Source organism: Ricinus communis, chromosome 8 (assembly GCF_019578655.1).
Source record: "Ricinus communis isolate WT05 ecotype wild-type chromosome 8, ASM1957865v1, whole genome shotgun sequence".
NCBI lineage: Eukaryota > Viridiplantae > Streptophyta > Magnoliopsida > Malpighiales > Euphorbiaceae > Ricinus > Ricinus communis.
In genome coordinates, this window is record NC_063263.1 from 17,967,884 (window position 1) to 18,021,730 (window position 53,847).

The 53,847-nt window shown below is 27.8% G+C and overlaps 5 protein-coding genes across 10 annotated transcripts; 3 read left to right on the forward strand and 2 right to left on the reverse strand.

Moving 5' to 3' along the window:
• The first annotated feature begins 3,999 nt into the window (after nt 1-3,999).
• LOC8267739 (CLAVATA3/ESR (CLE)-related protein 46) lies at nt 4,000-5,005 on the forward strand. Of its 3 annotated transcripts, none has more exons than XM_048378192.1 (3): nt 4,000-4,304; nt 4,493-4,560; nt 4,660-5,005. In XM_048378192.1, exons 1-3 carry the CDS (start codon nt 4,135-4,137, stop codon nt 4,662-4,664), a joined length of 243 nt encoding a protein of 80 aa, XP_048234149.1. In that variant the 5' UTR covers nt 4,000-4,134; the 3' UTR covers nt 4,665-5,005. The 3 variants fall into 3 exon arrangements, with proteins under 3 accessions (XP_048234149.1, XP_025015246.1, XP_025015245.1); XM_025159478.2 differs by having other exon boundaries at nt 4,000-4,258; XM_025159477.2 differs by having other exon boundaries at nt 4,000-4,258; nt 4,493-5,005.
• Nucleotides 5,006-5,421: 416 nt separating this feature from the next.
• On the reverse strand, nt 5,422-10,127 carry LOC8269404 (inner membrane protein PPF-1, chloroplastic). The gene is made up of 11 exons (XM_002531316.4): nt 9,659-10,127; nt 9,452-9,562; nt 9,266-9,340; nt 9,084-9,144; nt 8,756-8,829; nt 8,531-8,635; nt 7,618-7,725; nt 7,412-7,515; nt 6,601-6,750; nt 6,400-6,526; nt 5,422-5,670 (listed from the first exon to the last, which is right to left on the reverse strand). The coding sequence occupies exons 1-11, from the start codon at nt 9,983-9,985 to the stop codon at nt 5,563-5,565; spliced, it is 1,350 nt and encodes a 449-aa protein (XP_002531362.1). The 5' UTR covers nt 9,986-10,127; the 3' UTR covers nt 5,422-5,562.
• Nucleotides 10,128-18,270: 8,143 nt separating this feature from the next.
• LOC8269403 (WUSCHEL-related homeobox 2) lies at nt 18,271-21,406 on the reverse strand. The gene is made up of 2 exons (XM_002531315.3): nt 19,626-21,406; nt 18,271-19,141 (listed from the first exon to the last, which is right to left on the reverse strand). Exons 1-2 carry the CDS (start codon nt 19,954-19,956, stop codon nt 18,666-18,668), a joined length of 807 nt encoding a protein of 268 aa, XP_002531361.1. The 5' UTR covers nt 19,957-21,406; the 3' UTR covers nt 18,271-18,665.
• Nucleotides 21,407-35,301: 13,895 nt separating this feature from the next.
• LOC125371012 lies at nt 35,302-36,877 on the forward strand. Its single transcript, XM_048378750.1, has one exon. It carries the CDS (start codon nt 35,866-35,868, stop codon nt 36,826-36,828), a length of 963 nt encoding a protein of 320 aa, XP_048234707.1. The 5' UTR covers nt 35,302-35,865; the 3' UTR covers nt 36,829-36,877.
• Nucleotides 36,878-45,476: 8,599 nt separating this feature from the next.
• LOC8278155 lies at nt 45,477-47,666 on the forward strand. Of its 4 annotated transcripts, none has more exons than XR_001536323.3 (4): nt 45,477-45,634; nt 46,794-46,978; nt 47,133-47,269; nt 47,418-47,666. XR_001536323.3 is itself a non-coding variant. In XM_015728340.3 (4 exons), the coding sequence occupies exons 2-4, from the start codon at nt 46,808-46,810 to the stop codon at nt 47,479-47,481; spliced, it is 303 nt and encodes a 100-aa protein (XP_015583826.1). In that variant the 5' UTR covers nt 45,477-45,634; nt 46,794-46,807; the 3' UTR covers nt 47,482-47,666. The 4 variants fall into 4 exon arrangements, 3 of the variants coding, with proteins under 3 accessions (XP_015583826.1, XP_015583827.1, XP_048234708.1); XM_015728340.3 differs by having other exon boundaries at nt 47,133-47,200; XM_048378751.1 differs by lacking the exon at nt 45,477-45,634 and adding an exon at nt 45,760-45,778 and having other exon boundaries at nt 47,133-47,200.
• The last annotated feature ends 6,181 nt before the right edge of the window (nt 47,667-53,847 follow it).

Sequence of the window (53,847 nt, forward strand, 5' to 3'; positions counted from 1 at the left end):
ATACTCATGATATATTTTATACAATTATAATATATTTATCCATTCTCTTAATATTTTGAATTTTATTTTTAAAATTAATTTAAAAATTTCTTCAAGTATTTAAATTCATTCACTATAATTTGATAACATTGATGCAACAATTTTATAAATTTTACTAAATATGAAATTATTATAGATACTCGTTATATACTCATATTATACTAATATACTGTATATTATTACATTTTCTTTATCTTCTTTTATTTACATGTCTTTAATGTTTTCTTTTTATATAATTTTTAATTGTGCATGAATCATATTCGTATAATAATTAATTTTTTTTTATTATTTAAGCACTTTTTATTTACATTTTATTATACTTAAGGAATAGTTATAGCTTTTTTTATTTTTAATTTAACTTTTAATATCTTTTATGCTTTTATTTTATATTTTAGTTAGAACTTAATTATAGATTTTGAGAGAATTTTAGTTGTTACTTATAAGCACTAAGACCTGAATTTTTGTCATACTCTCTATATTTTTCTTTTACTTTATTGTTGTTGTTTTGATTTTAGTTATTATAACCATTAACGGTAGTAGATATGCATTATATACTAATAATATATTCGGAGTATACTATATACTGTTAATTGCATTTTTTGTGGTTTTTGGTCTTATTTTTGTGTTTGTTTGAAAACCATTGCTCAGTCAATTCTAATTATTGATTAGAAACTTGAGCGAAAAGTTGAGGTTTTTCTATTTATGTGATATGATTTTGTTAGATCATGTTAATTCATGCATAAAACAACTACAATTTTGGATTTTAAAGAAGTAAAATGCAAATCTTGTTAGATTTTTTTAATCAGTTCTTCAAAAAATGATACTTGTAATTTTCTTAATTCTTTTTCACATTTTACTAGTTTTACAAATGTATGGTACTTTTATGGAGAAAGATCATGTTTAATTATGATTTTTTAAACAAGCTGATGAACATGAAAAGATGCTTGTGATTGTATTGTTTTCTTTGTATACTCGAAATAAGATTAGTATAAAATATATACTCATAATAAACCCAGAGTATATTATATATTATTAACCATGAGATATTGAAAGTTATTATCATTGGATATGAGAATGTATGATATATCAAAGTCTACATATATTATGTTTTCTTCTCGGTATCCATTGTGGTGAAAAAAAAAATATATTCTCTCCATATTTATATAAAGAAATATAACATGATTTCACAATCTAAATAGAGAAGCTTCAATAAGAATAAGATTATCATATACCTGAAAAAAAAACTCATTATATACTTAATATATACTATTTACTGTATTCATTTGGATCAATAATAAAAATACCACTTCATATAGACATTTTGTCAAAAATCTAAAATGCAATATCTGATTTATCAAATCAATTTCTAAACTGCAATATCTGATTAAAAAAAAAAAAAAACCAATTGCACTTCAATATGATTTTTCATCTAAAAAGAGAAACCAAAATGCAAAATCTAAAGCTAAAGAATAATAGAAAAGAATACATAAATCATGTTTCTTGTTTACAAGAAAATCTCTATCAATGCCTCAAGCAATTCTCAACAATAATAAAACTAATAGTCCAATTTAGATTCTTACAAATCAATCCAAACTCAAGTTATTTTAGCTATTTTACTCTTCTCTTCTTTGCTTTTTTTTTTAAAAAGAAAATTTTTAGCCATCAAAATCAATCTTCTATCACCATAAATCAAAACTACATATTCAAATATAACAAAACAATACAACAAACAAGAAAAAGCTTAGAAAAGCAAACAACAAGAAATGACAACGGTGAAGGTGCTTTGTAGACTCTCTTCTTCTGTTGACATGACTATTCGTCTTTTCTTCAATGCTATTTCTCTCTACTTGCAAATTGTTTATTTTTTATTATTACACATTTTTTGAGATTTTAGTATGACAATTTTATTTGAATTAGTTACTGCGACTTTTTGCTTTTAAATCTATTGTTTTTTAATAGAACACGTGTGTTTTTATATGGGTTGTATAGAAGCAAGTTTGTTAGCTTTGAAGCGTATATTTGTGAAATTTTAAAAATAAAGGTATAAAAGTTAAACACCTCTCATATTTAGACATTCTTATAAATTTCTCATTTTTTAATGCTATTAGCCGCGAACTATTCTTAAGGGCCTTCGGCCCATCTAAAACGAGCCCTTAATCCATGTTTTCAAATGGTGAAGGCGCTCCTGCCTAAATTTGACCGTTCTGTTTTATACAATTTTTTTTTTTTTTTTTTTTTTTTCTGTTTTTGATTTGTAACTTCTAAGAATGTCTGTATTCTGAATGCTGATTCTACCGCTAATGGCTCTAATGGTGGCTGACTTGCTTTCGAACGATTATATTCTTATGGTCCACACAACACATTTCATCAATAATTTTATTTTAATTTTTCCGAACAGCAGGAACCAACACTTTGATAATGATAAGTTCAACGGAAATATTTGGTGATCAATTGATATGTTAATAAAAAGCAATTCAAAATTCCAATCAGAGCATTTGAAGCAAGAGACAATCATGCAGGATTCGGCTATCATAATTTTATCATGCTAAGTAAAGCTAATAATCATTTCCTTCTCTTTCATGACAAGAAAAATAATTGGTTTATTATAACAATGATCAATAAAATACCCCTTTATCTCAATAATCTCACAGTAACTAACTAAATATTTGTAAAATAAATCAGAAAGTGATCATAAATCTACAAAGAGATTATTATTTAATCAGTTACTACAAAACTATTCATGTAATAGTGTATTATACTTATGAGTACTTTTATTAATAATTTACTTGATATTTATAAAATAATTATTTACATCACGATTGCAAATGAATTCTATAGTCTTATGAAATGTATTTGTAGATCTAATATATTTAAAAAGAAAAATTATTTAAAATCTTATAAAATCAAAATATCTCTTTTGTTTTTACTATCTTACTTTTATCTTATTTTTTCCTCTCTTATATCTTCTCCATAAATAATTCTTTTAATTGTAATTTATTTAAAACTTAAAGCCCATTTCATTTGAATGAATTGCATTACTATTTAATACATCAAATGTAAAGATTTATTTGCAAATAAATTTTAACCAAAAACAATAAACGTATCATTTAAAGAACTGAAGCCGCATCAATTAAATAACAAATTCAACTCTAAACGGCAAAATGCATATCAGTATGATGATTTAGTACATGATACAGCTTCGACATTTTATATGAACAGCACATAAAGAAGAAATTTATATGGAAACTTTTTTTTCACTTCGTAAATCAGTGAATGGTGACCTGATACAGGCTCATTAATGGTGAAAAGACAAAGCACAGATCAATCATAACCTAGAAATACAGTTACCATTGAAGATGCCCAGAACAAAACTACGGAACCAAGCAGTTAGAGAAATCCATTACCTCCGAGCTATGGCCTTAGGTAATGGTTAAGATATGCAGATTCAGAGCATTCAATTGACAGGCTATGTTACTAGAAAACATACAATAAGAGACAAAATCGCTTTAAGGAACTGTACCATAGTGGAAAACGTTTGCCGGTTGAGTTCTTCCAGGCTGGTCAACTTCTACACTATAAGTCTTGTCAAATAAGAAAAAAATTTGCCAAAGGCATAAAACGAACAAGCAACTTGATGTATAAAATATGTGAACCGTGCATGCCAGTTCCATTAGGACCATAAGGAAACAGTAAAATGCAATTCCGAAAACAAATACAAAGACAATATTTTTGTCATTTAAACAACACAAATGGCCAATATGCATTGGCGGGTCCCCACGCTAATGCCTACGGGCATGGCTCCAAGCACTCAAAAAGACAATAATAGTAAGTACTTCAAAAGAAAATTATGATGGATGCAATGATAACTAAGCAATGATAACAAATAAGAAGTCAACTCACAATGAAGAGAAAAGCCAGATTCATGATCTTATCGGTTCAGCAATATAATGGCATAGGATTCCAAAGCACCTTTAACAAACAATTTCTACATTTTATTCAAGTTTCGCTATGATTATCAAATAAGCATCAGATAAAAGTGCTTCACACTTGCTTGTGTAAGCCACCATAATGTGAAGATTTCTCTATTTACTTGATATGAACCATCTCATGCCTAAGATGAGTAGGAAAACCCTTATCCATCTTCTCCTAGTATGCCTGCTGCTTGTGGCTTATCTACACCATTTCTCCACCCAAATCAAGGTTCCAGCTACAGAATCAGGCAAGTCATGCCCCTGCACTCTTTCCTATTATTGTATATTCTCTAGGTAAGTAAGGTAATCTCCTCTCTGTATATCCACTCACTAAATAACAGTGTAGTCACCAAGTTCTCAACTATGAGGTAGTATTTCATGCATGCTAAAGATGCAGGGAGAAAAAAAAATGGAATTCAACAAACTCTCCTAAATCCTCACTAACTTCTAACACGAATCTTATGTTTCTTTTGCTACCACAGTTCAATTCAAGCTCAAGCCTGCACAACCAAGCTTAAGATCACGCAAGGCAAACCTCTTGCCGTCCTGGGTAAGGAATTCAATCTCCCAAATTCCGGTTTACATTTCTAATCATCTTAGTACGGATGGTTTATACCTACACCTGCATCTATTCAATGATATAAACCAGGCTGAAGGGAAGAAGGTTCACAAAAGTCCATCTGGGCCCAATCCAGTAGGAAATCACAATCCACCAACCAAGCAATAAATCAACTAATGCGCTTCTTCCGCACTAAACACAGTCCATCCCTTGAAGTAGAATATCAGATGTATTCGTTTAGGTTGGAAATCCTGATCCTGAGGAATTTGTGCTTGTGCAAAAGTGAAACTTATTTGAAGATTCCTACATCTGAGACCAATATGTCAAGAAACTGCATATTTTTGTTTCTCTATTTTCCTTTCTTTTCTTGAACTGCGTTCATTTTTTAGCCAAAGAATTCTAATAGAAATACAAACAGGAGTTATTATTATTTTTATCATTATTTTTGAGATTTTGGCGGGTTGATTACTTGGCTTACTTCCTGTTAATGGAGATAGGCACGTGTCACTCATATAAGTAATTTCATTCCAGTTGGTCCCGATAAAATGTGAAGGTGAAAAGACACTTTAAGATTAACCTCCTTTTTGACTCTTGAACATTTTCACACAAATGAAGCACTTTAATCTTCAATGTGTTTCCGTGAATCAAACCAAGCATTGATGAATTTTTCATACCAAAAAGCATTAAAATAATAAAAACATATATGCCGTGTGAAAATTACAGGATCGCCTATAAAACCTATTTATTCCTATGGTACTAACAATGTAGTCAAATTAAATGTTTCTACGAAACCACTGCTGTCATGACAGCAAGGCAACGCTTTGTTTAACATGTGGAATCGAGGGTTTATAATTAGGCAAAACTCCAAGATTTAATTGATTTTCAATTGAATGAGCCAAGATAAAAATGGCACTATATATCAACTAAAATACATTTTGTTGAGATATACAGAACTCACCGAGAACTACAATCATCAGATCAGTATAAAGTCTTTTATACAGCACGCTTTCTCTTTGATCGCTTGCTTCTTTTTGGGCGAGAAATATCTGGAACCTGTTTGCTTGAACTAGAAGCATATGCTTCCTCTAGAACTTCCTCACCCTGTCAAGAGTTTTGCATTAGTTCTAAACTAGAAAACTTAACATGATTCTACATAGTAATAAAAGTAACGCTTACTTATCCAAGCACAAGTACAATAGGGTCTATAAACATTGACAGTGATAGTGTTCTATAACAAAAAGCATAAAAGATCAGTCAAGATATGTAAATCTCGTCCACTGTATTGAAACTTTAGAATTGTTTATAACTATGGTGATTATTCAGTCTTTGCTTACTTCAAGTTTTAAAAGATATAATTAGAATCTCTGAGTACTTGCTAAACTTAATTTTAATGCAAACACAACCAGAAAATTTACATGCTTTTGTTGATGTATTGATGTTTTCCAATGTTCTGTAATGGATGCTTCTTTTTTCAATCTTACATAAGTTCATAATGGATTTGGAAACTGCAGACTTCACTTTATCACAGGAAAGAGTTACAAATAAAGAATGTTCCGCAGCTGAACATGCTTGAAAAAGCACATATAACCACACAGTCAAAAGAACTCAACCATACTCCATTGCTATTTAATTTCACAGTAAAGGTCATTTTGGTCCATGGTGGAACAGTGGAACCCACTGGCTGCAACAAATGAAACACAGCGTACTATGTCCTATTTCCATCCCATTAACGGCCAGTGATCACAAAACTATGAACTTAAGGGCGATAGTCAATACGATCCATCTTTTTATCAAATTCAACAATCCCAAGAACTAGAATCTAGGATTTACCTTGGCCTTAGTCTCTTCATCAGATTCCTCATCAGAATCAGAGGCAGAATCCAGAGCCTGAGCCTCATCATCTGGTAGTGCCTTGCCCAATTTCTTCCTCTTTTCTTCTTCCTTTAACTGCCTGAACCTGTCAACCACATCTTTGTTTATTAGACACTTTTGAGGCAGCTGCAACGAGATAAGTTCAAGAAGAATGATCACCTATCTCCACCTCGTTGCGGCTGTGAGGCTGATCGTTTTGCACGTCCTGCAGTGATGATTCCACTTGCATTCTGATCAACCACAGGCTTTGCACCACCTAATTTGCGTAACCACACCTGTTGGGCTGTGCTCAGAACATTGTTTACAAACCTAAAAGACACATGATTGATTTAACAGATTAATCAATAAAAGAAGAATGCACCTATGCACATTTACAGGCTTTTTTTTTTTTTCTTTTAAGACACCCCTAAGACTCTGCTAAAATTTATAAAGTTCTGTGCAAGTTTCACTTCCTCAAGCAAATGCTGAGGTGTTGCATTTACCAGGGGAGAACCTAACAAATAAATCACCCAAAACCACACCAAAGGTTATATTTTATGCAGGAATGAAGATCACATTTAGAGGAAATGACAAACATGTAATAAAAACTGAAAAAATGCATAAAAAGGCAATACACCACTAAGCATGTTTCTGGGATCAATATTTTTCATAATCTGTCAGATACGTAATCAGAAAGTTAAATATGGATTATAGGCAATAGAATTGCCCCAAATGTATCATATATTACTTCTGGTGATGAATTCCACAGTATAATGTCAGAGAACACTATTGATTGCATAACATCATAAATTGAAGAACTGCCCATGATTTCTTGCACTCCCCTAAATTTTTTTAAGAAAAGGAAAAACAGACTGCCAAGCATTCAAATACTTCGAGAAATATACACCCAGTTAAGACCTGAAATTAGTTTCATCAAGGCAACACATGGATAGAATTCAATTAAGTCAATGATTGCTGATTAGAAACCAACCAGTAAATGGATAATCCTGATGGGACAGACAAGGAAAAGTAACCAATCATGAGAGGAAGAAACTTGAAAACAAGAAGTGTGTTCTTTTGAGCTGGATCATCCGTCTGTTATAAAATGAACCAAAAGAAAATCAGAGCTTCACAATCCAGGTCAAAAATTAATTATATAAAGGTAAAAGCACAATTAAGATATAAGTCCTTTTCTACCTGGGGAGGTTTCATTATCTCCATTGACACATACTGAGAAACAACAAGGAGTACAGGTAAAACCAGGTAAGCTGCAGTGTCATACCAGCCCAATGGTGGATGGCCATCCTGCATGATGCATATATTAGATTACCCAAAATAGCACACAAACTTGTGAAAGAAATATAACCATGCAATACCTTATTAACAGTAAACTGATGTTAAGAAAACCTATCCAATTTCCTATTTGGTAGAAAACATATAGACGACCAAATGTACATTTAATGACCAAAAGAAAAAAAAATATTGAAAAGGGACTTTATTGAGAAAGAAAATACAGAGTATCCTTCTCCTAGTATAAAGGGAGCTTAACACCTCCATTGAAATATAATATGGAAACATGACAAAAAACACATTATCCTGCTCTACTTCTAAGACAGAGAGAAGGAAATCCATTAAATCCAAAGTGCCTCCTTTATTTTGAGATTTCTATAGTGCATAACATCAGAATTACCTCTCAAAGATAACAATTAGTGCAGTACTGCAACCCCAGATGAAACTGGGAAGGACATATAACCTGTCACTCCCCTCATTTCTTTAGACAAAGTTGATATCAGCCAAAAACTATTGCAGGAATCAAGCATAACTATCCTTCTAAAGTATCTTGCAGAATACCATGTAAGCAGAAAATGAACCACCAACTAAATTAAGGTGATTTCAAAGATAATCATGATTGATATAATCCACATGCAAAATTCATGTTAATTATACTCCAATACTTCGTCCAAGTTTTTAGATATGTGATTCACTTGAAGCATGAAGTTACATGGACTCATGAACATGTCAAAACTATGAAGAACTCAAATGTTTAGCATAAATCAACTTAGAAGAATGAAAAGTTATTTCATGATCTGAAAAGAAAAATTCTTATTACCACAAAAGGAAATAGCCAAGAAATGCCTGATCCACTTTGTCGAGCTGCAATTGTAGTTGGCCCACCCAAAGAAGGAATCCAAAAGAAACCTTCTGTCAAAAGTCCCTTCAAAGAAGAAAAAGATGTTTGCAATTATCAGCAGTAGCCAATATGTTTGTCATTAGAACACACGAATTCACATATCCATCATCATATAAAAGATGATGAAATCAACTTCTTAATTACCTCATTCGCAACATTTGAAAGAGCTTGATAAAGACCTATCCAGACAGGTATTGTGGCCAAAGTTGGAAAACAACCTGGAATGAGACACTATCAAGCATTACCATCTTAAAGAGCATTGCATGGATAGTAGATGTAAAAGAAATTGGAGAAATAGAAAATGCAGTAAACACATATGGATGATATATAATATGGCATGAGACATCTGTAGCATAACTAATCAATCAAAATAGGAAAAGAAAACAATAGCAAGATCATTAATTATACCTGCCTTATAACTAATTAATCAATAAAAAATTAAAATGATAAGTATGAAATAAATTGCGATTACCTGCTAATGGATTAACTCCAGCCTGTCTATATAATCGTGATGTCTCAAGTTGTATTCTCTCCTAGAAAGGGAATAAAAGGACCTAATTACTCACAAAGGATTGAATTTAATCGAAAACACATGTGCTTGAGCTCAGTCGTAAATTATTCAATATAATCAATACAAGTTCAAATGTGCCACACCTGATTGCCTGCATATCTTTGTTGAATCGCTTTTATCTTTGGTTGAAGGTTTTGCATAGCCAATGTCGATTCCACCTTCATAAATTAGCAACAGAGAGGCATTTCCAATTTAAATTTTATCAAACAATTTAAATCGAATTGTTGTATTATTAGAATTTTCCAAACAATATGAAAGTAAAAGCTCACTTGTTGCTTGGTCAAAGGGAGAGTAGCAATTTTGACAATAACAGTGAGTAAAATAATAGCAAAACCATAAGAATAAGGCACGTGTACAGATGATAACCCATCCTTCAACACCTGAACACAAATTTTAGAACAAAAAGAATTATTTTATCTTTTTCTTGAAAAAGAAGAAGAAGAAGAAAACACTTATTATTGGTTAAACTGATTTACCTTGAGGACAAATTCCATGCCTTCGGAGATAAAACCAAACCAACCATTATTTTTCTGAACAGCTGTATCAGTAGCAGCAGAGGAGTCAACGGCAACAGCAGCATCAGCGAGGGTGTAGAGAAGGCTTTCAGCTCTACTAACAATAGAATTGAAGTCAACTGAATCTAAATGAGTAATTGGAGGAATTTCATGTAAACTGAACTTGACTTTAGTTGTTGAAATGAATCTACGGCTAGGGAGTAATGAGTGTTGGAGCCCATGGCGTGAAGAAGAAGAAGGGAGAGGTGCGCCAATGAATGATGGAGATGAAATTAGGGTTTTGGCCATGGGAAAAAGGGAGAGATAGAGAGTGATTAAGGATTTTCAAGGTTAGGACTTCATCAGAGATAGTTAGAGGTTGTGGTGGAGATGAGGTTTTTCTTTTCTTTGTTTTTTTTTTTCTCAGTGGAGTATGAAAGAAATAATAAATATTATCTTTTTTCTTTTATTTTTTCTTTTTCGTATGACGGAGCAAAATTATTAACCACCAAAAGTTCCGGAACGCGCGTTTATTAGCCAATCGTTGAGATTCATGTTAACGGGCAGAGGACTATTAGGTCATTTTAGCTGAATTTAAAACACGAATAGTGGAAACTGAAACATGTAAATCCGTCCTAAAATTAAATATTTTATTTAATTTTATTGTATGTAAAATTATCTTTTTAAAGGGGTTGCCCTGTTAAAATATTAGTAATGTGTTCATAGTATGGTTATAAAAAGAATTTTACCAAACCAATTTGGTAGGTCTATTCAAACTAAATAATTATAAAATTTATCTAAATTAATTGTTTAATTTTGATTTTGAATAATTAATTTGATCAGTTTATATTATTTAATAAGTTTATATAATAATAGTATTTTTAAAAAATCAAAAAATTATATATAATCAAATATGAAAATAAATTAAAATTTTATAAATTAACTATACAGTTATTTGTGATAAATACATAGTTTTATTAAACTAAAAAATATTTTCTTTTATTTTGTAAAAAAATCATAATAAACTAGAAATTCTAAGAAAATATAAATATAAAATAAAATTACCATGTCAATGTCATAGAAGTATGATTCATTACTATATTCTATACTAATATATTAAAATTAAAAAAAATAATAAAAAGTTATTTTTATTCAATATTTAACTCGGTTTTGGTATTTATTAGTTCTTTATATTTTTAAATTTAACCACTGATAGATCTATATTATATATAATTATGTATGATATTTTAGAGCTTTAATGATATATTTTTTATATATATAGTAAAAATATGTACTTTACATCACTTAACCTTAATCATTTATTTTCAGGTAATATTAGCAAATAAAAAAAAAAAAAAACTTAACAAATAGCTTAATTGGACATGTTCGTATCAATGCCCGAGATTAAAATGAATGGATTGCTATTTGCTGCGCTTACCCAATTCTACTATTTATCTGAGGGACATTTAGTTATTTTGTATAATTATTATGATTTATATTAGTAGTTATTTATGGGATAATATTTAGTGGAGAAAAAGACACTTATAGTCTTATATATTAAATAGATTTATATTGGTGGATGACTCTTCTCTCTATATATATCTCTACAAACCTAGCTCTAAAATAGGAGGAGAGATTTCTTATCTTTGCTACATCTTCCATCTAAATTTATCCATCATTTTTGTCTATGCAATATTTTCTACAGTTCTTCCATAATACTTTAGTTTTAGTTTTTTTTTTCTTTTTTTAAAATCTAATAAGCTTTTCAATAAGTGGAGAGCGAGGACCAATTATCTTTCTACTTGAAGAATTCTGGATTTCATGGGAGCTTTTATTTTATTGTTATTTTAACTTTTTTACTTATGTATGAATTTTGTTATTATTTATTTGATGAATGATTTCTTCACCTTCATATCTTTATTAGCTTCCGTTGTTATTTTTAGTTAACTATCATATTAATTTAATGATAATAATTATTATAAAAATATTTAAGTTGAATGTATTAGAGACACCATTTTTGCTTCAATCTATGTTGGTAGAAAAAATTTTAATTGCATCATTAGCTTGAATAATTAAAGAAAAATACACATATCGTTTCATTCATTAGATATAGACTTAAAGTAAAATAAGGGGATTACTAAGTAAATGGCTAGATTAAATATTGTCTTTAGCATATAGTTTTCATACATCATACTATTGCATATTTATTTTATAGTTTATTATACTTTGCTTTATTAATATTATTTTTTTTAAATATTGGTTTAGAGTGCTTAGATTTAGTTTTATTGTTTTATGTTGATAATTAATCTATATAATAAATAGCTTCATAGTTTCTCGAGAGATCAACCTCGTGGAGAATTTACCGTTTTATTATAGGAACAGTTCGTGCACTTGCATATACTAACTTAGACATATCAACTACACCTATATTTTTTTATTTGATTTTAAAAATTAAAACCAATCCATAATATTTGAAATCAAATTATTTTATTTCAATTGGATTGGATGGATTCAATTTGATCGGTTTAGTTAAATTTTGTGCAAGCCTCCTTTCCAAGATACCTTTTAGTATGTGTAATGATATTGAAAAGGCCTAATAGCTTAAACAATTTAATTTTTTGTGAAAATTTATTAATTTGTCATTTTTTTTAATTCAATTTAGCTATGATTTGGTCAATTGAGTGTAATTTTAGTCAAATTGAATTACTGATCAAAATTAAACAACATGAATAGTAATATAGATGCCATTTAAGAGATAAGAATTTAAAATTAAACAATGTGTATAAATAGTGTGACATCAGGATTTTTCAATTTAAATTTTTTATTTTTCTATTATCATCCATGTCACTATTTTTATTATTTAATTTTGATAAACGATTTAATTGGGTTGAAATTACATTCAATTGATTAAATTACAGCTAAATTGATAATTTTTGAAAAATTAGCCAAAATATCAAAATTTCGTAAAATTTTAATGGTCTAAAAGTATGTACAAGAACTTTTAATGGGGAAGGGAAACTGAGAATGCATTGAAAAAATTGGGACCTTTAATTCGTAATGTTTTCCCAAGGAAAGAGTGGCATGGGTTTTAGGAAACCGGTTGACTTTAACATGCCTTTTCAGTTAAACTACTTTGGAGATTACTAAAATCATCCATCTTCTCTTCTTGCAGAAGGATTACTGGCAATGCGATAAAATAGGGGATATTGTCATTATATAATGAAATAAACGATTTATTGCATTCTACCTCCATTTTTTTCTGTTTATAAATGATAGTTGAGTTTTGTTATTTATTTTTATTTATGTTGTTTTAAAATTGTGTCCTTTTTTGAAAATAAATATAAAACTAACAAAAACTGATTAAAATTAAACATAAACCAACATCAATCCAAGAAGAACCAATAAAAACTAAAGATAAACCAAATGAAAGTTTAGTAAGGATGGTTCGGTATATTTTCGTTTAACTTTTTAAATTTTGATAATTATTTTTCGAAAAAAAAATGAGCAAATTAATATTCTTGGTAAAAGTAGATTTGAGAATAAAATGTTATAAATAATTGAAAATAAATAATACTAAATAACAAAATTTAAATCTGTTTTTTTTTTTGTACCCATAAGTAACCCTGCATATATGCTTAATTTAATTTAATTTTTTTGCTTTTTTTACATGCTTAATTGGTTTTCTATATTTTTATTTTGATATTTTTAAAGTTGTATAAATATATAAATTGCACATAATCCTAATAGAGACTAAATAAAATATAAGCTAAAACCAACCAGCTAAAATAGACCTAATATAAATCAATAAAAACCAACGAAAACCGGTCAATAAAAGCTAATCCAACGTACTTTCATAATCTTTTTAGGGAAATAATATATTTTTGGAAACTCAAATTTGACAACCTATGTTCTTAATTATTTTTATGTTTTCTTTTACGCAGTTCAGCGAAAATCCAAAAATTCCATTCGTAATGGGCTTGTTCCCCGCTCGGCAACTTCTATTTGCCTTTTGTAGGGGATTTTGTGTTTGTTCTTTCTGACGAGGAAGTTTATTTTGCAAAATCTAGATTGCTTTTCAGTGTTTTATTGAAATTTTATGTGGATTTTATTTTATCTATAAATAATATACATCATGAATGATAGTTATCTCAGACACGTCTAAAAGAATCACAGTTAAGAGAAATGAACTACCCACCCCACACTTGAAGAATACACCCTCCTCAGTGTAAAACGAAGTGGGTAGCCCGTTTGGGAAGTACAAATAAGAAAAGCAATAATATCTAAGTCCATAATATGTATGAAAATAAAGTAAATAAAAGTAAGAAAAATTAGTGGAGACTGCCCTGATCATCCGCCGAGGCTGTTGGAGTAAAAATCGATGCATCCTCAGCAAGAGCTGTGCTTCTGTCATTACATGCGACTATCTCCACTATAGAAAGAAAAAGAAAAGATCAAACAAAATCTACTAGTAAAAAAATAAGCTTTCTACATATGCATAGTCTAAAACAACGATTTTTATTAGTTGTAGCAAAGAAAGAAACCTCATAGAAGTAGCGATCACAAGAATACCAGTTACAGTACCTATTATTCAAAGGGAAATTCTTCCAGTAGTATCGGTATGAAAATAAATTTTACTGTTTAATATATTTAATAATAAAAAATATATTTTCAATGCATTTTATATTTAATCTAAATATAAAATTCATTCTAATAGTTTAATTTTAAAAAAAATCCATGATATATATATATAATCTAGGTACTTTTATGGAGAGTTAAAAGGGAAACGAGAGATAAAGAAAAAGAAAAAAAGAAATGAGAGAAACAAAATATTTGAATTGATAATATCCTTTTCATAATAAAAATATTCATAAATTTATAATTTTCTTTTACGATTTCATCAAATTTAATAGAAATTAATTTAGTTATAAATAATTCCATGAATTGAATGCATATTGTTTTTAGGGAATTTTCATTTACTTCGAACACACTATTATTTTTTATATACAATGAGTTTTATAAAATTTTATAAAGTTTATTTTTAAATTTAAATTAAGTATATTTAGTATAGATAAAAATTTATTTGAAACTCTATTAAATTAAATTCATAAAATCAGTTATAACTAAATCAAGTTGCATCAATTTTATACGGATCTTTAAATAAATTATGAACTTATAATTTTTTTTATTATTATGATAAAATATAATTAATTCAAATATCTTGTCTCTCTCTCTCTCTCTTTTCTAAAATTGTTTAAGTAAGAAATATTTAAATTACAACATATTATTTGAAGAGCATTTAAAAAAAATTGAACTAAATTTACTTAAAATCAATAAAATTCGATTGTTGCAGAAATTCATATACTATATATAGCATTACCAAATACTATAATTCTATTAAAAATTCATATGTAATAAAATAAATGATACATTAAGAAATTATCATGTAGTTTCATTATTTTATAATTTTAAGTATGAGAGAGGTATATGATTATAAATCGTAACAAAAAAATATATTTTGTTGTTAAAATGTTTCGATAAATAAGGATTTAACCATCTTTACTTCGATCATACATTATTATCATATTGGGAGTTAGAGTTTCTTTGCTTGATTAGGTGAACGATACTTGGTGAAGACATCAACATTGAAAACGGGTGTGGCACAAGCTAGTCATGTCCGTATCACATATATTATTTTATGTCTTTCTATTTAATACTATGATCATTGGGTTAAATATGTTAGACTAGTTTTCATAAAAGTTTAGTTTAGTCTTTTTACTTTTGTATGATTTTTGTTATTTATTTATTTAATAAATAATTTCTTTACCTTTATATCTTTATTAGTTTCAGTTATTATTGTTAGTTAACCATTATATTAATTTAGCAATAGTAATTGTTATGAACATACTTAGGTTGAATGTATTACAGACACCAACTTTGCTTCAATCTATGTAGGTATAAGAAACTTTAGTTACATCATTAGTTTGAGAGACTACGATAACATGAGTTTTGATAACATGAGTTTAAAACTTAACAATTTCTAATTTTCGTAATTTAATCATCAAATCGTGGTTTAAAAAATTATTGATATAATAAATTTTGACAGTCAAATAACAAAATTATGAATTATTAAGTTCTAAACTTATATTATCGAACAGGTACAATACGATAATGATAGCTGATTGGAGTGTAAATTGTTAAATTCTTGCAAATAAAAACTTTTTAACAATAAAATATTTTTATTTGTCACAATTTATAACCATATATTTCTCTTATCTAAAAAAAAAATATGTTAAAGTTGTATCACAATACTTGTACTTATCTTTAAAATAAATTTTATACAAAATTCAACCAAATTTAAATTTGAAATAAATTTCATAGAAAGTTATAAAATTTATTTATATCAAATATTATGTAAATAAAACATATATTTTTCATTCTATATCTGAATCCTGCGAATATAATAGTTTCATTTTATGTCTATTAATTCAATTCAATCACAATCTATTTCCTTGAACAAAATTTCAAGGGCAAATCTTATTGTATCATTCTACATGTTGGCACGGAAATGGAGAGTACTATCACAAATTAGACATATTCTTAAATAAATTTAACCTACCATATTTTTATGGACAAATTAAAAAATGTTAATATGTGTCATCACTAATTAAGTATTGCATTTATATTGACTAGTTTGTTTATCACTATTAACCAGTCATAGTTAAAAACAAACTAATATAAAAACACTAATTAATAAATAATATTATATATTACAATAAAATTAATTTTATTCATAAATAACGTAATAAATTTAATTTATTAATAATTTCTCTATTAATTAATGCCCATTTTTACTTTTCTAACTAACTTTCAAGAGTCTTAATTATAAAAAAAGTTTCCAAACTCTAGCTGCTTATGTCCTCTATCTTATTATTTTTATTTTCTTTATTAATATTGTAAAATAAAAAATAATAAGAAAAATAAAGAGTTGTAAAAATTATGTGAGAAGAAAATTATAGTGAAGAGAAAAAAATACATTATTCATAAAGAAGCTTGCACTATAATATTGTCTCATTAAAAACTTTTCTAGGAAAATCCAATGGGAGAAAACCTAAGCTAGGGAAAAAGGAGTGCAGTGCATCAAAATCTCCTCCTCATGAAAACATGACTTCTAATAGAGATCTCTTAGTCGATGCATGCCAATTTTATTTACTAACTTCTCAAACGTTGTTTTAAGGAGTATTTTTGTAAACAAATCTGTTAAATTATCAATAGATCGAATTTAATGAACATCTAAAACTCCTTGCTTTTGAAGCTCATAAGTGAAAAAGAAAAACTTTGACAAAATGTACTTGCTTCTATCTCATTTAATATACACTTATTGGAGTTTGGCAATACAAGCATCGTAGGCTTTTCATGATAGTCTATATTTATTTAAATAATTATTTTATAGTCATAGTTGTTTTTATTTGGATTATATGATTTTAACTCATTTTTAAGATTGACAATATCAATTTGGACTTTTCAGGTGACAGTTAGGTTATTTGCAATTTTTCTCATTTTGGCAGCCTGACTCTTTTCTTCCTCGGGTTTAACATAACTATTTTTCTTATATTTCTAATTATAAAAAATTCTAGATACTCCACAGTATTTACATTCAGACTTGTTATTTCTATTCGACATGATGAACAACATGATAATGTATTAATTTTATTATTGTTGACAAATCGGTATAAATTCTATTATAATTGTAGGGATTAAATATTGATATATTAGATAAAATTATTAATTAAGTTATTGTTTAGTCAGACTTGCTATGAGTTTCGGTGGTGTTATGGCTATCCATTTTCTAGCGCTGATCACGAGCCCACATATCTAGTCCTGACAATATTACATATTTTTTATAGCAACTAGTGTATTTTGATGATATAAAGATGTGTGTTTTAAAAAAATACTATAATATACCAAATGTAGTTTAAGATATATGAAGATATAATTAAAATAAAATTAAAAAAATAATTAAAAGTATACTAAAAAATATCAATAAAATGTCAATAAATATCGTTTCAAGAAAATCTATATAAATAAATTTAAAAGAAATCGTAAATTTTTCTTTTAGATCATAAGAAAGAATTTGACCATAAAAATAAAATCTTACCTGCCCTTCTAGTGCTTTTGTAAAAAACCCGAGTAGCTATCCTCTAGTACTTCATTTTTATTGGGGACTTTGGCAGGTTTACTAACCTCCTTTTTACCTTGTGCTTAGCTTAAATCCTATAAAGGAAAAATATATTTTTATAAATAGATTTTTAATAGAAAAATAAATTATTTTATTTTATATGTTATGTTATAAATGTAAAATTCAATTTCTTTTTTTACAAAGGATAAGAAACAAAAGGATATTTGAATTAATAATAGATTTATTGTGATTAAAAAACTCTTAAGTTTTGAAATCATTAAAAAATTCATAAGAATTTTTTAAAATGTGATAATCAAATTAGAAGATATTAAATTATAATCAAATTTAAAAATGTGATAAAATAATTTTTTTTTAAATTTATTTATACTAAACATATAAAATCTATATTAACAAATGAATTTCATAAGAATTTATAAAGTTGATTGATATTAATTAGATAAATAAGAATTTATAAAGTTGATTGATATTAATTAGATAAATCAATTATTAGTCATGTCTCTTACTCACTTAAAGAAAGGAACAATATTCTTAAAAGAAAAAGAAAAGGAAAATAAAATAAAAGAAAGGATCAAGGGTTTCTATCGTTCTAAACTTCAAAAAAAAATTGGCACTCAAAAAGTTTTAGTGGCGAAAAGACAGATCGGCAGAAAATATGTCGCAAAAGGTACATTAATTAGATTTGACTAGAGTTACTGGCTTTCAGTCTCTCAATCACAAGCCTAATAACAACAATCATTTCAAACATCTAAAACAAAAAAAAAAAAAAAAACCCACTGCCATGTTGCTGCATATTCAATCTCTCTCAATACGACCTTGATCATCACCTTGTTCAGAGAAGAAATCAAAGAAAGGTTTGTCATTACAACAATCTTTAACACCAGTATTAGTCTCATCAGAGGAGTAACTTGAAGGGGTACTAGTAGCATTAATGGAATCCTCAGCAGAATTATTAGTTGAACCAAGAGAACAAACAGTAATAGAAGTTTCTCTTCCTTGCAAAATGCCTGTTGGATGCAAGGGAAAAAGAGGCAATGTTTCTTGGTTACTAATGTAGCTCTTGCTGTGAATTCTTCCCTGATTAATGTTCCTGTCATTGGTCTGAATCATGATATTGTTATATTCTTGAGGAACAGCGCAGCTTCTTGCTTTCTCAATTATCTTTTCAGTTCTTGGCCTTCTCTTGAAGTTACCTGCAGGGAGTAACAACCTTGGATACTGTGGACAAAACCCTAAATCGCTCTGTGGAAGATAGTATGAGCCGCAAACAACTGAACAAAAAAAAACAGAATAAGAACATAAATTTTCATGTCAAATAATATAACAAAGAAATGGAAGAGTTGCGAAGAGAAGGAGAATTCAGAAACTATACATTAGATGAGTGTTTAAGTTCTACATGCAATCATAAAGGAATATTGCAACAAGCTAGAGCACAATTTTACATAAAAAGCGACAAATAGAATCTATATTTTTACCATATCTAAATCTCTCTGGATAACAAACACTTAAAGAACAGTTTCTTAACCTTTAATTGTTTTTTTTTCTTCTTCACACATATCGAGTCCATTTGCATGAAGAGACAGCTTGGAATAAAATAATACACAAACAAGGAAACCCAAAAAGAGAAAGAAAAAAGAGAAATAAAAAGTCGCTACTTAACAGTTTACACTAAAAAATGTATAAAGTATTTCTAATCAGAGAATTCAATTAAAAAATTACAGTTGATGTATAATATAAACAAAACAAGAAACGAACCATTTGGACAAGGAGGAGCAAAGACAGGCGGATGATGAGCTTTATGAAGATACCGATTGATATAAGCAATGTTCTCTTGCTTTTGTTTCTGTCTTTGTCTTGCCTTGTGATTTTGAAACCAGTAAAAGACATTCTTGCCTTCTATATGACCATAATCTCTGAGTCTAGTTGTTATTTGTTGTATCTGCTCAGCAGTTGGTGTCCTTATACCTTGCCTGTACATATTCTCAAGCAAGCCTATCTGCTCTTTTGTTGGGTTCCATCTGGAGTTCACTTGATGAGCTCCAGTACCATCACCAGAATTACCAGTGTCTATATTTTCACTCTCCATTTCTTTTCTCAAATAAAATTCTATAAGGGGTTTCTCTTGTCTTGATAAAAAACAATTAGCCAGGGTTCATAGAAAGGAAGAGTCTTTTAGAGTTTTTAGATGGAGAGAAACAGGGAGTAGAAGAAAGAGAATGGCTTTAGGCCCTTGGGTTACTTTCTGCATGGGTTTTCTTGTACTCTTTTTGTGGGGATAAATAATTTAAGAGAGTCAAACAAAATATAAGAGACAGAGAGAGTGAGAGAGAGAAAGAAGATTAAGGGTTTGACATGCGTATTGTTTTTGGTGCTGGAAATCTCTGAAAACATGGCGGGTAGCGGCTTAGAGAGAGGAGCTATCATAGATATTGGATTCGTTTTCTTCTCTCTCTATTTCTTTCTTTCTTTCTTTCTTTCCTCGAGTTAAAAACGAGAAGAAATAAATCAGAAAGACAAGAATGCCCATGAAGATTGTATACTCTTCTTAAGTTTATATATATATTTACTTTGAAAGTGAAGACGTTGCCTAATTGGTTTGGCCCTGTAATGATACTGCAGTTCAGGAAAAAATAAAAATAAAGAAGAAGAAATGTTGCATGGCTAATGGGTGTGTCTCGGGAATGACAAATATTACTAAGAGAATGGAGAAGAGAAGGTAGGTCAGGCCATTGAAGGGTAGAAAAGTCATAATGGAGAGGAAGGAAAACGACAGCCGGTTGGGTTTAAGGGTTGTAGAGTAAGGCCTAGGCTTTGGGAATTGAAGTGAGAGGCAGCAGACACAGAGATAATATGAATCAGTTTGCTGAAGCTGAAACGTCTAGATTTAGGTGTGAATTTGTTGTTGCTGTTGTTGTTGCCTTGTTTTTGTGTATGTTATTGCTGTTGTGAGCTGTGAAGCTTTTGATTTTATGGCTTTTCTCTTTTATTATATTTTGAGGTTAGTCAAGTGACCAATGAATTTCTTTTACGTTGTTGCCACTATCAGGAATATTTATGTTCACCATTACCTTGCTTCAGATTTCCTTTTTCTTCTTTTTACTAGTTTCTTGCTTTATAGAATTGCATGTCGAAGAGTTTGATTGATTTGAAGTTGAAATATATTGTTTTTTTTTTTTAAATAATACTTTTAATACTTCACATTAATATATATTTGTTGTATGTATGTATATGTATTAGTTTTTTTTCTTTAACAAAACGAAGTGTTTCATATTTATTTACTAGTCCTAAAATATACATATATGCACGCGCTTCATCATTGTTCATAAGGAAAGAACCGCATCCAGTGTGATTGCATGAGTCATTATGCAATGCTATTATGTAGTTTGCCTGGTATCAATTTTATTCTCAATATAGGGAACGAAAGATGACATTTTGCAATTAGGAAATTAGAATTTGATATGTGGCGATATTTATTAAATATTATTTTTTTATTAATTGATTTATTTATTATTATTCATTATTTATAATTATAAATTAATCCATATAAATACAATAAACAATGCAGTATAATGTGATAGATCCTACCTAAAAATTTCCTAATGTACGAGTATAATGTGATATGATTAAGATATTATATGTTTCCTTGTGTACTCATCAATCACCAATGTAAGCTATAATCCAAGGTGTTTCATCACAATCATAAGACTCGAAAAAGGACATATAGCAGAGTAATTTCATTATCAAAAGCATGGCATTAGGACCTTATCATCAATGGCCAACCATCATTTCTTGAATTACATGAACCCTATATAAAATTAGTACGATCCCCAAAAAAAATGATTGTACTCCAATTAATTGAACACCACAAATCATGCGACCACTTTCGTATCAAAGCCTTGATGGCGTGTATCATAGGGAAATAGCCTTATTTTTACAAATCCTTAAATTTTTATTTTATTGGAACAGATAAATGGCTGTTCCCAGTTGTTTTCATTTATTTAATTAAAGCAGTTTTAACTTATGTGGCTATACATATTTAATGCCATAACAAACCATAAAACTGTGAAACATATCTCATTATGTCTTGGTCGGAGAAAATTTGACTGACAGTCCATCATAGTACCTATCAACTTTCTTCTGGTAATTACAATCCTCAAGATTTATTCGCTAAAACAGCAAATTCTCCTGAATTTTGAGTAGGCTATTGCATATGGTAAAATAAATAAACTAATAAAATTTTAAAAAACGAGGCTTTTAGATGCTGAGTAAAAGAATTTAGACACATGCATGCATAATGTAAACTTCCGAAATTTATATATTTTTAATTTAAATTATTATTATTATTATTATTATTATCAACTAGTAAAAAAGAATAAATAGTAGGATGGTGCAATACTTCATGCGTGATATAGGGAATTGCTAATGCTAACTTTTAAGATGTGCAGTAGAGATTTTTTTGGGGTTTATATTAAAGAAACAGATAATATATTATATAGTATCAGTAGATAATACATAGTCTACGTTTGTTGTGTACAAGTTACATATTATAGTACTATATAATAAAGATGAGAATATTCATCATTCAGGTGCCGCCACCTTTCAGATAGCGCCGCCTCGTGAAGCACAACCACCACCCCCACCAATTCTCTTCTGCTTACTATACTCGCATCGAATTCAATGCAGATTGATATTGCTGCAATTTTCATCTGTACTACCTACTACTAGTACTAGTATATGGCAACGTCTCTCTCTAGCTAAGCCCTAGATTTTTAGTTTTTCATTTGACAATTCTACTTGCCCTGGTCTGTTTTAGCTGCATGTGTTAGTGTTTTTGGACGGACAGTAGATTTGCAATTTGAAAACGAAAAGGCAACAGTCTACATTTATAAATGGTCAGACTTTTCTGTTAGGAGCCCTCATTCATGTCCTTATGTACTTGTAATACAGAAATTTCAGGCAACAAATATTTTATAAAATCAGAAGCAGATCAAAAAATCGTTGGGTGAAGCTGGAATAATACTTTTTTTTTTCTCTTACTGGTCAGTGGACAATATTCTACGAGAAAGTTGATTACAAAAACCGGTGGAAATCAAAGAGGATTTAAACACATATGTTACTATTCTTTTTTCTTTTCTGCAAGAAATAAGATTGTAGTTTGGTTAATATAATATAAGTACGTAATTTTTATTATAAAATCAATCAAGCATCCGATATCGAAAACGCCTGTAATATTACTCACTCTATTCTTACTATCTGTTATATTTTAGTAGTTTTCTTGGATTAATAAAATATTTAATAAACTTAATTATAAGAAAAAATTGAGTTAAGTTAGATTAAATTATTATTCAATAAATATTTGAAAATTTATTATATTTATTTCAACACAAACATAAAATAAAAAAATTAAAATTGCATTAGGTATATAAAAAGAATAGATAATTATAATTTTTTATTTGAAAAACAAAAGAGTTAATATAGAATGGATGAATGATTAATTTGATGATTTAACTTTTATACGATATAAAAAATATTATATAAGTAGAAAGTGTATGACATGAATAAATAAATATGTTATTTTGTTAGGTAAATTCTGCAAATGCACGGATCACAATAAATAGTACAAAACGAGTATGAGTATCATTCCCACAAAAAGATTGATATCAAATACCAGCCCTAATTGAATTCTGAGAATCTAACAAAATTAAATAATTATAATTAAATAAATAAATGATAAGAAAAGAAATCTTAAAATTAAAATATTTTCTTTTAAAATCTAATAATTAAAACTAGAGTCTGGATTTGTTTCACTAACTATTACTCGGACTATAAAATCTTTTTACAATTCAAATCATTAATTTATTCAAGGGTAAATCACTCAAATTATTTAGAATTTTTTTCGAGCTCATCTAAGAGTACTAAAATTAATTACAACATATTTCATGGTCATGTTAATTAACTAGGGTTCATTAAGTTCTTTAATAATTTATTATTTCCCGAAGAGTTCGTCTACTTTTGTGATCGAGGTTCCTAAGTTTTACAAGTCTATGAGCTGGTAAATTATGCAACTTTCATTGTCTCTAATTTATCCAAAAATGTGTATTTAATGAAGCCTAAAATTAAATACAAGAACAAATAAAAAGTTGAAAGAAAATTAATTCATTGAAAGAAAATTAAGAATCGGACAACTAATAAAATAGCTACACAAATTCAAACCCTAAGAAGAGTCTAGCCACACATGATTGTGGCAACACATAAAAACATAATTAAAAAAATCCAAGAAAGGAAGGAAATAATTCATTCAAATTCTTGAATCTTTTTATGTAAATCTTTGAGTATGTCTTTAAAAGTTGTTTCTATGATGATTCTCTATATAATAATAAATATTATCTTGCCTTTTTTATCCAACGCTTAAGAAAATCTTAATTTTTGAGTTTTCAATAAAAGAAATTATTTTTTATTTCAACACGACTTTAAGCACGGTTGTGTGGTGTCCTCTTGTTTTCGGCATGGCTTGGCACACATCCATTATGGTCCTATGTTGTACTATCATTATATCTTCAAATCGGGCAGAAGCGGGTATGGCTTGGAGCACGCCTGTGTGTCATTGTCATGCTGAATTTTTACAACTTTTTCGAAATGAGCAGAAGCAAGCACGGCTTGGAGCATACCCATGTACTTTAGAGTCCAATGGCAGACACGACTTTGAACATGGCCGTGTATCAAACCGTGCTTCTTGATCTTTTATCCGGTGTGTGACACGGGCGCAAGCACGCCCGTGCGTGGACATGACACATTTTTCTTAATCATCTAAGATTTCTTTTAGACTTTCTTATAAAAAAGAAAAAATTTATTATAAATTAAGTATAAATTACTAAATAAATTAAAGGTAAACAAAAATACTAAAATAAAGATATAGCTTAAATAAACTCCTAATTAAATTAAGATTTTTTCTAATTAATATAACTTTATTCATTCAAAAGTCATTAAAAATCAATTAAAAGACAATGTGTAAAATCATACACTAACATATTTCAATAGAATATATGTTATGTCAGTAAAATTAATTGTGTTAAGAAAATATTTGATTTACTAAAAAACAAAAATCACCTACTTCAAGCTAAAAGTGCTAAACTAAATTAATTTTCCTTTCTAAGTGTTTTTCCAATTCGTAATAACCAAGAGTTCTTATGACTCGGTTTATCACCAGTTATTTGTTTGTGGATACCTTTTTTTTTCTTTATCTAGGAAAGTTCTAAGCGTTTTCTTTCTTTAAGCATGCGAACCCACAAACAACCAATTTAATGAGCTAGAGTTATTGGTAAGAGAGTGTTTAGTTCTAGGGCTGAGCATGGATCTCGGTGATTCCCGCATGTATCGAATAACCGTACCGAAAAATACCAAAACCGAAATAATCGAAAGTTTTTATAACCGAATTGAACCGATCCGAAATTTTTTTACTATTACGTTATGGTACTGATTCTTTAGTAAAAACCGTACCAGAACCGATCCGTCTTGTGCTGATTCGGACCAAACCGTAGAACCGAATTTTTTACATATATTTATTAATAATTATTTATATTATATAAATAATACATATTAAAAATAACTATAATATTATAAAATACTTTATAATTTATAAAAAATTATTTTATATTTATCATTTATATAATTCAAGCAATTATTATCGAAATAAAAAAATAATATAATATTAAAAATAACTATAATATTATAATATATTTTGTATTCTATAAAAAATATAAGTTATATATATTAATATGTCACATAGTATATTGATACTAGTAATCTAGTATATATACTATAATACTAGATTTAAAGTACTTGAAAGCTAGGTGCAAATTTAAGTAATTGAAAGCTAAGTATACCATTTATTATGGTGAAAATGAGGCAAAAAATTTGAAAAAAATGGTGAAAACAACTTTAGAGTTTATGGTGGATGAATACAAGATAATTGAGGATAAATTATTTATGGGTGAGGTTATAGGGAGCTCAGAAAAATCTGCATATGATAGTGGGCCAAGTAATACGGAAACAGAAGAAGAGATTGATGAGTTCTTTTTAGAGAAAGAAGCGCAACAAAATTTGTCTAAGATACATGAGTTAGATAGCTATTTCGAAGAATTTACAGAAAAATTCACCATTGATTTCGATATCTTAGCATGGTGGAAGATAAATTCAGTAAAGTATCCTATCTTGTCCAAGGTTGCACGCGATGTATTGGCTATCCAAGCTTCAACAGTAGTCTTTGAATCTGCATTTAGTATTGGAGGACGAACTCTAAATCAATATAGAAGTTCTTTACTATAATTTAAGGGAGGCTTGGCCGAATTTTCAATAGAATTCTAGAGTCTGAAATATTTTTAAGTAGTCTAATCTAGGGGTCTAGGCTTAGGAAAATTTAATAATGTCTATTAACTGAGTGTTTTCATGAATAGATAATCTGTCCATCCTGCCAGCTCCACCCAAGGTGTAGGAGCGAATTACGAAGCGCGACAAAACTGTAAGTTAAAGTCATATAATCACTGTACCATTGGCATGTCTAAATTTAATGCGATGTTTAATGATTAATATTTAATATGGTTATCATTATTGTTATTATAAGTAATTTCGTTCAATTGATAATTATCGCTAATAGTATTAGTTTTATTATTAATAAATTTATGTCATTATTTTTAATATTTTTAATTAGTTTTACTTCAATACTAGTATTATCATCACTACTTATAATTGCATGTTTGCTAATCCCGATATTTCTAAATTTTTTTAATTTTTAGTATATGTTATTGAATAATTTATGTTGGACTGTGATTATTCTATTTATGATTTTTATAAATGGTGTGATTATGACATTGGGGTGAGACGACAATGCTGTCTGATGGTTTACATCAGGACTGCGTGATCATCGGTAAGAATCAGAGGCAGGTAACAAATGTTATTTTTGGATTTTACCCTGGTCGAGTATAACTCTCTAGGTTATGAAAGCTTGACTGCCGGATAAAGGTCTTTGGTCGAGCAATACTCTCTGGGCGTCAGCTTAATTGGGAATCAAGTATCCAGGCTGGATGTAAGGATCATGGTTGAGCTTCGCTCTCTGGATGCCAGATCTATTGGAATAAGAGGGCCGAAAGACTACTTGAATTTGGGGTTAGGGTTCTACTGAGCCACTCGTCCCATAAGTCTTTGAATGTTTTCTTTTTAAATTATGGCATGACTCGTACTTTAATACAAAATGACATGATATATTGATTTAGTGAATATTATATTGAGGAGACTGCAATAGTTACATAGTTATATGATTTTAACTCATTCTCGAGGCTAACCGTCTCAATTTTATTTTCTTTCAGGTGACAGTTAGAGTTATTCGTCATCCTGCATTTTGACAGCCCGACTTTCTTCTACATCGAGCCTATTGTAATGAATTTATGCTTTTGTATTTTGAATAATTTAAAAATTTTAGACTTCCAGCAGTAGTATCTTTGATATGTTATGTTTAACCTGGTCTATAACAAAACGTGAAATGTTATCAATAACCAGTTAGAGATTTGTGTATGGCATGTCAAACAGGATTAATATTATGTTTTCATATGCATTTTATTGAATATCGATTAGTAAGGCTTACTACGGGACTTGGTGGCCTTAAGCCTACCTATTCTCTAGTGTCGGTCACGGGCCCACAGATCGGGTTGTGACAATAATAAAATTTTACCAAACGATTTAATTTATCAGCCATCAGCTATTAGCTATCAACCACCAACTATCAGCTGCATTAATCAGCCGAATCAAATAATCTTTAATTATTTATTTATCAATTCTTCAATGATTCATTGCAAGAGTATTTTCATAAAAAAAAAAAATAAATTAGTCACAATTCCAGATTATATAAATAAATATATATTTAAAATATTTGTTTGTACTCAAGATTTTATCTAACTCAGCTTTATAATAAATTTTTGGTTTATTTTCTTTAAAAAAATAAAAGATGAATTCCCTTTCTCTGGATCTCAAGGGAGATCTAAAAGAGATTTGATGTTATTTCGCAAGTTGTTATTAAAAGAAAATTGAAGGATGATCAAATAGTTTGTGTTTAGTGATTATAGAGAAAGAAGGCGAAAAGAAAGATAGGTGATGTGAGATTACTGTGGGTCTCATTTCTAAAAAAAGTAAGAACAATTGCCACACATCGGAAGAAATAGAAAAAATTGTTACTGCTTCTACACTCGTCAGAATGAGTAAATCTGCTTTTTTCATTAATCAAGTGTTTAATTTAACTAAAGAGATGTTTAGGTGTCAATCAGCTCCTCATTATAAACGTTAGGGGTCAAAATGCACCTTGTAGATTTTATAAAGTTCATAATTTGATATCTGACAAGCTTTGGAATATTGATATTATTAGGTTTCTTTTCTCAGGCTATTTGAACAGTTATTCACAGTAAAATTCCCACTTGATATAGATATGAAAATTTGCGGATCTTATTTTAATTCAGCAAAAAGTTCTATATAGACATTAAGAATAGATATCATAAAACTCTAGGGTTGTTGGGATTGTGGTGCTAATGGTTTTCTTTTTCTTTAATACATGATGATAATCCCATTAAACTATATTAGGAGAAACAGTTGAGTGAGAGAGGTAGAGTTCTATATTTACACCTAAACAACATTCTAGAAATTAAAGGACCTGTAAATTAGAATATTAATGAGATTGGAGGAACTAATTATGGGTGATGAACTTGAGGTTGGGGCTGATAATTCATGCTTTCAATAACCATTATGTAGCACCAGAAAAAAAGTAAGGAGAGCTCTCCCGGAAGTCAGCAAGGGAGAGATCCCATCCCGGGAAAGCGAAAGCCCAGAAGACCTTCTTCAATAGCCGCGGAATATGCCAGAAAGCGAAGCCAAGAAGACCGGTAAGAAGGCGAGCTACTTCAATGGTTGAACGAAAAAGAATTAGTGTCTGCGGGAAAGCTACTAAATGAAAAAGAAAAGGCTAACGATTCAAATAAGCTGAAAGCAGGTACAACATAACTAACTATGCAGTGGCTTTCAAGTTTAAGTTGAAGATCACTTCCAATGAACCTTACAGACACAAGAGTTAAGTGTATTAACGAAGAACCATGCTGTTTCTTTTTTATTGATATTAAAAGATGGGAAAAGTCTTGGCTTGGCTAAGAAAACTTTAAGGCTTGAAAGTGCCACAAAGCCTTTCAAGGATAAGATTAATAAAAAATAAAAAATAAAAACCTGAAATCAAGATTAAAGACATGAAGAATGAGGGTAAAAGTATAATGTCTGGGAAAAGGCAAAAAGGACAAAAGGAATTAACTGATCATACAAGAACTAGTTTGAAACTTTAAGGTCAAGTTTAAGTTTATTATAGCAGTGCATATTGCAGGCTTGAAAAGGAGTAACTCTAGCACTAAGGCTAAGATCGAGTTGTCTAAAGAAGCATTGAAGGTGTTCCTAAGAATATTTGTATCCTCTGATGCTTGTAGAAAGAATTGAAAGTTTGAATGTAGATTTATAGCTGGTCTTCTTCGATAGTGTTCAAAGAAAACAAGTGCAACTAGAATATTTGTATCATTTTTTCTTAATTGACTTTTTTATTATTCAAACGTCTTTCCTTTCGGTGACTATTAAAATAATCAGCCCAGAAAGATGTTTATTTTATCCACTAGATGTTTCATGAGATGTACCATATAAAAAGTCATAATTCTTTACAAATTATTTTTACCATTACCAGTGGCTGTTAAACAAAAGAAGATCCGAATATAGTTTCTCTTTAATTCTCACAAGTCACCAATCATACCACTCTCTAAATTATGGTGATTATTATTAACAGAATCCATAAAGGTGTGGTTCAGTAAAAAGAAAAAGGAATGAAGCTGGCAACTTTGAATTTGAAGAGGTGCAACTAAGTTAATATTGTAACATTAATGAATCAGCAAAAGCAAGCCATATGCAATTTCATGTGATATCATTTAGGAAGTACTCAGAATTCCAGAGCCGTCAGAAAGCCAATTCACAGTTTATTATTACACAATATCGATCCAGACTTGACAAATGTATTTGTCAACTCTACTGTATATTAATTCTGCATTCAGTTGCTGTCATCATTATTGAACAATATAATAATTTCTGAACTCAGGTCTTTTATGCTAAAATAGCCATATTACAAAAGCTTAGAGATTTCCGTAATGCTTTTCCCAGCTGACCTACTCGTCTTCATCGATCCAAGCCCGTTTACATTTAAATAATGGTCTAGCTGTTATTTGCAGGAATCACAGAGGAGTTCTTCTGGATGAGGCGTTCCAGGATTGCCAGGGTTTCTTCCCCTCTCATGGCTGAAGCTTTAGCCATGCTGTTTGCTGTTCGTTCAGCTTCATCGGTTAAAGTTTGTTTTTCTATTTCTGAGACGGACAACCTTACCGTGTTCAGGGCTGTAAACCACCTGGACTCTTGTCCTCGCGAGCTAGAAGCCATTATTCTGCCTATCTTCTCTTCAGAAGGGTCACATATTTTCCTAGAATATTATCAACAGTGTTTTTGTTGTTTCGGAGATATTTTTAAATCTAAAATCTCCAGAAATAACTTTCGGAGATATTTCGAAACTCTGTTTTTGTAATATATTAAAATCAGAAACTTATTTCTAAATTGAAAGCACGATTTCTCAACAAAAACAAGAAGAAATAAACTTTTAGCCAATCAGAATTAAATGATTTGCTAAAATTTTAGTTATTTACAACATAGAAAGGATTTATTTATAATATATCAATTACGAAAAAGATTATTTCAATTTAGCGTACATCATATTTTTATTTTAATTAAATATATTTAAGATATTAGATATTAAATATTTGATATCTAATATAACTAATATTAAAAGATTTTTTTTTTTTTTTTTTTTTGCCCCATCAGAACATATTGATCATATTGCAAAATCAAGGGCTGCTAGAATGTCTAAAAAAGAAACAGAAAAAGGAAGGTGGGGGGGTGGTGGTCCTAGTGACTGCACTTTTTGCCATGGCACCCCGAGGAAAGATTTTAGGATAGGATTATTGTACGATAATGCCCCTTTCAAGAAGCCCTTTTCTTTTCATGGTTCCACCTCTTTCTTTACAATAATATAAATCTTTTTTAAAAGATAATTATGAGCTGCTATTTGCTAATTACGAAATTCGAATATTGACTTTATATTTTTGATACAATTTTATATTTTTAAAACTTAAATAAACACGAACCCATTTTTACCTAATAATAAAATATTTAATTAATAATATAAAAGTATTGAGTATTGAATTGAAATCTTATTTATCATAAAAAAATTGATATTATATTTACAAATTATTTTACCCATAAACATAATTTATTTGATCATATTTTAAAGATTATTGTATGAAATATTAAAAAATGTATGAATTACTATCATATATGTAAAAGAAACTAAACTAATAAAGTTTATAATATAAAAATTAAATTAAACTACGAATCCTTTTAGTGGCATATATGTAAAGAAAAATTCTTCAAATTAAGTAATTTCTAAAATCTTAAATTTACTACTAATAATATTCAATAAAATAAGAATATTCATATTATCTTTTATTAAATTTTAATTTAATTATAATAATTTTATAATTTTAATAAATTAAAATTGTAATAAAAAATTTTATACCGATCAAACATATAAATTTATAGAACTACCATTCAAACTGAACACGTTATAAGAGATAATAATGTATAAATAATTAATATTTCTCTTCTAATTATTTTCTTCAATAACTAATAATTATGATTTTTTATTTTTAATTATTAAATAATAAAATTATTAGTTATCTAAACATGAACGAAGATAATTTATTAATATTAAATAAAAAAGTAAATTATATATATATCCATTCAAGTATATAAAAATGACATACCGTGTATGTATTTATTAATTGCAAAATGCATGCATTTAATCCCGTAAGAGATTGAAGAAATTTAATTTTTGTGTTAAAGAAAAGAAGAAAAGAAAGAAAAATAAGTAAAAGATGCAAACTGAAGAATTAGGGGTATTATGGTACAATAGGGTCGGGAGGAGGAGTGCACATTCATAATTCATAAGTTGTAACGGGGCCCATCATACGAGTAATAATTAATAAATATTCATCATCTAAGTGGGCCCAAATTTATCAATCACATCGGCCATCCTTAATAACTTTGCTTAATTGGCGGCCCTTGGTAATCATTTTCCATTTGGTGGGCCTTTCTAGCAAGATTGTTCTCTCAATTTTTACCACATAATTTCAGCCCATTTGGGTAAATTTACTCAAATTAATATCGCATTTATGTCTTGGAGATTTTTTGAGAATATTCTAAAATTAAAAAAATTATTTTTTACTGTATAAATATTTCTAAAAATATTATTTTTAATTTTATTTTTTAAATTTATAGTGTAATTATTTTTTAAATTATTCTTTAGTTATTTTTCAGTTATTTTATCTAAAAGTATCTAAATAAAAATTAAAAAAATCAAAACCGTAATTATAGAAAACGAATTTAAAGACTTTCTTTTAGAAATTTTTGGTATATTATAAATCTAATAAAAAAAATAAAAAGTATATTTTTTTATTGCTTCTTTTTCTAATCTTATTTGGCCCAATTCACTTTTTGATACCTGCACTTTGAACAAAATAGTGCAAAGTGTTATTAATTAAACACATTGTTTAATATATTAATCGAAGCACTAAAATTGTTATTAATTTTATATTATTTAATTTTTGTATTGATTCTCAAAACACCACATTAGCAAATATATTTAACTTTTTTCAAGTTGAAATCTGATAGGTTGTTTGTAAAGTTGAAGGTGGTCATTTGACTATTTTGTATAAATATGTATTTTGTTTAAAACACAAATTATTATTTTAACATTTTACTTTAGAATATGGAGAAGAGAGTCTTGCGCAATTTCAGTTATTATCCTTTAAATTAGTTGAGTTGTATAGCATTACATCTTTATAATATCCAAACCAACTTCATACGTATGTCGTCAAATCATGCCAGAAAAGAATAAACTGTGATTCTTATCATATATCAAAATAATAGTTAAAAAAGCCTTTTGAATTGGGATTTTACTAAAATATTATAAGTTTATTTTTTAATTATAAATAATTAATCGATATTATTTTAAATAATTTATTTATGTTATAAATCCTTCTATTAATATAGATTGTGAATAAAAATTATATAGATAAATTTTATAATCATGATTAAATTTTAAAAGATAAATAAAAAAATTTAATAAAAAATATATTTAATTGATTTATAACTAAATATTAAATTAAAATAAAACTAATTTTTATAAGGTTATATACTAGAATAATTTTTTCTATAAAATGTTCAAAATTTTAATGAAAAACAGTTGTAGAACTTAAATCTTGACTGTTTTACATTACTATCTTACAATTAGAATTAACAGTTTTTGACTCCAATTATTTTTAATACATTGAGTTGGGCATAATAGTATTTACATCATAAATGAGTGAATTTATTTATAATACCATAACGTTTAAGAATTAATAAATTAATCCATCAAAATAATACAATATATAACTTTCTTTACATCATGTTAATTTAATTGTAATAAAAAGTTAATTCATAGAAACTGCTGCAATAAGAATAAACAATTTTCTTGAAGATATCTTGCAATTGAAAATCATCTTATGGAAGTTATTGATTCTTATTCCTCAGCTGTTTTATTGGGATAATGCTATTGACATTTCACCTATTATTGGATTGAATAACTAATTCTTTTGTCCAACTCCAAACGAAATATATCTTTACGCCAAATTCCTTTTTTGTTTTTTATTAAAGAAAAAAATAAAAGAAGTTTTCCAAATCAAATAAAAATACATTTTAAATTGGGCAAATGATAGAAAACTACTTGTGGTGAGTTCAAAAGAATGATGCCATCCAGCAAGAGAACCATAATAATATTTCTATAATATATAATATGAACTAAAAAATATTTATTTATAGAAAATTGGAAAAATATAAGAAAATGAAAACTAAAAATGGGAAAGTAGAGAGAGTCCAGTCCAAGTTCATGTGCAGGGGCTAATAGGCCTAACAAGTGTTTGTGAAAGCTGGATTATGCTTTTATAATCAACATAATAACAAAATAAATAAATAAATATCAAGTGAAGCACAGCTAAGAAATTGATGGAGGAGGAATAGTGTATGTGTGGGTTCTTTTGGCAGTGTCCAAGATACTACTACCCGCATGGGTGATACAATCACCGCCCATTATTTTATATCTTAACTTTAATTTTTTTTTTTTTGTTGGTTCCACAGGTTAACATAAATTAATACTTTTATAGTAAATAATTTATCTTTTAAGAAATAATTTTTGTTTTTTTTAAATCATGTAACAGAATAATCATTTATTTTAAGCTTATTATTAAAATAATAAATCCTGACTGATGTTGTTAGATAATGAAAAGGTTCGAACTGAAAATTTATTTAAACACACTAACAAGTCTATTTCAACAATTTCTTCATCATATGTTTTCTAACAAATAATAAGTAAAATGATGTTTATATAACTCATTAATGCTTTTGAAAAAATAATTAATCCAGATAATAGTTGAATAAATCCTCTCCTATTTTCCCTTCCCACACTTGCCCAAACAAAGTGATAAAAGAAGAAGGATTAACTTCAGCCTTTTTCAATTTCTATTTGGGATATTTTTGGTATTCAACTTGTTAAAAAAGATAATCAAATGACTAAATTTTTAAAACTAATAATTAAGTGTGTCAATCTATAAAAAAATAATAAAATAGTATTTTTAACATATCACACATTATAAATATCGATAGAAATTCTTTTTATGTCAAATGAGATGAAAAATAAGAGACATATAACAATATATATTGTGAAAATAATAAAATAATAAATTATTATTTATCATAGGCAAATATATTTTTACCAAGTTACTAGAGTTTTATATTGTATTAAAAATTAGAATTCATGAATTAAAAATTAAGAATTAAGACTATTAAATTGAAAATTAATAAAAATTAGAAAAATAAAGCTATATAAAATAAAATTTATCCTAAGGTTATATCATTAATTAAAAGTTTTTTATGTGTTCAAAGATTTTTGCTCTCTATTAATATATGTAAAAGTTTAAGAGAAATCAAAAAGTCATCGGCAAAAAATATCATTTTATTATTTTTCTACAGATTGCCACACTTAATTATTAGTTTTAAAAATTCAGCCGCTCGATTATTATTTTTTTGACAAATTAAGTCACTAAAAATATAATTATCCAATTTCTATTTCTATTTTCCTCAAGTTTTTTTTTTTTTTCCTTTTTTTTTTTTTTTGTTGTCCTTACCCTTTTTCTGTCACTCCCTTATTTATATCCTCTGATTAAAGAACACACACGGTTTTGCAAGCCCATGTGAGATACCTTTCCAACCAAATTCTACACAGACAAAAACATTGTACAAGATAATATACCCATACCCCCCCATTTGTGTGCAAGATTCACTCTCTGCTGTCAAATTCTCCTCTTATGTTCGGTTCTTGAGCTTTTTGGCTTTAGATTTGTACTTTTTCAAGTCTTTTTCTTCAATGCTTTCCCCGCAAAATTTGCTCAATCCTGATTCCTAGTTCCTTGAGCAAGTTTTAGCCTACATATGTATCAGTACCTCTTTCTTCTTCCTTTCTCATTACATGCCTTAACCTCCATCTTCGACATTTTGAGATTTTTACCAAAGTGAATGCTTTTTTTGTTCCTTATGTTCCTTAATTGGGTAGTTTTTCTTTGGAGTTTTTAGGACTGTTCCTTTTTGGCTTTCTGCTTTCGGTTTGTCAGCAAAAACTCAGTGCTTTTTATATACTAGAGAGAGAAAGAGAGAGAGAGAGAGCTAATATAAGAAATATCAAAGAAATTTCTTTCAGTTTTTTTGGTTGTGGGATGTGAAATTTCTATCAAAGATGGCATCTTTCAGTGGATTAGGAATTGGGTTGAGCCTAGTTTTTGGTTGTCTTCTTTTAGCACTTGTAGCAGAGCTTTATTATCTGCTGTGGTGGAAAAAGAGAGTGACTAGCAGAGCAGTTGTAGAAGATGATGATTACAGTAGCAATTATGCAAAGGAATTTTTCCATTTCATTTGTTGGAAAAAGCCTGCTTCTTTGCAAAGCACCAACAGCACATCTCAAGATAGATTGAGAGACCATCCAGAAGCCAACTGCCAAGAACAAGACTTAGAATTAGGCACAAGCAAAGATTTGCTAATAAAAGCATTTGGTGATCAAGAAAGTGTAGAAGCAGAACTCATGAGACTGCACAATCTTTCAGGCCCACCAAGATTTCTATTCACAATTAAAGAAGAAACAAAGGAAGATTTGGAATCTGACGATGGCAAATCTAGAGGTGATAGAAGTAGGAAAGGGTCAAGAACAACAAGTTTAAGTGATCTTATATTAGCAGTTGACACTCCATTTCTTACTCCTTTAGCTTCTCCACGTTTACAGTCATCACCTTTGGGTTCTTATCACCACCTTGGGTTCAATCCTCTATTTGAATCATCAGTTGAGGCAGAGATTAACAGGTTTAGATCATCACCACCTCCAAAGTTCAAGTTCTTGAGAGATGCAGAAGAGAAATTGTTCAGGAAATTAATTGAGGAAGCTGAGAAAAGGGCATCTAGAAGTTGCATTTCTGTCCAAGATTCTGATGTTAATAAAAGAGCCCCTAATTCAACAGCAATAGAGGAGATAACAACTGCTGCAACTATGGAAGGGTCTTTCTTGGGCTTCATTGTTGGTAAAAATAAAGAAAGAGATCATCTTTTTCATCATCTTCCACAATATCCTTCAAGCTCTTCTCAGGTATTGCCATTGGCTTCTTCTCCGACAACATATAGGCCATTAGACAAGAATCTCAATGTTTATTAATTTAATCTCTTTTTAAATTAACATGAACTGAGTCTTATTTATTCTTTCTTTCTTTCCTCTTTTCTCCTTTTTTTTTTTTTTTTTGATTGTTTATATATATAAAATTTAATTTTCAAATTGAATGCTTGTGCATTGAAGTTGTGAATTTTACTTGTGGTCTTGGGTGTTGAAAGACATGGCCAATCTGCAAAAGCATTTGTTAGGCATATGGAACCTTGAGAATTCCAAGGCAAACAGACAAAATCTGCTATTATTGTTGTCAAAAAATGTTTGGTTATGTCAAGTGGGGGACTTGTGGGGATATTAGCCATTTTCCATGTCTCCTGAATTTGGATAGGCAGTGTTCGATTCATGTAATAAGATAAATATGAGGTAAAATAGTAATTCCACAAAAAAAAAAAAGGATAGAAATCAAAATAATTACTTCGAGATAATTTCCATTGTACCTTTTAATTTATAAGTTTGGATTAACTATTTTTAAATAAAATCATAATCAAACATCATATATATTACAATGTATGCTATGATAGTGGGTGGGCGAGAGCAAGATTTGATGGGCAATAAAAAATGATGTGAAATGGTAAAAATAAAAACTAAGAAAATATGTTATTTTTAAGGTGAGTAATAATTATTCTTTAATTCACAATTACTTATTTTAATTTGAACCAAATTTTAGAATAACTATTTCGGGCAGAAGAGCTATTTTGTTCTTTTAACTAGTTTATTTAAATGGGGATGCTATGCTTTACTACACTAATTTAAAGGCACTTCAATTAATTCCTCCATTAATTAAATGCTTAAATCCTAATTAGCACTTGGCACTAAAATCATAATTGGTCGGAATTCATTAAAAAATTTATTTTATTTGATAAGTATATAAAAAAATAATAAAATAGAAATAATAAAATTAAAAAAATATTTTTAGTATTATAAATATATTAATAAATGTAAAAAAATTAAATAAATTTTATATAGATTTAAATGTAAAAAAAAAATTAAATTAACTTTTATTTCATTAAAATACATAAAATAAATAAATTTTATAAAATTTATAAATTCCAAACCACCACGGTCCAATGGTTCCAACAAAAGAAAGATACTAGAAATTTTAAACACCATAATCTCCTTGTGAATTTTACTATGAAGTAATTGTACTCTATTTTAATTGGCTTGTGAAATGTAAAGATAATAAATTAAATTTCTTGGCCGCTTTTGCAGGTCTTGAAATTAAAAAAAGAAAAACAAATGTAGACCGTAAATAATCAATGTGAGTATTGTGTGAAACATAGAATATAAAATAAAGGAAAAATGTGTCCATATTAGAAAGTCTTGCTCGTCAGTCGTCATGCATAATATTTGGGCAAATTTATTTATCTTCAAAAACTATATTTCTTGACTGCAACACATCTTACAGTCAAAAGTAGCCGCAGTTGCAATTACAAAGCAGTATCAAATTTTAAATATGTACTATTATTTTGTATTATTTGCAAATAAAATATTCAGATAGCCCTGTTCACTGTCTACACTCCAAGTAGTTAAAAAATAAAATTAATATTCTTTAAATACATCATGAGATTCCTATTTATATAATTTTTTAACTGTATTTAAATTTGATGGCTGACTAAATAATTATTTAATATATAAAATTTAAATTAATTTTTCAATTAAATTTCAATAATTCTATTTGAGAATTTAAAAATAAAAGTTGTAAGGTATAATAAATTATTATATTTAATATAAATATGAGATGTAGATTTTAAAAATAATCTAAGAGTGTGTGTAAATAAGATAGTAAGAATCTTTTTAATTTAACTGATATTTGAGTTTAAATTTTAAATATGTATTTGCGTTAAAATTTTTAAAATAATATTTTACTATTCATAAAAGTCCTATTTAATATATTTTAAATTAATTATATATATATATATTTATATTATTAAAAAACACAAGAATATAATTTCTGTGTTTTTCACCTATTTTATTTTTATTATTTTTCTAAAATTATTAATTCTTGAAACGAACGTTCGGTACTTCATTAAGTGAAAGAGATGTAACTATTTTAATCCAGGATTTTGTCCTATTCAAGTTATTGGAAAGAGCCATTTAACAACTGAATTGATGATTAAAGTTATTTTAGGGAAGAAAAAAAAAATGAAGGGCATAGAGAAAAGAGAGAGAAAGAGAAAGAGAAGAAATGCTTTTGCAAAAGAGAAGAAGAAGAAGAAGAAGAAGAAGAAGAAAAAAGGAGTAGGAAGTGAAGGTTTAAATTAATTTAAATGGCCTTTTTCTTGAACCTTTTACCTAAACAGCAAGCAAGTGTCATTGTTATCACGCAATTCAGCCGAAAGTTGCCCCCACAAAAACCAGTATCATTTCCTTTTTACACTCTCGGGCCTCCTTTCTTTTAAATTATCTATTTCTCAAGAGGTTTATTTTTCTAAGAAATAAATTTCTAAGAGACACTATTTATATTGGTTAATTAAATTCTATTTAATTAAAAAAATTTCTATTTACATAGCTCTTTTAAATAATAAAAAATTCAAATTATCTATTTTTAGAAAAAATATTTTATTATACAATTTGAATTAAATTAAAATCTCTATTTTTTTTTTTTTAAAAAGTGTTACCTCTCTTTTTTACTTATTTCATACCAAAAGACTTCCGAACCTTAATAAACAATTCAAATTTTGAAACTTTCTATCTCTTTCTGAAAAACAAGAAAAAAAAGAAAGAAGAAAGAAAGATAGTGATGCTCTAACGTATATAATTTGAAATTTGGAAAAATGGTAAGATATAATTTGTATTTGTGTTATTATGGTTACGGCTAACATGGCTCCATGTGAAACACCAAAACCTATCACTTGTCCTTTCCGTAGGTCAATTCAGTTGGGTCCCATTCCATTAAAACGACTGTATCACTTTCTGGTTTAATTGGAAATCATACTTTTATTTTTTTTTTTCTTTTAAATATTTCAGTACATATACATAAGATACTTTTCATTTGGACCCCTTACATCTTTCAATTTTTTTTGCTTTTCGTCTGTTTTCTGTAAATTTCTGATTCTGCCCTTAATTATAACTGTTCCTTTTAAAAGAAAAAAAACTAATTATACATTTGAGCCCAATAAAAATTTATAATATTATAAATATGTTGTTTCATATCTAATCTTATATATATAATATTATTTTACTAGTCAGTGAGTATAAAATTGAAATTTTTATCTATTTATCTCCGTTCAATATGATTCATTATAAATTTACATAATATAATATGTTTTGTTTTTGAAAATACAAAGGGGACCAGCCAATTATTTTGTTTTTATATTTTCTTCTTAAGTAGAATTTTGTTGGCAAGAACCTCAAGGAGAAACTTAAACCAAGTGTTGCTGGTCTGACTTGGGATTCATATACAACAATTGGGATAAAATGGCTTGGCTTAGATTTTTAATGTAGAGTACTGACTTGGAATCTGGAAGACCTTTTATAGTTAGTGATAATTTATGTGGAAAGAGGCATCATAATATATAAAGAAACAAGCATCTTTGCATTCTTGGAAGCCTGCCAAGCGGCAATTATTATTGTTGGAATATAATCTTCTAGCTCTTGTCCCATTGCATAAATGTGCTCTTGGAAAAGAATTATCAAAAGCATATAATTACCCTACTAATCATTAATGTTTCTTTTTTTTTTTTTAATTCTTGCACCACCCCATGCATAATCTATCTTAGGGTTCGTATGGTATGGTATACTAAAATAAGGAGCAAAACTAGCATTTTGTGAAAAATAGAGATTTAGTTGTATTTTGACTATATATTTAAAAGAACTTTCTAAGAAACTTCGCTTCTATAGAACAAATAACTTATTTAAAAACCTAAATAAATAAAACTTTCTTAATTAAGTAGAAATCAATTTATCAATATATCATCAATTGAATATAAAAGCTAATATTAATTTTATTATAGATATTATTGTATTTTAGAATATATTAACAAAATAATAAAACTTTATTTCATAATAAGTTAAATTATATATCAAACACTTTTAATTTCTAATTCTAGAGAAATAATTTCTTTAGAAATTCAATTTTGTGATAAATATACTTTCTAGAAAGTAGACTATTTATATTAAATAAATCCTTATTTTCTAATAAAGGGAAATCAAAATGAATCTCAAGCCAATTTCTGTGAAAATTTAGCAGCTAGAATTTAGCTTAAGCATGATTTTAATTTTACAAATTCAGTCATTATACCTTTAGAAATCAAATAGTTTTAGTCCTACGGGCTATTAATAGAAAATACTCCCCAAGATGTAAAGAGTTGGTACAGTTATGTGCATGTAAATGAACCATTAGATAGGATAAGAGTGATGTCTCTGTAAAATAAGATATAGCAAAATTTACATGAGAATGCAACACCAATTTATTTATAGTAAGATCCATGTATTTTAGGTTTTCTTCTAGAATTTTCTATAAAAAGGTGCACTCTTACTTGTGCAAGAGGGATATATACATGGTTTTCCCCAACATGGCTAACTTTCACCATCATGGCTAACATGTCCAGTCGGTCGACTAATGGGACTCATCACCTAATTTGAGCTCAACTTCAACTACACGAAAGACTGATTCATACGGCAAAAGAATTCAAGTTATTTAATAAGAAAGGGGAAAAAGAAAAAACAAATGATACTATTAATTCAGATTTTACTTAATTGGTGCAGAGTCATTGCAGATACTTATCTTTTTTTTTATATATATAATTAAGAATATTCATGTTATTTAATAAGAAAGAAAAAGAAAACAAATGACACAATTAATTCATATTTTACTTGATTGGTGCAGAATCAACATAAATATTAATTATTTAAGCTTGATAAACCATAAATAATAATGAACTCTGACTAATATTTGTGAATGGCAGATAAAAGTAAATAAATTTAGTTGGTCAGAATCTAGCCGGATGGAAATGTCTTCTTCTAGTAATTTCTAGATTACAAGCAAATATTATGATGTTATTTATATACTCTCATTGTACAATTTTGATATGTTATTTTTCCTTTTTGGCCCATTCAAAATTATAAATTTATAATTGTTAATTTAATATCTGAATTTAGTTTCGGTCTTTTGTTGTTATATTTTTTCTTTTCTGTTGATAATCCATGGCCAGAAGGAACAAGTAAATAAAAATTTATATTGTTTTCATTTTGGCATTGAAATAAGAATTGCAATGAACGGCCCTAAGATTCTAACTCACTAAATTTAGCCCTTTGACATTAGAAATTGTAAAATGTAATGGGTTGGGTTGGCAGGTGGAAGTAGGTTAGAATTGAGAGTGAAGTGAGGCAGCTGTTTTGTTGAGAAAAGAAGACAGATAGGTAACTTATTTTTATTGGTTGAATTTTGCCAGAATTGTCGACACTCTTCTTTGAAAATGCCATCTTTCTCACCACCACAATCATTTTCCATTCCAAGAATATGTTTCTCACCTTTTAAACTATTAAGCACCATAATTTATATCATAAAAAATATTTTAAAAGGTATTGAAGTATAATAATACAAAATTTCATTTAACTCTAAATACTTTTGTTAATTTTATATTTTAATTATTTTAATTTTATTAATAAAAATAAAATAAAATAAAAAACTATATTATATAAAAATTTAAAATTATTCTAATATACTATAAGTATACGATATACGATATAAATCTATAAAAATTAAAATTATTTTAATATTATTATTTTTAATATAATTAAATATTAAATTAGTCAATTATATATAGTATTCAATTATTGATCAACTTAAAATATTGCTATACTTATTAAATGTTTGTATCTATTTTTAAAATTTGAACAATGGTAATTAATAATTACAAGATTCACTTACATAATTTGACTTATATAAATAATTAAAATTGCATACAGATTTATTTATAATTTAAATTAAAAATATAAATTAATAAATTAATTAAGATAACACTAATAAGTTATTTATAATAAAAAATAATAATAATAGAATACTACAAATGGTACTCTATAATACAATATTTAAAGAAAAAATCAAACAGTAAAACCAATTTTTTTATTTTGTTTCTGGAAACAAAAATTATTAGTGTATCTATTAATATATATATATATATATATATATATATATATATATATATATATATATATATATTATTAATTTAATGATAAAATTCTAATATATATAGAAAGTACATTACATACACTCTTTTATCAATATATATATATATAAAAATTTATGAGATCTAAATTTCTTTTGAGATATATGTTTAATTTTTGACACATAAAATTTTTACTTTGACATGTATACTTACTCTTAACATATGAGATTCAAATGTATGTGTAATTTTATAGTTTCTTTTTATTATTTTATTGATTAAATCAATTATACCAAAAATCTAGATTCATAGAAATTTTCCAACTTTATACAACTGCTTTCATTTTATTTTTATTAATTTAATTTTTTTCTTTAACTTGTAGATGGAAATTATTTTTTTAAAGAGAATAAAGATTATTAATGTGAAACTGAAATCCAATCTCTAATATTTTTCAATAACAGAATGAATTATTAATATTTTAAATTTATTCAACGGATAAATAATAATTCAAGTGAAGAAATTGAAGATAAATCTTTTTAGATTTGAAAACAACAAAACATTAACTAAAAATAATCTAGTCTAAAAATTAAAAGACTTCAAACCAATATAATTTGCTTTAATTTTTTTTTCAAAATAAATTTTTTACATAAAGCAAAATCCAACAAATTTAAAAAAAAATTCAAAATGAAAATATTTTATCTTTTATATAAAAAATTAAAAATGATAGAGATCAGAGAAAAAAAGAATTGATGTCCAAAAAATAAATAACAATGAAAAAAATTAAAAATAATTCTTCATAAATCTGAAAATTAATTAAACATCAACTGTAACGATCATAAAATCAATTACACATCAACTAAAAATTAATAAAATCATTTATTTAGATAGTGTAACTTTAGCAATGGTTTTATTTTTAATTATGTAGCTTTCCATATATAATTAAACTAAATAGTTAATATAGAGTTTAGTAACAAGAATAAAAATATAATATATATAAATTCTATATTATTAAATAATTAAATTATAATAACAATAATTTATGTAATTAATTAATTAATTTAGATTTTTATGATCAAATTAAAGCAATGACTATAATGCTTGAAATATAAATGACAATCAGTGGTATTAACTTAACTCTCTGGTTATTGACTTAGTGCTTTCATAGTCATAGACTAAATTAATTAATTGATATGACTCTTTATCACTGTGTTTAAGATTTTATGTCATTAAATTTTTTAAGTAATTTATCCATTTTAAAGATTTAATTAGTAAAGTGGTTAGTTTTAGTCAGTTTGATATCGGTTAGAGATTTAAGTCCAATTTCTTTAGTGAACTTTATATTTTACCATATTTACTAATTTTTCAACTTTCTATTAGGATGAATATTTAGTTCCTTAATTTTTTTGATTGCTTATTTGAATGACTATTTAATCTCAGTAGCTTGAGACAGTAGTATATTTATATTTCAAATTAATTTTATGTTTTAGAAAGAGAATAACAATTTCATTAACAACTGAATAACAAAATCAAATATATACTTAATGTGTAAAATTAAAATTTATTTTAATTTTATTTAATGATAATCTTTCAGAAATATTTTAGTAATTTAATATTTATTAATAAAAAATTTTATTCACAGTGTTGATAAATATTTAAATTCATAAGCATCTATGACTGGTTATTTGTTTTAATATAAATGTGAGTGTTATTTAATTTATTATAATTAATTTATGTTTTTCTTATCTTTATTTCTATGAATCTAATTTGTTTTTCTAAAATTGATAATGATTTTACCTCTAATATTATAAATTACTAACTATGATAGTGTCTTAGGTAATAGTAGAGAACACTAACATTTGTATCAATATATAATGACACGTATCTTATCTTTTACTATTTTTCTAAAATTAAAATTACTAAAATTAACTAAAAATAAAAATCAACGAACAAAATAATATGTAAACATCTTCACCTTCTAGCTTCCCTATCCACCATTAAAACACCATTCTCCATCAATATCGTCTTTAAAATCATGGAAAAGCACCCAACAAATCCATCCAGAAATTCACAAAATAATCTCAAACAAACAAATCAAACCCTAAAATAGGAAAAACAAACAAAAGCATCTCTGTTTTCAGCTCCACCACCTCTTCTTACCCACGTCCAGCTCCACCACTTCCTACTAGTCCACCTTCAGCTCTACCACCAACCCCAACGCCTCTTTCTAGTCCACCACCACCACCAAAGTCACTCTACCTCCATGATCAAAGCATCCACTGCACAAGAAAAGAAGAAGAAACGAAAGCCATTTTTGAGAGACCCATCACTGCTTCATTTAGTTTTTTGTATAGGATTCATCCGCTTGCTTACTATGAAGAAAAAAAAGCGTAAAAAAAAGCAAATGAAAGACGTAAAAATGTAAGAAATTAAAAGAAGAGGTTTTTTTGTAATTATTAAATTTCTTTAGAAATTGGCCCATGGGCTATGCTAATTGTACATCAGCCTAGAATATCCCATGGGTCATCAGTTTTGAGCTCTTAAAAGTTTTTGATGGGCTTTTCTAAAATTCAAGAAATTAAAATCTCGGCCTGAGTCACAGAAAAATGTAGAAGAAGATGATTCTAAGTTTTGTTGCAGTGAAGACGCATTAAGCCCTAATTCTTTCTCTTCCAATTGAAGTCGCCGATCCTGTAAGCTCTTGATTTTTGTTTTTCCTGTTGTTTCTTTTACTTATTTATTCATGTATTTTACTTTACTTTTTTATTTGAATTCTTTCAATGAAATTTGAGATTTTCTCTCTGATTTTATGGTGATAAAGATGGGGGTTTAGTAATGTGAGTGTTGGATTACACAAGAAAGATGCCTTTTTTTTTTTCTTTTCTTTTTTCTTAGTGGAGACAATTGGGTTTGGCCTTGTTGGACTGAATTGTGTGCGAAAGTGGAAATATTTTAAGTTTGGAGAGCTCTTCTGATGTGAACTTCAGAGTTAAATAGTTTTGGTCTTTTTATGGTTGCATTGAAATGGAGTCATCATTGATTTAATATAATGATTTAGTCTTTTTTTCTTTTGGAATTAAGAGCTGTTTTATTAGTAGTGGTAGAACATTGATGAGAGAGCTTAATCTTTCTGATGCTGCGTGAATCTTGATCTATTGTTATATTTTGTCTGTTAATGGAGAGATGTGAAAGAAAGCTAAGTTGTTTAAGGAGACTAATCTTTACTGATAGAGTAATAATTCACACTCTTCTGGAAGTCATTGGAGTCTCTTCTGTTGTCAATTGATATTAATTTTAAGTCATTGGAGTCTCTTCTGTTCACACTCCTAACATTTTTATGTTGATTGTTATCATTGAGAACTAGCAAATTGTTCTTGAAGTTGGAACATAGTTTGCAGGCTTTGAGCAATGATTTTTTAACATTCACCAATTATGTTTGTGTTGTGCATTAGAAAGTAAACCTTTATGAGTTTTAATTGAATAACTGCTTATAGAAGCTGTTTCTTAGGGTAAGTTTTGAATTGCAGAATTTAATTGCAAGTTGCAATCTATGTTTCATGTTCAAGTGCACTATTTGTTAATACAGTAGACCTGGATCTTTACAGTTATTTTGCTTCAGATATATAGATCATGCATGTTACTGTCTTCAGCTTGAGGTATTTGTCTTTGTTGGTTTGTGTATGACTTGATCATATTGCGTTTCCAGTGGTTGAATTACTTGGATTCATCAAAACTGAGATAATTGTTCTTTTCTTTTTGTGTAATATTTATTCCTTCTTCTTGACTGTCAAATTCCTTTGACAACTTTCATTGAAAAGTGGTAGTAACACTATCTTGTTTGGACATCTATAGCTTGCTCTGGAGTAATGGGTCGGAAAGCTGGTACACTGTACATTAATCCAAAGAAATTTGGATCTCTCTCAAAACCTTGTATGAAGGAAATGATATCATTTCTCAATTGCTTGTCTCTTAACCATGTAAATGATGAGAAGTGTGTTCGACAGAAGGAGCAATTGAGTGCTTGTATGGAAGCTCAGGTAATGATATCATAGACAAAAGAGCCTACTTTTCACCATCTTCCGAATATTTAATTCTTCTGTTTCCTTGTGTAGTATCCAATTATCTAATCTTTTAGCTATATGGACTATTCATTACCTCATCTGAAAATCATTGATGATAACTGCTGTGCAGACTAGCAATAAAAGAAAGTCTTTGGGAAGCATTAATTATCACCTGCAGAGGCTTAACCGAGGAAGAAAGTAATTTTAGCTTGCACATTGTTCTTCAGATTTATCATTTTGTTCTCATTTTGCAAGGAAGAAAATCTGGTATCCAATGGTTGCCTATCCTTTTGTTTATGCATTTCTCTGTATTGCTGATATAAAGTTTTGAACAGTTTTAATGTACTTTAATTTTGTACTCGGCATCTATAGAAACCTTACAATAATGCTTAATCAAGGGTATTGTCTATTTAAGGATATTGCGGAGAGCCAGGAGTTGGGCCATTTGTGGAGAATCAAGGTTTAGGCCATTTCTGTGATGTGTGAGGCAAGGGTTTGATATGTTGCTTTACCTATACAATTTTTAGTTTTTAGGCAAAGCCACTTAAGATCTTCGTTGTATATCCAGCAAGCATTAGTTCTGATCAATGTTTTATGAAATGTTAAATAGTGGATAAGTTTGAGAATATTGTAATGGACTACATTGCCAATTTGCCCCCTTGAATTTGGAGTTAATGGGCCATTAGCTCGGATTTCTAGCTAATGTACTCAAGTGATTTTTCAAAAATAACCAATTCAATTCAATTAAAGGAATTAATTCATAAAAAAGTTTAGTTTGGTGCTTGAATTTTATGCCAAGTATCAAACTTTGTGGCAATATATTTTTATATTGAGTTAAAGTAAAGTTATCATGGTGGTTTTTGTGAATAGGTATGGACCCGTTCGATTAAATTTATGTTTCAATGTTCGGGGGTTAAAATTCTTGACATTTATAAGTGTTCTATCTAACACGTCTAGATTATTAAAAAAAAAAAGAAATTAAGCCATTGGTTTACAATAGCCCTAATTAAGACTTCAAACTTTCCAAATGAATTTGCATGAAGAGTTAATTATCGGTGAATCTTTTGCTAATATTGTTTGTTTGGAAATATGTATTCAATTAAGATTTTTAAAGATTTTAAAAAAGGTTATAAAAATTAGTAGGTATTCAATTGCAACTATAATAAAGTTTTTAAAAGTAAGTTAGTATCTAAAAATTCACTGACTTTTATAGAAATGAACTTTTATATATTTTTAAATACTTTTTATGCATTGTTATGAATAAAAATTTTCAATATTTCTTTTTCATTTTTTTTTTCAAGATTTCAATAAATACTTTTTTTTTTTGTTTTGAAAACTCATTTTTCTTCTTTTCAAATTTTGATGTATTATTGTCTTCATTTCTCTTTATTATATTCTCTATCTTTAAAAGATATAAAAAATTAGATAAAATTTTAGAAGCTAAAAATTATTTACTAATAATATTTTCTTGTACTCAGACATACAAAAAAATTAATTAGAAGCTCTTAATTTAATTTTAAAAGGATCCTCATCAAAAATATGAATTTTAAATGAAACATTTAATAAATTATTTTTGAGCAAACAACCCCATTATATATAGACCTCTAGGTTTTATTAAGAAGATTATCTAGATAATTTTTCTGCTGGTAAGTGTAATTGTCGGTTTAAGTATTTATCAAATAATTAATAAGTGTGATTATTATTAGTTTAAATATTTATCAAATATGTAATAATAAAATATAACGAGTATGACATGAATTTGGCAGTTTAATTTGAGACAAATTGTAATACATGATAATTTATTTTTTTAAAAATCGGGTCAATATCCTCTCCGAAATTGAAACGTCGGCAAATACCATCTACACAATTCAGAAACGGATTAAAATGTATTAAAAAATTCAGGCATTATGACAATATGTTGAATTAACTTAATGGATATTATTTTTAGTTTGTCTATTATTATTATTTTTTTGGAATTTGTTGGTGGTGGTGATAGAGATAGAAATGGTGTGATGGTGACATGGTGTTGTTAAGCTATATAAGAGTTTATGGTGGGCAGGAAAACGAGCAAAATTGGGGGAGGGCCAGTTTAAGCACTTTTAGCTTTGACTGAAACTAAAAGTATGAAAAATTAACGGACGGATTTTATAATACAAAACAATTTTAAATTAAGTTATATTTGTTTTGGTTTCATGTAATTTATAGTAATTTTTTTATAATTTTTAAAAGATGATATCAGTTCAAGCGACACTAAATTTTATGGTTCCGATATATTTAAAGAAAAACAGACACTACTAAAATGTTGTTTATGGAAAATGATTTCTGGGGTGTGAATTGCAGGAAATTCGTAATGTCTTATATGTAAGAAGTTGTGATAGCATTGTGACATGTGCTATTGCTCCACCAACTCATATTCAGGTAACCTTGATTTCCAATATGCTATCACAAATTTCCACCACAAAAAGGCAGTAGACGAACATAAGTTCTATTTCTAAATTGAATTATCAATTTCCAAAAGTTGACGACTCTTTAGCCCCTATATATGTTTTCCATTTACAGCATCTCGAGATGCATATGCATGCATATTTGAAGCTAATCTAAAATGAGTAATATTTTAGAGTTATAAAGACTTGAGGTTAGGCATTTTTATTTTTCCAGGTTTTCTAATTGTAGCTTTTTGTTTCATGAGAAACACAAGGGTGGATGCCTTCCATGGTTTGGTCCTTCAGAAATGAACCATGTACATGTCCGATAAGCTAAAAAAGCAACAATAGGTAGCTGACAGAATAGAGCATCAATTTTATGTCAGTTTGCATGTGCAATTATGAACTAAAGTTTCTAAGAATTAAAACCAAAAAATTAACACATTACAGCCCCATCGCAGACCAATTTTACTGTGCCATCTCTTTTCTGTGGGAGCCATGTTTCTTATGCAATTTGACCCCTTCCTAAGCCCTCCTGCACTTGTAGTCTACACACAGCCATCTAAACCAAAAAGTTGACGTTTCAATTTCTCGAGTTCCTTTTGGGACCTACAATTAATTCGCATCACCCACTACAGTTTTCGTTATTTTCTTTTTGAGTTAATTAATGCATGTTCTTATGCATATTAATGATATCTCCATAATCTGGGATTTCAGTTCACATAAAAGTCTTCAGTTAATATGATTGCTGCAGTGCATACAATTACTGTAGCTAAGAATTAGTGTGGATCCACAATCAAGCGATGGCCAAATCATAGAGGAGGCAGCGTGGCCGTGGTGTCGTATAAGGTGGGTGTTAAGGCTGCAAGTAAAGGTAGCTTTACAACTAGAAATCTCGACACATGGGGGGTTTTGGCTTTTGGCATGAAAGTGAGCAAAAAGCCGTACACTGTCAAAATAAAATGGGTAAGGAATTAGATTCCGTCACCACTAACTTTTCAATTCTCAGTATTAAAATAAATTAAATTCCTTCAAATTTCGACGTTTCAAACAAAAATCATCAAGCCGATTTCACCATCCATGCATATTATATAGAATACTCAATTTTTATTTTATTTTTTAATTTTCTTTAACCCTTCTATTACATTTTAAATGACTTCCATGCACGTGAAATTTAGTGTGGTTTGGATCACATTAGTATTTTTTTTAAAAAATTGTTTCAGAAAATAATATAAAGTTGAAAAGATATTATACAATTGATATAATGGCATAGGTTAAAAAAAATTAGCTAACCAAAAAATAGTTTAAATCAATTAAAAAGGGAATATGTGTAAGTGAAGTGACCTTACAAATTCTTTATTTGCCATATGTCAATTTTATATTGTACGAAATTGACTTATCTCATACTTCCAGAATTGACTTCTGTTATACATTGCCAAAATATTATGGATTTGCACGAATCTACTTTGAAAGGGTTCAATCGCTTTCATTTTTCGAATTATTGAAATGGATTAATCTTCCAAATCCAAACCCACCAAATTACCGACTTAATCTTAATCATGTTCTTATTATTCATTCTATAATGAAAATGAAAATGAATATGATGTGACATATGTCCGTCCATCTAAGTTATAAACCAAATGAATCTTGGATAAGAAATATGCTAAAGAAATTGTTAAGAGTCAACACGTACCTCAATAAATTATGGAAGTTCAATTTCTGTCTTTAATGGAAGATTTTTCTTTAACTTTTTTTCTACTTTCTTCGTGAAATCTAACAAACCCGGTTTACCTTAGAAGAAGATAAAGAAAAAGCTCTAATTAAGAAAGAAATATGTGTTTATTTCCATGTGGATATGCAACCAAAAGATTCATCCCAAACTTCCAATTGACATAGTGGAAAATTCAATTGTATACCCATGCAAAAGAAGCCTCTTTTATTCTACTACCTCAAAAGATAAATTGTAAACTTTTAGATATATGCTTGATAATAATTCTCCATATTTCATCTAGAGCTGTTTAGTTCAGTTGATAATTAATAACTGATAGTCATAAATATAAATTATTTTAAAAACATTTAGTAATTATTAGTTTATCAAATAATTTTTAACGTATTTTATATTTTTACATTAACTTTCACTAAATAAATTGTATAAAATGAATATGCTATTCAAGAAAATTATAATTAATTTTACCGTATATATTATGGAAAAATATTAAATGTTTCCAATACAAATTGTATGTTAGTTTTCTAAATTAATCCCACAGATATATATAATTCAGAAAAATATATAAGTGGATCTCCTTCTTTTATTAATGGTTCTACTAATTGATATGTTTTTATAAATAATTAAAATTTAATTTTTTAATCTGTATTTTTTATTTTTGAAAACTTATAAAAGTTTTTCTGTCAAGCATTGATCAATCAACCTATAAAATCTTTCAAATTGTATCCGATTCAATCCAGGAATTGTAGACATTCTTATCTTATCACAATTTAAATCTTGCTGATATAGAATATCTTTCTTTAAATATTATAGAAATAAACATCTTAATTAGCAAAAATATTACAATATCAAGTAATATTTAATTTTTATAAAATGATAAAAGTAATTATACAAATTTAATTTAGTTATTGGAAGAAAAATAACTGTCAACATCTCCCAACAATTAAATGAATACTAGTTGTAGAGTTTCAAGTGTGAACCTGATCAATAAAAGAAAATAATAAATAAGAAACCATAAGTTTCAACCAATGGCCCACATTATTCCAATCACTTATAATTATATCATGTTAAATTGCTAATTAATCCGATTCCTATATGAACATAATCTTCCTATGAATTTCTTATTAATTTAATCAATATTTGGAGCCATAAAATCTTTCTATAGTCCGGTCCTAGCTAGGTTGTTTCCAGATTGGAAGCAATCACATAGAAAATTATTATCAATCAAATTGAAGCTAGAAATAAGAACGGATTGCGGAGAATGAGAGGAGAACAAGTTGTGGGGGTGGCGGCGGCGGTGGAGCTGTGCCTTTTTTTCTCACCGTCCAAACGTATATATTCCGTTAGGCAAAAGTGTTCTAATTGTAAAACAAAATGGACCACTTAATTGGATGACGTGGCATGAAGAATTCCCCGACCAGTAGCATCTGAATGATGTTGATTTCCATTTTTGTCGCTACATATAAAAATAAATTTAAGCATTCTAATTTAATGGATGGAAACGAGAATTGCTAGATGAGATGATGATTTTTTTTTTAATTTTAATTAGAATTTGGTTAAATATAATTATATTTTTAATTTATATTTATAAGTCAGTTTAATATCTTAATTTTTAATTTAATTTTATATATATTTAAATTTTATTTTTTTGATATCTAAATATTTATAACTTTCAATCCAACCTAATATGGATTTAAATTTTATTTTTAGTTAATATTTTAACATTTTTATATAATACACGTGGGTGAATTAAATGAAACTATATATTAAAAAATATTAAAATATTATAAAAAATTAAATTTAGATATCTGTTAAATTAAAATGAAAGTTAAAACATAAAACTGACTAAATAACTAAAATTTAAAAATATAAATATATATTTGATCGTAAAATTTTAAACTTAAAAATTTTAAATAATTATCACGGGTAAAATTTTTATTTTATTTTAAGTATATATATAAATAAAAGAAAAGACACTCGCTCAGTCTCTCTCTTTCTATGTGTTTGATTTGTGCAGGCATGGCCAAAGCAGAAGAGTCCCATATGGCTTAGTTACAAAAGGGTCCTACTTAATGGGAAACATATTCATTTTCTTTATGGTTTGGTTTCTGTATATTTGTACTCTTTCAATCCGTCCATTAAAAAAGAGAAATTTCAAACTTTCTCTTCCACAATATTTTTCTTGGCTTTTTCTCCAGCCATCCAAACGGTTCTGGCATAACTCAGAAAGGATTAATGTATCCTCGTCGAGTCTACTCCACGTTGCACTTGAGTCTATAATAAATTATGTTTATACTACTTTAATAATTTAATTAAAAATTGAGAATTAAACTAAATTTAGACAGAATTTATTTGCAAATAAACTTATATTTTAGTATTGCTAAATACCGATTATAAAAATCGCTACAATGAAATAAATATCATGTTTGAAATAAATTATTATAGAAAAAGATATAAAAGAGACTATGTGAGAAAAAAAAATAATAAATTTAAGAAAAGTAATTTAATCTTATGAAATATATATTAAATTATTAATATAAAATCATTTAAAAATTCTATTTATTTTACTATATCTTAACTTAATTATAACTAATCATAATTTATTTAAGTTTTAAGTAAATTATTATTTTAATAAAATATATAAATTTTAAGTTTATAAAGGAACTTATAAAATTCATTTCAACCAAATATAGATA

Excerpts from the sequence above, each read along its gene's own strand:
- LOC8267739 (XM_025159477.2), top strand. The coding sequence starts at position 4,135 with ATGAACCATCTCATGCCTAAGATGAGTAGGAAAACCCTTATCCATCTT. Across the intron at positions 4,259-4,492 it reads GGTTCCAGCTACAGAATCAG|TTCAATTCAAGCTCAAGCCT; the intron begins GCAAGTCATGCC and ends TTGCTACCACAG.
- LOC8269404 (XM_002531316.4), bottom strand. The coding sequence starts at position 9,985 with ATGGCCAAAACCCTAATTTCATCTCCATCATTCATTGGCGCACCTCTC. Across the intron at positions 9,341-9,451 it reads TCCCTTTGACCAAGCAACAA|GTGGAATCGACATTGGCTAT; the intron begins GTGAGCTTTTAC and ends TAATTTATGAAG. Across the intron at positions 7,516-7,617 it reads AGATAATGAAACCTCCCCAG|ACGGATGATCCAGCTCAAAA; the intron begins GTAGAAAAGGAC and ends ATTTTATAACAG.
- LOC8269403 (XM_002531315.3), bottom strand. The coding sequence starts at position 19,956 with ATGGAGAGTGAAAATATAGACACTGGTAATTCTGGTGATGGTACTGGA. Across the intron at positions 19,142-19,625 it reads TGCTCCTCCTTGTCCAAATG|TTGTTTGCGGCTCATACTAT; the intron begins GTTCGTTTCTTG and ends TTTTTTGTTCAG.
- LOC125371012 (XM_048378750.1), top strand. The coding sequence starts at position 35,866 with ATGGCATCTTTCAGTGGATTAGGAATTGGGTTGAGCCTAGTTTTTGGT.
- LOC8278155 (XM_015728340.3), top strand. The coding sequence starts at position 46,808 with ATGGGTCGGAAAGCTGGTACACTGTACATTAATCCAAAGAAATTTGGA. Across the intron at positions 46,979-47,132 it reads GTGCTTGTATGGAAGCTCAG|ACTAGCAATAAAAGAAAGTC; the intron begins GTAATGATATCA and ends ACTGCTGTGCAG. Across the intron at positions 47,201-47,417 it reads AGGCTTAACCGAGGAAGAAA|GATATTGCGGAGAGCCAGGA; the intron begins GTAATTTTAGCT and ends TGTCTATTTAAG.